This window comes from Tetrao urogallus (genome assembly GCF_951394365.1).
Source record: "Tetrao urogallus genome assembly, chromosome: 3".
Taxonomy (NCBI): Eukaryota; Metazoa; Chordata; class Aves; order Galliformes; family Phasianidae; genus Tetrao; species Tetrao urogallus.
The window spans coordinates 37,195,634-37,256,581 of record NC_136815.1 but is presented as its reverse complement, the minus strand read 5'-3'; the positions used below and the strand labels follow the sequence as shown (position 1 = coordinate 37,256,581).

At 42.1% G+C, this 60,948-nt stretch overlaps 1 protein-coding gene across 1 annotated transcript; it reads right to left on the bottom strand.

Moving 5' to 3' along the window:
- Nucleotides 1-12,508: 12,508 nt before the first annotated feature.
- Nucleotides 12,509-14,589, bottom strand: PLAG1 (PLAG1 zinc finger; the record flags this gene model as incomplete). Its single annotated transcript, XM_079533842.1, has 2 exons — nucleotides 12,509-13,772; nucleotides 14,348-14,589. The coding sequence occupies 2 exons, from the start codon at nucleotides 14,587-14,589 to the stop codon at nucleotides 12,509-12,511; spliced, it is 1,506 nt and encodes a 501-aa protein (XP_079389968.1).
- Between the last annotated feature and the right edge of the window lie 46,359 nt (nucleotides 14,590-60,948).

Sequence of the window (60,948 nt, the reverse complement as noted above, 5' to 3'; positions counted from 1 at the left end):
GGGAACACACTGAACCTCTTGAACAGGAAGAGGGGCGTACTTTGGGGCTGAAGCAGACTGACTGTAGCCGACTTGTCTCAAGCCAACTGCTGAGGGCTGGAGCAGGGGGACATCCAATTATTTTTGTTGTAAATGCAGTTAGAGCCGATTTGAAACCAACCAGGCTTTTATCTTTTACAGAACATATTTTCTTGTGCTCTCAACATGGCCCAGTTTCTTCTCTTGAGACACAGACACCGCAGGACATCCTTGCCACATTCAGCTTCACCTTACCTCCCAGCCACATTCAGCTCCACTGTCCCTGCCCAGAAGAAGGATGCTGGGCTGGCAGCCCCCCTCATCCCAATGCCTTCCCCAAGCGTACCCATACTGGGCACCCAGGGAGGCCTTCAGACGTGCTGTTGCCATGTTGCTGCTATTTCTGCAGCAACATAAGGAAAAAGAAAGCTGTGTGAACCAGCCCTTACCAGCAGGGAACTTCAGCATGTCTTGAGCTTTGGCTGCTGTAAGTGTCAGTAAGAACAAACATGTAATATGAACTTTTAGAAGTAACAGAATCACAGAATCACAGAATGCCCAGGGTTGGAAGGGACCTCAAGCATGAATCTCCATCCCCCTGCCACAGGCAGGGCCACCAACCTCCACATTCAATACTAGACCAGGCTGCCCAGGGCCCCATCCAACCTGGCCTTGAACACCTCCAGGGACGGGGCATCCACAACCTCTCTGGGCAGCCTGTTCCAGCACCTCACCACTCTCTCTGTAAAGAATTTCCCTCTGACATCCAACCTAAATCTCCCCTCCCTCAACTTAAAACCATTTCCCCTTGTCCTGCTGTTATCAACCCTTTCAAAGAGTTGATTCCCCTCCTGTTTGTAGGCTCCTTTTAGGTACTGAAAGGCTGCAATGAGGTCACCCCGCAGTCTTCTTTTCTCCAGGCTGAACAAACCCAGCTCCCTCAGCCTGTCTTCATAGGGGAGGTGCTCCAGTCCCCTGATCATCTTTGTGGCTCTCCTCTGGACCCTCTCCAACAGCTCCCTGTCTTTTTTTGTACTGGGGGCTCCAGACCTGGACACAGTACTCCAGATGGGGCCTCACAAGAGCAGAGTAGAGGGGGACAATCACCTCCCTGTCCCTGCTGGCCACCCCTCTTCTGATGGAGCCTAGGATACCATTTGCTTCTGAGCCACAAGAGCACACTGCTGGCTCATGTTAAGCTTTTCATCCATCAAGACTCCCAGGTCCTTCTCTGCAGGGCTGCTCTCCTTCCAGTCTGTATGGATGCCTGGGATTCCTCTGGCCCAAGTGCAAAACATTGCACTTTGCCATGTTGAACCTCATCAGGTTCACCTGGGCCCACCTTTCCAGCTTGTTGAGGTCCCTCTGAATGGCATCTCTTCCTTCTACCATGTCAATAGCACACTCAGCTTGGTATCATCAGCGAATTTGCTGAGGGTGCACTCGATTCCATCATCGATGTCACTGATAAAGATGTTGAAGAGCACCGGTCCCAAGACAGACCCTGGGGGACGCCACTCGTTACCGGCCTCCACCTGGACATTGAGCCATTGATGACCACCCTCTGTCTGCGGCCTTTCAACCAATTTCTTATCCTCAAGTGGCCCCCCCATCAAATCCACATGTGGTGGGGATGGGGTGGGGGACCATGTCAAAGGCCTTGAACAACAGCAAAGCGTACAGCCTGTGCCCTAAGGGCTGCAGTATGTGGCAGTGCCAATAACTTGTGGCAGGATCCTGACATTCCAGGCTTCTGTGCCACACTTCTACAATAAAATGTACTTCTCATGCTGCAGCGACTTCTCAGCTTCAGCCATGCTTCAAACTGAGGAACACAGCATCACCCATGGGTATCTCAGCAGTAGTCCAAGAACTCCATCTGCCAGTAGTGTTAGTTACTACCACTGTTCATAGATTTGCAAAACAGAGGACAACTCTGATACCAAAGGCTGCAGTCTAACACTGACACAGGTGCAGCACACCACAGCAGGTATGTACCAAATGCCCGTGTCCTTCCTTGTAAAGAGGAGTTTGCGTTTCATCAAGACACACTGCTCTCATGCTTGCTTACAGCCACATTTTTGTCTAAACCATAAAAAGGATAGAACTAAGGGTCAGAACTATCTCAGAGTTTCATAGAACCATAGGACTGTTTGAATTGGAAGAGACCTTTAAAGGTCATCTGGTCCAACTCCCCTGCAATGAACAGGGACACCTACAGCTGCATCAAGCTGCTCAGAGCCCCATCCACCTTGACCTGGAATGTTTCTAGGGATGGGGCACCCACCACCTCTCTGGTCAACTTATTCCAGTGCCTGACCACCCTTATCGTAACAAACTTTTCCCTTATATCCAGTCTAAATCTCTCTTCATTCTGTCTTTCCCATTTCCCATTGTGCTATCACTACAGTCCCTGCTGCAGAGTCTGTCCCCTTTGTTCTTAAAGCATATAGTTAAATTCTTCTCCATGACCATTACTTTATTATTTGCGCATCTGCTCAGTGAAAAATGCACCAACCCCTGTTAGGCCTCAGTGTTCAGTGGCTTCTAAAAAGTGCTTTCCAGCATTAAGGTAGCACTGTGTTTCTATTGAATTCCTACATTTATCTCCTAAGTACTTATTCTGCTCTGAAAACAGCATGGCTCCTTAGCCTGTCTTTGTGACTTCTGAGGTTTCTTTACCCTTTCTAAATCAAAGCTTTCTTTTTTTTCCACTTGCTGACAGTCTCTGTGATCTCACTTTCGGGTTTGAAGATGAACTTACATTCCTTCTCACTTTTTTCACAGTGCAAGTGCTGCTTCCAATCACACCTCACAGGCCTCTAACGGTATTCTGAATTGCATGAGCGCAGTTCTGATAAAATCAATTGTGCAGGCGTAAGCGATATCATCATTTGAAGCCAGTCTATACATACAGCCTGCTCTGAGGATAGGCCACAATCAACTGTTTATTTAACTGCCAGGACGAGCCAGAAGTGAATACAGTTTGTATTTTAGAGTTTGGTTACTTTGCAAATGACACCTTGTAGTAGCAAATGCAGACAAGTTTTCATTAATGTGCTGAGAGGCAAATCTAAATGCCAACAAGCTCATCTGTGGGAGTTGTGATGTGATCTTACAGCACTTCTTTAGGATAGAGCCATAGTAATAACCATTTTAAAAGGTTAAATCCTCGTTTATAAATAATAAGATCAAGTTTCAAACACACACACTGCCAGACAGTTGCTTGAGATTTTTTATTTTCATCCCAGAAAGGTTTCAGAGCACCAAGCAGAGGCTCTCCCTGCTGCAATGCTCTGAGGTGTTACCTGGAGGCATCTGAAGCAAAGCAGGGGAGTTTCATAGCCCATTCACTGTGGCCCCTCTGACCACAAATGGACCAGGGATAACAACTGGGAACCTAGTGTTGTGGGTTAATATCACAGTTGCAGAAGAGCACCTTGAGACAAGCTGAGATGGTCTAAATTCAGGTGTGAGGATGACAAAGGTGAAACTCCGGACCACAGAACACTTTCAGGTGACACAGATATGGGTGCCTCCCCCTGTGGGATTACTGCTCTCATAAGGCAAGGCACGTCATGCAATGCTTCCAGCCATGTTGTCCAAGAGTGCTTTTGCAGTCCTGCCCCTGTAGCACTGCTGACAAACAGCTTTGCTGGGTTGTGGGAAGATAGCAAAGAGCAATGGTGGAATTTGAGAGTTGTAACTTGGGGACTAGGAAATGGCTTCTGTGCTCAATGAGCAACGTGAATCGCACACAGCAAAGGACCTATGGGACAATGTTAGTGCTATGTGACAGCTGCTTTCCCAGGCACAGCAGATGTAATGCTGGTGCTTGGGACTGAACCCTTGCTGTTGCAGGTGGCACCTGGAAGGGGCAGTGGATCCCAGCATCTCACAAAACCCCTGACCACTGATTACAGTCAGCTCCGTTACCGTGATGATCACTAGGACAGTGGGACAGATTTCAATGAGTTTGGCAAGTTAGTCTATGCTTGCTTGTCCTCAGTGTTAGATAATTCCTGCTCCTATGTTACAGTTTGAAGGTTGCTCCTTTATCTTATGTCCCCTTAGTCATACAGAATGTTTATTTTATTTTCATTTTCAGTGTAAGTACTTCTGAGAGGAACTTAACTATGTACCCATGACCACGTGTGCAACCATTTAATAATAAAGGCAATAAGCCAGAGCTTAAACTCAAAGGCACAGCCCACAGAACTCTTGTACTGAATTTCTATCTGGTGCTTCACAGGCATAGCTGACAAACACCTTCCTCACAGCAGGCTGTGCACCCTGCAGATAAACTGCTGCCTCTCGTAGATAAATCGAGTAATTGGAAGAAACTCTTCCAATGTGTCTGGGAAACCAAGCGCTGTTTAATGGGAGATACCTTTACCAACTGCGTGATTCACTTTGGACTTGAAAAACACTGAAGTTCCATGCTTACATTTTTTGAAGTGAATCAAAACGTATTTCTCAACTTTTCCAGGTTTCCCCATGCATGCATACAGGCACACACTTTTGTACATATATATATATATATACACACACACACACAAATGTAGGCAATATACTGATTTTCAGCAACAGTCACTATTTTGGTACTCTGCATTATTTTACACCCACCGAGTGATTTATACGAAATTACACTGTACCATTCTTCTTTGTACAGTGCAACAGTGAAAAGCAGTGCCAGGGGCAAACTCCCAATTCAAATGAATTTCAAACCAATCATAGCATACATTACAGTCCTGAATCCACAGCGTTCTGCTGTTAGCTGATGTATCTTTGGTGCACCGGGTGGCAAACGAGGTTTGTAGCTGGCGATTTTATGACACAAACATCCCTGAAAGAGACAAAGTTGTGGGACGGCAACGGCATGGAAAAACACAACTATTAATTACATTTTAAAAATACTTACTAATCAGAAAAGATTGATTCCTTGAAGACATGTGGGTCACTGCAACAAGCAAGTATATATAAAAATACTGGGCAAGATGTTACACACTGTGCTTATTATTAGTTGAGAATGTTTATGTTGAAATACCTGGAATATAACATGTGACCAGGAACTTGTTATTTCACACAACTGTGGTCTGTCTTTTCCAATATCACTATCTCCACTGTTGTTCAAAAAATGGAAGACATTGCTGTCTACTTGCCAGGGGCACTAGCCAGTAATGATAAGCAGTAGTTAATCCTCTATTACGTTTCCCAAACTTGTAAGCACACACTAAATTTTGTAATCCAGCTTATCTTGCTGGCCTACTTGTTGCCTGTTTGGGATCTCAAGCCATTGCTGTGCCAGCTACAGCAACTGCCACTCCACAAACCTGCATTTCAATCCGGTGCAATACATGTTTTAATTTGCAAAGGAGGGAAGCCAACAGTATGTAGCTGTTCAGTTCTTGCAAACCTGACAGAAGCTCTGGGTCGCAGGTTTTTGATTTCTCTGTCAAAAAAGCCCCAGACATTCTGTATGTTAGGGCATACTTATTAATAGGAAGGAAAAAAGGGAGAGCAAAGGGAGAAAGCATAATCTTTTTCTTCTATTCCTGCAGGGCAGAGAGACCAGATATACAGATGATATTGAGGGACCATTTTTCTGTATGTTCTTACAGATGTTTTGGACAGGGACGGCTACAGCAGAGAGAAGGAAGGGATGAATGGCTGTGGTTTTGTACAGCTCCAGTCATTTTTCCGAATGTTTCTTTTAACAAAGCATAATTTCTTTTTTGCCAAAGGAAGATGCAAGATGTGAAAAAGAATTCATTGAGCTTGAAAGCCCCTCAGTATACTGGTAAAACCCTGAACTTCTGCCTTTTTGCCTAGCTCTAGCCTTCCAGAAATTGAGACGGGACACCTGGGCTTTTTACCCATTTAGTTAATACAGAAGAAAGAATTTACTCTCTCTTTTAAGAAATAAGAAAATTTTGAAAGGAATTTAGAAAAATTCCCTTCCCTGTTGAAGATGTGCCAGTTTATATGAGGCACAAGAACAGAGGTTCTTGTCATGTTGAGGATTTTCAACCTCACACCCAACTCCTTCAAGTCTTGGAAGAGGCTCCAGAATTTAACAGAGAAAGCTCTGGAGCGATCTTGCAAAGAGATGTCTGAATGTAACACAGATGCCATCCATGCAACCGCCTCCCACTTGTCACAGAGGGGATCAGTTTGGAAGGAGAACATCTTAATGCTGTTATGGTGGATGACACCATCTACCAGAGTGAGACAGGGAGGAGTTCTCTCAGGGGAGCGATGGGGGCTTTGCAGAATCTCAGACAGTTCAGTGCTGCACTACAGTTTATGTCTTCACCTTCCTTCTATACCTTTCAGGCAAATTTGGACAAGAAGCAGTTGAAGACAGGAACTGCCTCTTCCTCCATCTGTAGAGCTGTTGACTCTTAACACACCACGGCCAACTCTCAGTTAGAAACCTGTGACACAGAAGTGATAAGTCAGTTCAGAGGAAACAGCTGGGAGTCACAAGAAAGCAAAAGTGTCTGTATGACACAGTCAATGACTCTGGAAAGATCCTTTCTTTCAGACTGGTGAACAGGAAAAAATCTAAAAATGAAAGAAATGGAAGAGCAGGGCGTTAGAAATATATATTTTGAAGAGCAATAAAATGTGACTTCAAAGCAGTGTCACAGCAAATGTTAAGTCTTTTACTTTCCTGGAAAACAGTTCATTCTGGGGAAACGGCTGTATGGGGAAAAAACACTTTCTGCAACTTTCTGCAATTGTGGGTAGGCTGCTGGTTCCGCGGTACCTCTTCGCTCAGTGCATCGGTCAGATCTGTCAGCAAGGTTTCCTCTGCAATGTCACGGGCAGACAGGAGGTGTGTGATACCAAAACAATGAAGTTTCTCCTGGAAGCGTATCAGAGAGGCAACCCACACACTGTGCCTGTAGCACATGCCACAGTCTCACAGTTTCTCCTACAAACTATAACAATAAAGATAAATTACTTGCATTCATCTGAAGGAATGGAGCGAATCACTCGCCCATTTCTCCCACATGAGACCCCCAAACTCACCTTCCAGCTCTTCACAGCATTTCAAAGGGCAGTTTGATGGCAAATGCAACTGCTTTCTTCGGTTGGAATCTGTCTTGTCACAGACACAGCAGCATCATCCAATCTGTTCCTTGGTAAAATCATGAAACGCAGAAACTTACGCGTGCTAGATTTTCTGAAAAACTGACATTTTACCAGTCATCAGTCAGAAAGAGTCACACCTTTGCAAAATCAGAATAACTACACCCAGCAAAACTGGATGCATGTAAAATTACTTATTGTCATCCCAAGCATGCAGACCGAGATTATCTATTGAAATGCCAGGCATAAGTTATTCATTAACTAAAACCATTCTGTAATTTTATTGATATATTTTGTGGAGTTCACATATTTTTGTACAGCAAACATAACACTGTAGGCCACAAGAAGCTGCAGCACTATTGTTTAATAGCAGCAAGGTATATTTTATAATCAGGGTATGTGGACAATAAATAGTCTGTTTCTTTGGATGTGAATGTTTAAAATGAAGTTCTGCTGCAGCTTCATAATGTGATTGCTATTTTACAGAGCTTATACACAAAAATATATACGCAATCTTTTTGTCTATATTTTATACAAATACAACAGTAGTTTGTGAATACATTTTAAAGTACATATACATGATAAGCAACTCAATTTCCCATATCACAGGATAGCAAATTTTTAAATGCAAGAAACATACACAAATTCTGTCTGGAATGCAGGGTTTTCTGTGTTCTTTTTTCTCTATTTTTGACTAAAAAATTTTATCATTGAAAGATTTTAGCATTCGAGTCCAAATAATTTTCCCACTATCTAAAAAATAGAATTTCAGCAATCCGAGTCAGGTTTGGGTGTGTCATCATTCCCCAATATACTCTTTCCCAGTTTTTGTCTAAATTCAGAAGCTTTTAGTAATATATAGTATGTTCTTCACTCCACACCATATAAAAAGCCCACATTTAATTTTAACTAAATCATCTATTTTTGTGAACAAGAGCTGGGCTTGTCAGCGTTTAAATTTGCATGTCCAACATTTTACTTCTGCAAGTGCATATGAATACATTGTGGTGTTGTACAAAGTTCATTAATGACAAATTAAGTCACAGTATAAAAATATATCATACAACTATAGGTCTAGTATAGTCCTTTTTTCTATGGGTAAAAATACATCTGAATGAGACAGGGAGGTTTGTAGCACCATGAGAGGAGTTGTATCCCAAGTTACATTAGCAGCATGATCCAATATAACAATATTGCAGGAGTGTTTCTGAGGAGATAAACATTCACTCTGGTTCAACTGTACCACTGAAGCTTATACTGAAAAGTGTTTACATATGATTAGCAATAGTTCTGTGTCACTTCCAGGGCTAGATAACTGTTATCAAAAGACACTGCCTTCCAACAAAGTAAGACACCCTTATTACATAAAGCTTTGGGACTATCCAAACACATTTTGAACTACTGTGGCATTGTTTGTACGCTGAGTGTAATGCTAATGCCTATGGTTTTAATTGTACACTGGGAAGATGCAGAATGGGCAGCTAAGTCTATACAGTTTACTACATACCAGGTAAGTACATTTATTTCGGAGGCTTATCTATAGACTGAGAAGAATACAGGATGAGCTGCTAAACCAGTGTATGAGACAGACATAACGAAGGATGCAGCCCTGCTCCCCTTGACGTCTACGGATGCAGGATCAGGCCCTAAGTTAACTTCAGACAGCAGCATAGCGTTGAGAGCATATGATAAAAAAATCTGCATCAAATACTGCGTGTTAAATATTTTTGCAATAGTTACCACCCAGAACTCCAGAGGACACAATTTACAATTGGTGAGGACAAACTCTTTCTTTTCTTTTTTTTTTTTTTCTTTTTTCTTTTTTGACTGGTATTCAAAATGGCAGTAGAAGACAGTGTAGTTTGAAACATGTAAACCTAGTAAAAACCATTGTAAAACCCTTAAGAAAGACACACTGGTTCTGTGCAATATAGCAAATTGATAAGAAAACACTGTAAAAATGTACCTGTTTAAAATTACAATGTCTACCATTTTGTACACAAAGCATTATACCAAAGGCCTACATATATGTAATCTAATGGCACTTGAAACAAATTATAATAAAAGGTTTTATAATAAAAAGCATAACCTGTAAGAAACTTTCTTAAAAGGTTTAGGTTTTCTTTTGAAAGTGCTATATCTTGTAATATGTGTAACATAGAGGTTGACCAAGCTTTATTTTAAAAAATATTGGCCTATAATACATGTTTAGCTCACTAGGCAAATGATCCTGAAAATATGTACTCTTAACATTCATTATTAGCTTAATAAAGCAATCAGCTCTGGCTCATGTTTCAGTCAGTATATGGTTTTAAAAAACCGCTACTGCCAAATTAACAATAAATCACTCTATTCCACAATTTACTACTAAATTAAGCACAAGCAACAAGTACACAAAAATATATATATTAAAAAAAAAACCAACAAAACAGAACAAACAAAACAAAACAAAACAAAAACCAACAAACCTCACTAGAAGTTTCGAAGTTGCACAAAGAGTGGTGCACGATCAGCCAGCCCTCCCCCCCTCCCTCAAAGAACCAATTTGAAACCTAGAAAACAGGGTTTAAAAAATGACGTTTTAGTAGTTGCCAATACTGACTCTGCCTAAATAATATCCAAAAGCACTAATGTGTTAATATTGCTTACAGTGTCATATCTGCTTCCACACCGTCCTGCATCCTAGCTCAGCGGCACAGGCCGAGCGCAGCCGCCGGCTGCAGCCCTGACTGAATGAGGTTCAATACCTTGTCTGAGGTCCCTGCTCCTCCACTGAAATGTATGTCTACCTCTGAAGTGAAATGTCAAGCCCTTTTCAGGAAGCTAAGGCACTAACCAAGGAGTAAGGACTCCGGCTAAGTACTAAGAACTGGGTGTTGGCCGAGTGTTTGTTGGGTTTTTGTCATCGAGTCTGATCAGCGGCTGGGACTGATAAGAGGTGGCACTGCCCTGCGCTGAGTGTCAGATGTGCCACATCGACTCCCCTCAGCGAGCATCTGGCCAACTATCTGGCAGCGGCAGAGGAAACTGAACTCATTTGTGACGCTCGAGCAAAGAACTCCCTCCAGGCCATCCAAAAACTGCTCACAGAGCTGAAGCTCCCAGGGTCTGTGTGCATCACTGTCGGGAAGAAGAGAGCGGCCCATCCATTCCACAGCCGCTGCCAGAGCCGAGCAGAGCATCTCTCTGCTCACAGGGAGAGGCTGGGCTCTGCTTCACGTGGAACAGAGCTCACAGGAGCAAGGGAGGCCGTTGCTCTTCATCCCAAATTGTCTGAAAAGACTCAGAAGAAAGCCAAGTTGTCCCTACGTGCATTGTGGTTGCTGAGTTTTAACCAGAAATACATTCTGTGGCGTTCACCTTGTGCTCTGTTCACCTGTGTTTTTCTTTCCTTTATAAAAGTGATGAGAAAAAAAAAAAAAAAAAGCAATATTGAACAAATCATTCAACTAAAGATGTAAGTAAGCAAGCGATCTGTTTCATAGAAACCAGAGGAAGCAGTCATGAAGCAGAGCTAAAAGCCCACTTTGAGATAACAAGCTCCTAAACCCAAAATCTAGGAGCAATTTGTAGAATTTCAAAAGGTATTTTCCTTATTAATACATCCTTATTTTAATGCCTTTGGAACACAAACACATTTATAAAAATGTTATCTTTCAGTAATAAAATTTAAATACATATATGTATAAAATAGTAAAACTACACCTGCATATTGCTCCTAGAATTAAAAAAAAAAGTAGGAGCTACTGATAAAACATCTGGAGCATGAGCTCCTTAAATGGGAGCAACTTTTGTTTCTGTGAAGTATATTTAGTTTAACCACTTAAAACCTCGTATGAATCCTCATTATTGTTTGAGAGATACTAATGCACTCAATTTCTATTTTAATTCCTCGTACAAAAATGACAAGGAAAAGCGTGTTATTGTTGAATTACAGCAACTCGAGTTTGCTTTCATGCATCACAGGTTTGTTTTTGTTTTTTTTTTTTTTCTTTTTTTCCTCTTTTGGTTATTAGGGGTTGGGGAATAGAAAATATTGCATTAGGCAAAAGTGGTGTAAGCAATATGCTTTTACTTCACTCCTAAGAGTCCTGTCTTTAAATCTTGGCAGTGGGCAAAAAGTCCCTAACCAAGTACCCAGGTGTAGAAAGAATGATTAACATCTAACTTGTTGCTTAGGAGGACATAACACACCATGTAACACAACTGAAAAGTTCATTCCAATAAAAAAAAAAACCCAAAAAATGGTATTTGTAAATTTACATTCACTCTCTGACTGCACACTAATATTGAAGTTAAAATAGATACACACTTTCTGGCTGGACTTGATCCACCCTTTGGTGGTGGCAGCTGGGAGAAGACCGATCCCTACAAAAGTCAGTACGCTACTGGAAGATTCCTATGCAGTACTCTTTCTATGCTACTAAAGGTAAAAAAAACAGCAAGTTAAGAATTAAAACAAAAACTGCGACAAAATATTCTGCATTACTAAATTACAACACTTTTATATTTCAAGATCAGCCATTAAATTTGCCTGTTTTCCTCTACCAGAGTCATGAAAGCACAACACAGTTCCAAATTCAACTTGAAACTTTTGTCAGTTAGGCAAGCAGAGATTCTCTGTTGAAGTTCTGTTCAGCCACGGTTTTAGAAAATTAAACTGTATTCTTTTTCTTCCAATATTTATAACAAGCCACAAAAATTTAAGCCAGAAAATGGCAAAATTCTTAACACCTTTTATAATGACTTCAATATAAGTCAAAATGTTATATATATGTACATGTGTATATATATGGACTTCTACATATACACATCCAAATTTTCAGAAAAATCTGAATTCTATCTTTATTTAAAAATTAAAATTTGTCATTATAGAACAGATCAGATGTCACCATTTGGGAAGAGGTTTTTTTTTTGGAAAGGGACCGGAGAAAATTTTTCCCTGATCTTCAGGAAACTTTGTGATACATGTTTGAAATGGATCCTTTGCAAATGCTGTAATATATAAAAGGTAAAAATGGTAGCTCCACCACATCAATAGAACAGAGTGGCTGTAAGGTTGAAAAGGTTTTAAAAGGGATGCGTGTTGAAAGTTTGCTTGGGATGACTTTCTAGTGGACATTTTAAATGGGTCAATTGGCAGTGAAAATGAAAACAATACAATGAGACTTTAAAAAAAAAAAACAAAAACAAAAACAATGAAGTAAACACAGCTGAGAATAAACACTTTCAAAACATTTTTAAAAAGTTAATTTAAATTTCTTACTGGCTTCATGAGATTGGTACTGTACAAAAGCAGAGAACTGATAATGTCTTATAGTAGGCACTAAGTTAAAAATGGTCACCTAAGGCATTTCTACAAATAGACAGTAACAAGCCAGCTTTGTACATCCTATTGGAAAGCTTGATGAAATCGTGGTAGGGTGGTGGTTGTGCTTAGACTGCTCGTGAAAGCTGCTGACAATGAGTGCAGAGACCCAAGACCTATACTATTGCTAGGATCTTGTGGATCCTGTGTCTGTGGTGGAAGTTGAGTCATAGAAGAATGTGCCTCCTCCTGCGTGTAACTCATTCCAAGGTTTCCCACCGAAACAGAAGGATTATAGGGAGGGCCATTGACGGGTATGAAGTTGAACAGCTGAGAAAAGTCCAATGACGGGGTGTTTAGAGGTTCACTAATAGGAACGGAGCCCTTGGAAAGGGAAACCTCCCCAGACCCATCATCTAGTGGCCCTACTTGTGGATCCAGCCCTAGTTTTGATGAAGATGCTTGAGAATCCTGGGATGAAGAAGGCATACCACTTTGCAACTCCATTAAGTAACTTTCGATTTCCCCTTTCAAAGGCTGTTCTTTTTCAGGCATAGAAACTGCATATGAGGTAGAACTGAGCGGATATTTCAACGATAGCTGGTGCGAAGGGTGGACAGACTCCATATCTATTGGACAAGGCATCCCCAATGGTAACGATGTGGCAACCATTTGGTGAGAGGATGCAGAACTCTGCATGGACTGAATCTGAGTGTTGTAGAGATTTAATTGCAAAGTGTTTGTAAATGGCTTTGATGTCAGTTCACTGGAAGGTAACGACATCACTGGAAGCAGCTCATCCTTGATAGGCACAGAAACGTTGCAGGTAAAGGGATCTAGAAGGTCCATTGGCTCTGTTTTGACCTTCAAAAGTTCTTGGTTGTGACTTTTCTTCATGTGGCGCGTTAGGTGATCCTTCCGCCCAAATCTCTGTGCACAGTACTGACAGAGGAAGTCCTTTCTTCCAGTGTGCACTACCATGTGTCTACGGACATCCTTTCGGGTGTAGAACCGACGATCACAGTGTTCACACTGGTGTTTTTTCTCCTTCACTCCACCCGATGACTTGCCTGCATGAGTTTTTAGGTGCTCCAGCAGCACTCCTGTGCTTTCAAAAGTCTGCAAACATACCTTACAGGTGAGGTCACCGCTTGTTGCAGCATGCAAAGCCAGGTGACGTTTGAACCCAAGCTTGGTATTGTAGTTCTTTCCACATTCTTCACACTTAAAGGCCTCTTTGTTGGGATTGTGTGTATGTAGGTGATTCTTTAGGTGATCTTTTCGGTGAAACATTTTCTCACAATAATTACACTTGTGGGTTTTCTCAGGAGAATGAGTAGCCATATGCCTTTAAACACAGATATATTCTGTAAGTAATTATTTTGATCAAAAAACACACGTGCTCATTTTTTTAATGGCAGCTAAATACTACACTAAGGTTGCTTTTCAACAGAACCTTTTAACTGAAAGCATGACACTACAAAGACAGTTTGACAAATTAAAATATAGCAAAACACGAGCCATTTCTCTTAAATCGACACTTTAGTTTTGGTGGGTTTTAGCTACTGTAACAGGGGTATATGGGCAAGTATGAAAGTACTTGTGTAAAAGTCCATAGCCAAAAATTTTCAGTCCATACTCTTTTCTTGTGACAATTCCTTATACAAATGCAAATTCTATTCTCATTAAGAAAACAAACAAACAGAAAACAAAAACAGAAAACAAATTAAGAAACAAAATCAAAGACAATAGCTTGCAAACTTATGTAATTTAGATTTCTAGAAACAATCCAATGGCTACTTTTAATTAACACATCCTCTCTGCAATCAGCTGAAGGCGTACACAAATATATACTTTTACACGGCTTAACACGGCCAACATAAAATAGATAATATAATCTGAAAGATAAATAGAGTTTAATACCTTAGTAATTTGTACTTAGAAACAAAGGCCTTGGTGCAGTCTTGTTGTGTGCACTTGTAGGGCCTCTCTCCTGTGTGAGAGTATGAGTGAACCTTTAATTTCTCAACACTGTTAAAGGCCTTGTCACACAGTTGGCAAGGAAAGTTTTTTCTTGGTTTGGTTTCACCACGCTTACGTTTCCCTGAAGGGACTTTCTGGGTATCTCTTACTTCTGACAAATCACCAGGAATGACAGTGGCCATCGCAGCCTAAACCAGGCCTTCTTGTTGGACACTTGGGAATTGCCCAACTCCACTAAATGATTTAGCTTTAGATGGCTTCTCAAGTTTCATGTGGTCGTAAAAGAAAGCAAAAGGGGACTGGAAAAAAAAAATAAGAAACAACTAGTTTGTAACTAAACTTAAATTCTGAAGTTTACTTGCTATGTGATGCTTCTGAATAAAAGTTAAAAATAAAATTAGGTTCAGCTGGTCTAATGTAATACCTGTAGGTTTCTTTACACTATTTGCTGCAACTCTTATAATGCATTGCTCAGGATGAACAGATCCACATATGCCCTGAAATTACACCTCACAACCTTCCCCTCAGGCATTGATGGAGAACAGCAAAGTTTGTCAGGTTTCAGGAGGCATCAGACAAAGAACTCACTTCAGAACATATGAAGAAAGCTTTTGGCAGCTTCAGGTTTCAAAGGAATTAAAGTTGTGCCTGTGGTGTTTGTACAGACATACACACACATGCACGCACACATGCACATACACGGTTATCAAAATGAAAATCTGTACATCTTGAAATGCAACTGGGAGTTTGAAAATCTACATGAAAAGCAGCTTTTTGGCAGTTTGGGGTGGGGGGGGGGTGCAAAGCTCACACTCTCTGGTATATCGGATAATTTTGGTTACTGTTTGCATCTCTTTTCTAGCAAAATGCAAACATTTACAATAATTTCCAATGCCAAGTGAAATTCTCCTCTGCTCACAGAGCTGTGATGTCTCACTAACAAACTTCATGGATTAGGCCTTTTATCAGCCCCGCATGGGAAACCTGCATTTTCCTCAAACTACCCTGCAAGGCGCAAGGGTTTTAAATGGGGAGGCTGAGGTTAGCTTGGGATGAAGGCTCTCAGACCTTCAGGAGGAACCTAGCCCCTCCTGATGCACTGCAAACTGTGAATGAAACCAGCAGCCTTTGGCTACAGGAGGTGTGTGATGCTCACATCTGATCTGTTGGCAAGGATGACTTTAAATTCACAATCTGATAACGTATGGTAGCAACTCGGTGCCTGTGACTACAGGGCACTCAACAATCCTCCACTGTCAGAAGTCACTAACAGAATCATCAGAGCACAATTGGTACTTTAGATACTCAACCCAGCTCTATCCATGGTGGGAAGGGCCAAATGCGAAGTCTGCGGCATCATGGACAGAGAGGAGGGCGGCAGGAGGGCTACACTCAATGCAAACAGCGGGCAGGGCTGAAAAGCCCGACATTAGGCCTTTCTCCCACAACACTGACAATTCCCCCCACCCTGGTGTCACAGCCCTGCAGCTGCCATCCAGCCCGACCTCCACCAGCACAGCTGCGCAAGAACAGGCTGGGCTGGGCCGGACAGCAGCAAGGCTGTGGGCAGAGGCTGAGGCTTGGTGGCCGGCTGTCCCCATGCCCGCTTGCAGCAGGGCCAGGGAAGCCGGCAGCTGCTGGGACAGGTGGAGCAGAGCAGCCAGGAGTCAGGCAGGGAGCACCAGGCAGCAGCTGCTCCGGCCTTGTGCCACCTCCACAATGAGCAAAGCAAACATCCCAGCCGGCAGCAGGGGAGGCCTGGTAAGCTCCAAAGCCCCTGCCACAGCCCAGCGCCGTGCTGGAAGAAAGCGAGGAAGGAAGGCCTGTGTTTTCCTCAGGCTGTGACAGGACAGGAGGGCTGTGTCAGCAGGGAGGTAGAGAAGAAGGGAACGTGCCTTTTTAATATCTGCATGTGTATTTTTATGAATGCCTCAGATTTGAGATTTCCATTTGAAACATATATATATAGAGTAACATCTTTGTCTATGCCTCTTCCTCCCTCCTTCCCATAACTTCTCCCTTGTCTTTGTAAAAGGAAAGAAACACTGGCAGACCAAGATGGAAATTTGCTACCTTTCAACCCTATAGTCTTTGAACAGCAGATTAAGCTGTACCACACTCCTAAAGCAAGAGGTTTTGTAAGACCACCTTTCCTCCCCCCAGATTTACATGGAACCACTAACTTCTTTAAAGACACCCAGCAACAGTAAAGGTGTTTCTTTAAGGACTCTTATTTCAGATTTGCCTCTGACTCATTCTCACTCATGGGATGAAGCCTAGGGACAACAATTCCATGACTGGGAATGTGCAGAGGTCTTCAAAGAATCAGCTTAATTTCAGTTTCTGTCTCATAAGTGATTTTCTAGCTTATGAGAGAAAAAAAAAATTGAAGAGTTGTTTGGAGACTTGAAATCAAAGTATTTCTGCATCAAGAGTAAATGAAGACCAATTCCAAAGACTTCAATGGAGCTGCTAATGTAATTAAGAAGAGAATCTCATTCACATGATGAATTTGTAGATTGAAAGATTTTTCAATGTACACTTTAATTATGATCTGGTAACATAATTTATTGTGCCTTCCCATAAACAAACACACTGGTCTTCTATGTACATTGGCCTGAAGATAGAATGAAACTTGTTCTAGCCGTTTTCACAGAATCACAGAATTGTAGGGGCTGGAAGACACCTCTGGAGATCATCTAGTCCTCCTGACAAATGAAGTTCTGGGGAAGAAAAAGATACCAGCACACTCTATGCTTGTATATAGTGTTTTCACATCCTGTGGGCACCTACATGGCTCCACTGCACAGCAGCATCTCCAGGAGTGTCCTGAAGCATCTGCTGCCTTGAAATGGGCCACCACCCGTTTGCAAAATCCCCACCCAGCCTGAGAAGGGCAGGCAGCATTAGTGCAAATACTAAAGGGAACATCCTCTATTGCTTGCTGTAAGGGAGCATGATTAATTTGAACATGCTGAAACAAAGCAGCAGGTGGCCTCCGTGCTCAACAGGTGACAAGGGAAAAAGCAGGCAGGACTGGTGGGATGCAGGCAAGGTTAGCTGTTGGGTGGAAAATGGAGAGAGTGGACAAAATTTTGAGGCATGGGGTACTGACAGTTGTGGGGAGCACTGCACATGGATAGGAACATCCAAGGACAAGACAATGGAATAATCTGATAATGCTGAGGGCAAGTGGGGGGGAGATGAAAACACATCAAGCTGGAGAGACTCAGGATATTATTAGATCATGCAAAGGGCAATGCACAGGGTCTGATTCTGATGCAAAACATGCTTGTTGTAGAACAGCATATGAAGTTCATCTCTTAATGTAAGCAGCGCTGACAACTTCTCACTCCTGTTCTAACTGCAAGGATCACACCCAGGCTTGAGGCCATCCTATATTCAGGCCAATATTACGTTACTTCCATCTTCTCCAAAACCTCGGGTAACTTAGTTGCTGTACCAGATGTAACTCAGCACATTTGTGTGAATGAAGAATTCAAGTTTTGTTTCTCTATGATCAAAACTAATTAAGCTGATTTTGAACTGCATTTAAGTGTCCTTAACAATGCATTATTAGAACAAATATAGTATGGATCCAATCTTTGGCAATGACAGCGTTTTATTAAAAAAAAAACCACACATGTAAACACTCTTTATCTCAGTACTGTTTCTCAACAGATGAGGCAATCAAGAACTTCAGTATTGATTCCTGAATAGTAAATAATCATCTTTTTTTTTTTCTTGTGGATATATAGACTGAGCAATGGAGATACAACTTAAAAAAAACACTGATCCTCAAATATTACACTTTCCAAAGACCAGCTGAAAGAATTTTATGAGTAATATTGCCTGTTTGTGTCTCAACATAATTATCACTTAAAATCCTCATTCTTATTGGTGCTTTCACAACTGCAGGATGAATGATTATATGCAGTATCAAATATAACAAACACATTACACGAAAGCTCATATGTAATACTATTTTTAAAGAAGCATATACTTAAAGCAGGAATAAAGTAGCTTCTGTTCAATGCACACCTGATGTTTGCCCACTAAAGTCCTCAGATTTTGGTCTTAACCAGTTCCGCTGACTCTTCTTGGAGGAAACCAGAATCCAGTACTTCCCATTTTTACTGGTCTGAAAAAGAAAAGGAAGAATGGACTAGACTCCAGCTAAACCAGGATATTCAGAAAGGCTGGAATGTGGCAAGACTGGGAGTTGGAAAGAATCAGAAAGGAAAAGTTAACAGGGACAGAGCCGATCCATGCACTGAACATTATGTACTGTTAATTATAAACTGTATGAATCAATTGCTCTTGCATTATCAGTAGCAATTATGCACTTCAATTTCCAATATACTTACATCATTTCAACTAACGCTATGCTGGACAGTAATACAAAGAAATAAAATAAGACAAAAGCAAAGAAGTTTTCAATAAAGTTAAAAACAAAAAATCCACAGACCACAAATAATTTAGAAATAACAGCAAAACATGTAAAACACTGGGCCCAGAATTGAGTTTCTTACTTAGAAAAGACTGAATAAGAGAAGATTTCTGGATTAGGCCCAACTCTACTAGAACCTAACGCCTTCATTCTGCTTAATTATACAGGAAATAGCAGCTTAAAAGGTGACCTGCAAAGGAAAATAAAATTAATTTAAAAAAATAATAAAGCATCTTAGTGATGTACATGCTACAGGTAAATCCCAATAGAGGGCAAGTCTAGGTGTGCCTGAGCAAATCCAGAGGGACTTTCTGGAATTTCCCTTACATCTCCCTTTTTCCTGCCTCTACCCTTTTATGAAATTGCAGTACATCTCCCTTTTCCTGCTAGACGGCCTCCTGGATGATACAGGAATATAATGGAAACACACTCAGCACTTCATTCTAAGGGATAGGCTTACCCCCTCCAACTCATCTAAGTATGCAAGAGAAAAGCTCCATATAGCACACACACACTTGGTGTTATATCAGGCTGAAGGTATCTGGTAGGAGCTATGGCATCATGCAACATTGCCCCCTGTACAATTTTCCTGTCCCATTTTCCATTCTCTCCACTACAGTTTTCTTTTTGGGTTCCAAGTTCAGCCTTGCGCCACCCCAACTTCTTCTGCTGGTAACTATGGATGTGAGAGAACCAGTGTGTTTGAAAACCTATCAAAGGTGAAAGTGCTTTACAGTAACCCACCAAGGCTTTCTGGCAGCCTAAACAGGAGTTTACCTGGGGCTTTTTTACATGCAGGTAGGGGGTAGAAACAGGTTCAGTACTCAAACCCAAATCGAAAGCTTTGTTTTTAACTAACAAGAAAGTGCACAGACACAACTCTCATCAAAACCACTTCGTTCTGGGGAGAAAATGCTGATGACTCCTTGTGCAGTCTCCCAGCAAGACCATTATAAGCTAGTTACCCTATGATGCCTACCTCAATGTCACCCACTCTGCACAGCAGAAGAGCTTCATTATCCAAAAGTTTCTACTACAGTAGTTCGTAATAAGCAGACAGCATTTCAGACAGACATAAAAATGTAATGAACTATGTCCAAAGGGACTTAGTCCATTCAATATTGGTATTTACAGACTATTTCCAGTTTTTTTTTTTTTTAAATTCTATCTACAGTAATATAATGCCCCCTCAACTCTTAAACGATTATTGTGTCGAATTTGCACATCTGAAGGAGCTCTAGCAAAAAGCAGATGGCTTCAGGGACAGGTCATCAGAGGCATGGGAAGACTATCAAAGCATGTGAAACTGGAGCAACTGGAACAAGTAAATAAAGAAGGTAAATGCCAAATGTAGTTGAAATGCTGAACTGAATATTCATTATCTTACAAACAAAGCACAATTGCAATGCAGTGAATCCAGACGTGGGCAATTCTGTACCTACTACAATTAGCTGGGATCTCAGTTTCTACAAGACCAAAGCCTACTCAAAGAGCTCAGAGAGATACATACAAAAGAGGAAGAGATTCTGTCACATTTGACAGAAACAAATGTAAAAAAATACATACATTTAAATTCTATACTCTACAGCAGTCAATCTGCTAAAAGACTTTCTTATGCACAGAATGCCAAAGTTGTCCACTACAATGCTCATTTTTAGACTATCTTCCTCAGAATCTTCTGGTGCTAGAAAATCTCCAATGCAGAATGCTGGATAAAGATGCACCTTTCTTCTTGTAACTGCCTATAGTTGCTAAGCTTTCAATCAGATGAGATAAGAAGAATTTTTTAATCAATACTAAAGTTTAAGTTATTGTCCACGTGAGGCAGAGAAGCACCACACTGCAAAATGCACTGCTGTATGTGCATGCCTGAAATCCATGTGGGAACTTCTATAATTTGTCAGATTATAATTCTAAGAATTATTCAGATCTTCTGCTATCTGTCAGGCTTTAACGTTGCTAACCTTAAAGGCATCCAGATCATTGCCAGTTAGATTATATTTGAATGAACAGCATCTAAAGAGTCAAAGGTAAAAAAAAAAAGCCCCCCCCATGACTAAGCTAAATTTATTCCTGCTTTTGATAATAAAAAGAAAGTCATTCTTTTTTCCAAAATTCACAGGTCATCCTTCAGAATCCAAAGAAATAGGTGCACTTAGAAATGCTTTAAAATATAATGCAATATGTAAACTAAAAGGATGATGAAGACATGAAACAAACACAACTAATAATCCTCCTCCTAGCTTGCATTTCTTATTTTAAATAAAGGAAATCATCGGCGTCATGGTTGTTTTCTTTCAAAATAGGGTTATAATGTGAGCACAGTGTTGACTGTGAGGTGAGCATGTACTCTAATGAACAGGATCAAGTTCTCTGAAGATACTGACATACTTCCAGGCTGGGCCTGTGAATCCTCACGACTGCTACCATGAGTAGCATAAGTGAAAGAACTCCCCAGCTGTGCTGTTCTTATCACTACTACACCTAGTGTGAGATGGAAGTACATGGGCAGAAGATGATGGCCTCGCTGGGAGCATGGTGTGAGGACAGGAGAGCTGAAACATGGACTGACAGCTCAGTTTGGGATGAGAGGGGGGATGAACATGTGCAGTCAAGGAAGACAAGAACTGCTGCTGCTGCTAAGAGTAGTAATGGAGAAAACCAAGGATGGCCCTGTCTAACCTCTCTCAGATTTGCCACCAAGGAGTAAAGATTCTTTCAGAGTAAAGGACAAAAGATCACTTTCGGTGTCCCTGTGGAAAATGTGTATGGAAGAACCACACCTATTGTAGTGTAAGTAGCCATTTTTTTTCTTTTTTATATCAGGGGATTAATAAGTAGCTACAGAGAAGCAAAAATACTGAGGAAACCCAGTCTGGCACACCAAGCTGCCAGGGTGATAGCACCAGTCAGTGACAGCAAGGGCAGCAGATCTGGAGGAAGCCTCAAGAGACAGTGTAGCCACATCCCTTGGTACAGAAGAGCTAAACTGGCAGACAGGCAGCACCTTCACTTCAGTGCAGCAGAACTGAATGAGAAAACTCCTCACCAGGTCTGTGTGTCAACTAGGGCAATCCAAATTGCATAAATGTCATCAGGACTCCGGAAGATGAACAAATCTACCACTGGGTTAAGGCAACCGAAGAAGGAGAACCACTTAGCCTGCTCCCATCTTCTTTGTTCTGTCAGTAGTCAGTTCAGTTTCCAGAGGCGTGGATTTAAATCGTTTTCCTTTCAACTCCTCTGATAGGACAGTTGCTGAAAGAGACAGGCAAAAGCATGCTGGAATCTACAGCCTTTAGGCATCCCCCCATCATCAAGGACCACCATGCCTACTGCAGGCTTGTACTGACTGCGGGACAAATGGTAGTCTGTCTCTCTGACTTTGTAGAAAAATGTTGCAGTTTTGCAGCAGGAGAAACACCTCAAAATAGCTGCAGAAGGTCTAGCCTCCAACCTGAGTCTTCCAGAGATACCTCCTACTGACAGCGAACTTGCATTATAGGGAAGATCTCAGCTGCAAAAGTTGACCAATGAAAATGGTCAAGCTTGCAATAAAAATTCATGCTTAACTGGTAAAGATGCTGAAGAATGGATGACTTCAGGGGTGTCTTTCTCAGCATTCAATTAAAATCAGTCTTCTGACAGATGCAGGTGTCTACATCACTATTTGTTCTTGGCAGGTGATCTGATACACACTCATTTGAACAGCATGTCACTTCTTAAAGGAAATAGCACAGCCTGCTCACCTTTGCTGCCAGTGTTTAGAAGGACAAGGGTAGGAAGATGCTGATTCTCCCCAGTTCACTCTTGTGAGATAGATAACCAGAAGTTGGTTTAACCAGGGTGCCTACCTAGGCCAGAAAGGCTCATGTCTGCAGTTCCAGAAGATTATACTTCATTTAATTTTCTGTCTGCTTTATTGTGTAATTTGGAAGAGATTTGAACAGCAAACAACATGTACACACACGTTTCACCCCCAAGCAAAGAAGACACCTGGCACGACTGTCTATAAACACGGCACTGCCAAACGGCAGGATGGACGGATTTCAAAGCCTAGAGCACTGCCTTCGGCCATTGTGCAGGATGGCTGAGAGAGGAAGAGAGCCAACAGGTATGTTATCTTGCACTAGCAGAGAACTGGCTAGGTTTTTTAAGTTGCTCTTCTCTCACAAGCCTGAGGAAAGATACGAGAAGACCAAGGAACACACATGGAGGCCCCAGTGGGTGATGAGATGACACTGAGAGGTGGGTGGCCACTTGGCCTTTTACAGTTTTGGATAAGAGATACTGTAAATAGATGTTCAAAGATGTAGACACTGGCTCAACTTTAAATAAGCATTTCATGTAAGAGAAGCATGTGTACATACACAAACTAATCACAAAAGAAACAATGATGTTTTGAGTTTTTGTTTAGTTTTTCATACAAGGCTGTATTTGTCTTATCATGAAATTCAGGGCTTTCCCTTATTATCAGGAAGCCAATTTCAGAAGAATCTTTTAGTTTGGATTCACATTCTAGTCTGCCCTGTGCAGGGATAGCTGAACGACCATGGCAGCAAGAGCACACGCAGGCTGCAGGAAGACAAAACAAAATCCAAGCACGCAGCAGGAGGAAAGCTACTGCAGGGGAATGGAATGATGTGGGCAAAACAACGAAACTATCTATCTGGTGATCTTGGGTATAAACATAAGAGTGACTTAAAATAATAATGCACAGGACTTCACCCTTGGGGGAAAACAGTCTTACAGCTAAAACATAACAAATTAACATAAGCACTGAAACCAACAGGAGGCAACTGCCTTAGTCTACCGTCAGTGACAGCACGTTGCTGATGCCTATCATGGAATGGCTTGGGTTGGAAGGGACCTCAAAGATCACTTAGTTCTAACAGCCCTACCATAAGGAATATTGCCAACTGCTAGATCAAGCACCAGCTCAGGCTGCCCAGGGCCCCATCCCACCTGGCCTTGACTGCTTCCAGGGATGGGGCACCACAGCTTCTCTGGGCAGCTGTGCCAGCGCCTCACCGCCCTCTCAGTGAAAAATTTCCCTGACATCTAATCTAAATCTCCCCTCCTTGAGCTTAAAACCATTCCCCCTTGTCCTATCATTAATACCACATACGCCTAATACAGGCAGTAATGATTATGCTACAAAGAGCGTGACATAAAAGGCAGGAAAATATAAAAATTGAGATATTTCATCAATTCAGAACTTTAACAAATTCTTTTTGAGATTTTTTTTTTCCCCTTGAAACACATTCACAAAGCAGAGAAACTTTCTGAAATTGCATAAAATTGACTACAGAAAAATATCCACATCCTTCCAAATTAGTGAAAAAGTTGGTTAAGCAAGGAGAACAAATGTCCCAGCTTATTTTTTTCCTCTAGCAGTAAGCAAACAGATCTCACCAGTAAACATCTGATAGGCATATGCACTTTTAAGAAATACATCCATTATTGTTTTAAACTTAATAAAGCAAACTTTCTAGAGAAAAACTCTGTAAGTTGCTTGGAATAATGGCAGTTACAGGAAGATGAGTATTTATCTCAATGTGACTGCTACTTACAACAGTTTTTTCCTTGATTATAAAACTTGTTGCAACTCTAAAAGGCTGTGCCACAGTCAAGAAATGTAAACAACCAGCTTTTTAATTTTAGAAAATAACTCACTCTTATACTATGCAACACTAGAAAGAGTATTACATAAAATCCTGTTGTGTTTGCCTTTTTTTTTTCCCTTGAGTTTCTGGAAAAGTAAAACACGATTTTACCAGTTTATGAGTTTATTTTATCATGACTTAATAGTCTGTAATTTCAAAACAACAACAACAAAAAACTATCACAGCACTACCCAGCATTTCTCTGTATTTAAATTACTCACGTCCACTTTAAATCTTGAGAGCTCAGTTTTGGTTACTAAATATTCCAAAGGATTCCTGCTGATATAATAAATCAAGGAAAGCAAGAACTGACTAGAGATAACCCATCTGATGCTCATGGTTTTTATATGCTTTAAGAATTTCCATAACACTGCACAGACATTTTTCTAAAAACTCTGGAAAGGCTGTGATGCAAACAATGTTGATGTAATTAGTTTCAGAATGTTTAAAACATGTAAAAGTGCCTCTATATATTTTAGAATTGAAAAAAAAACCAACAAAACAAAACACACACACACACACACACAGAACAGCCCTAGAACCTACCAGGAACAATCTGCAATCATTCTTAAACTGATGAAAGCAAACTCTGTGTAGTAACCAACCTCCTCTCCATATAGGACCATGCCATTCTAACAATAAACTCAAACGAAAAGCAAATCCTGTATATGTACAAGTAAACACAAACACATATCCAAAGCATATCTGTGAGATCCTACACTAATACAATTAACAATTAATTCATATCCGTAAGTAGTTATTTTAATTTGTCTCAAGAGTAAAACAAGACACTCAAACCTCTTAACATGAGAGTCAAGTGTGTGAGACAAATTAATGGTACATCTTCTCCAGTATTCTGTCTCTAGAAATAGCCAAAATAGGTAATGAATCTGTGATATCTCCCACCAACACTCCTCTGACTTCCAACTACCTTGATGCCAAGAGCTTCCTGAACATGATTTCTGTTAATTTAGCAACTTTTAGTACGTTGTCCTTCCAAACAATATTTCAGTTTTTCGGTCTCCCCTTAGAAACCATATCCATTTTTAATATCCACTGCACTGGTGCTAAACAGTGGGAGATATCATCTCACATGTCTCTCCACTACCAATTTTATGGAGATACTCTTACTTTCAAAGGCTTAGAAGTTGTCTTCTCTCTTAGCTTGGTATATTCTCGTTCTAAAAGATAGTGGCCAGTCCTCTTCCTTCCTCTGCAGATATCTGATTTTGCAAATTTTCAGGATGTTGTCCTCAAGTCATTGCTTTCCCAAACCAAAAACCCAGTTTCCATAAGAATTCTTCATTTGATAGCAACCCCATGCATCTCATCATCCCTATTATCCTTCTCTGAGCCCCTCCCAGTTATAATAAATTCTGAGATGAAGGTAGCAAAAGTGAACACAGCACTCGGGATACAATTGAACCATGGAATCATCAAGGTTGGAAAAAACCCACAAGATCATCCAGTCCAGCCACCCACCCACTACCAACAGTTCTCAATAATTTATATACTTTCATAATGATGTTTTCCCTTTTACTCTCTTTTTCCTAATATCTCCTATCATCCGAGCTGTGCTTTGGTGATCAATGAGTCAATGACTCAGAATCATCCCCACATCTCAAACCTCTGTGGTAATGCTGAGATCAAACTGTTGTATCTGCTCCTCAGTTATCCTCATTTATCTATATTGAATTTCATCTCTCATTTTGTTTCAGTCTTCAGAATTTTCAATCTCCTCCTACTGTTCTTCATGGATGCTTCCCTTCTTCACAGCAAACAGGCTAATCCACTTGCTCATCCCTTACTTATATCATTTATGAAAGCAAGGAACAGCACAGACCTCTGTGGAACGTAACTGAGAAACACCTGTAATAGAGAATTTTCTTTTCACTTCTACCTTTTGATCCCACCTTCTAGTCTGTCATTCATCTGTGCAAAGACCTACGGGCATTCCCTCTTGAAAACATCACTCTGACTCTTCCAGGACAATCATGGTCACCGTCCATTCTACGCTTAATTACAGCTTCTACCAAAATTAACTGATGGAAATCTCACGTTTGCCTGCTGCAGGTCTGCCTGGACCACCTCCAAAACCGTGTTCTACATACTTACATTTCAGAACTTTTTTCTAAACCCGCATACTCCAGAATGTGTAACTTCAACATCACAATTAAGCTGCAGAACACAACTGGATAAGATAGAAAGTTAAAAGCTTTACTCCTTGAGACAGTCATCTACCTTGAAACGTAACACATGGTATTTTTAACAGTTTCAGTAATCTGTTACGTAAAAAAGTTACTGGAGCTTGGCCTGCAAGGTGGAATTCACAAGGATATTGGTGAACAGAAGATAAACTCCACTCATGTTTATTATTTATAATCTTGTGCAGTTTAGCCAGAGAGGGATAGTCAGCACTGGAACAGCACAGAAAAAAAAGCAGCTACTACTCACACTACTTTGTACTGTGCACATCATTTAAGCTGAAAACGTAAAACTCATGGAAGAGTTCAGTAATTTCACCTGAAGGTCTGCTAGGCAGACAGCACAAAGGAGCTGGCCCTGCTGGAGATATTAACAGGGTGCTAGAAGGCAGGGGCAGGTTTTAAATAGCAAAGCCTATTAAAAAAAAATCATGGAAAGAAAACATAGGACTACAGTAATCCAATCATTGATTCATCCCTCGGGCTTGGAGAAATCCTCTGTTGTGGCATAATTTTTTGCCTGGTGGGAAGGAGAAAAAAGGCAATACCCATCTCACCAACACAAGCTCAAATAAGAGGGACAAACCTGTGGGAGAAAGAGTGTGAAAAATCTTGGTGCCACATAAACAATAAAGTGGCTGCAATAGCACAAGACCTATGATGATGGTTAGGAAATTTACACTCGGGACAAATAGACAACTCACGACAAACATAAATAAAGCAACTGGGAGGAAAAGTGGTCTTCCCAGTACTTTTGTACTTTTGTCCCATCTTGAGTTCACGTGTTAACTATGCAGCAGTCCAAAGAACACTGAAGCCCTGTCCTGAACAACATTGCCTGGGGCTGAAAACTGTGAGAAGGTTTAGCACTGTCAGGTTTTTTTTTCGTTAGCATTTTTTTTCTGTTGTTGTTTTGGTTTTTAAATATAACCTTAGGTGTATTACTTATTAGTGCTATTTCAATTAAAACCTTGATCATGTCTGCCCTGACTCCTCTGCTTCATTTATCCCAGCCCCAAAGAAAGATGAAAACTAACAAAGAGTGTGCAATTCGCAAGCTGCAGCAAATCCTCCAAGATGCCTTACAATTGAGGAACCACTGCTCTATCTGAGAAGAAAATAACTTCATGGATTACTGTAACTTTACATTAAATGAAGTGTCACTTACATTTAGTCAAGATGGCCTTGCTACTACCGCTATAGCTCTGATGTTGGATGATCGTATCACAAAACCTTATGAGATAAAACACAAAAGGCTTAAGGAAGAGTAACTGAAGATGCAAAATGCTTAGGGTAAAAATAACACATTCTGAGAGATACGATGAGTTCTGCTGCTTTATGTCTCAAGCAGTACTCAATTTTCATGTATATGTGAGTGATTTAAGACAACACAGAACAAGGGAAAATTTGAAGCAACAAAGCAGATCTCTCTCCAAATTGGTCAGTTGCCTACAGCAACCTGCCATCAGTGAGCCCTTCAGAACCCCCAGCTCAGGCACTGAAGGTAAGTTTGATTTGGTCTCTCCATACTAGCTTTGTCTAAGCAATGACACTAGCATATACACAACCAGCTTACTCTGATTATGCAGAATTCACAGTGCTTGCCTGCTGTTTTGTTAAGAGAGCATCCTTGTTAATAAGACAAGGATGTAGCTCTGCATTTATTCCTGTTTCCCATTCAGTGCACTGAGCAGCACATTCAGTTTGTCATGCTGTGTATTTTGGGGGCACATGTGAATTGATAAGGATTTTGAGATTTGATGTCAAATTAGTAAATAATTAAAAAAAAAAGAAAAAAAGCACAATATAGACCCAGATCACTGAAAGCAGTGAGAGGAAATGAAGCCAAGCAGGTTAGTATGATTTTAGAATCAGGTGGTTGGCAGCAGCTACAAATTTCAAGTAACAAAGGCAGAAGTTCCCCAGGTCCATATAAAGTCTACCCTGGAGCTGCAGCAACAGCAAACTAATCCGGGAGCTCCTATCAGCCTGATGAAATGCCATCAGCACATAGCCACCAAACAGCTTTACCATTAATCATTAGATAATTGGCTCATTACTGGCAGGGCAGCCAAGCCAGTAAGGCTCCCTGCAGCACAAGGAAGTTGTTCCACGTCATGTCAATGCACAGCAGGTCACGTACAGGGACAGGGTTCCTCACTGGCACAGAAACAGGTGGTGAGACACATCCCCATTGCCCTGCTCTGTCTCCACCTCTCAAAGCACACAGGCTTAAGACAAGCACATTCCTTCACATTCTGCTAGACATGGCTGATCACAGTAAGCATTCACCACTATCAATACTGAGTGGTCTATGATGAAAGATCTGTCATGTTTGTTCTCCACAGTTTAAGACAAGTGCAGAGGGTTTTTTTTTTTTTTTTTTTTTTTTTTTTTGTTGTTGTTGTTTTTTAAGCAACACAGTTTAGACACTGCCTCCCTGATTTCCAAACCTACATTAAGTGATGGGAGAAAAACATATGCAAGACTTTGCCTTGAACAACTGCCAACAGAAAGGTGGAAGGAAGATGGTGACAAAAAGGATGGAAATAAAAACAGTCTCATGACTGCATGGTATGCAGCAATATTTCATGCACATTATGGGAAAAAAATCCTGGAGGGCAGATGGAAACATGGAGATGTTCTTTTGTGAGCCCCAGAGAGTGCATTCCTCTAATGTGCTCTCCAACGAGATGCTTGAGCTCCTTTCCTGCTGTGGGAAAGTAGCTGTAGATTAGAGAAAAATTTGCAATCATAAAGGTTTTAGTTTAATTTTATTTTTAAAATGTGAAGGGATAACTTTTACATTGGTCATGTATTCAGTTCATGTTTCAGACAGGTACTCAGAAAAGGGATTTATTTACTGATATAGATGATGCTGCTTTTTCAAAGGAAAAAAAAAAAGACCTTAAAAACAAGGTAGGTACTGCAAGGAGTGCTCCTCTAGATGACACACACAAGATCCCAAATACTGTCAGAAAATACTTCTAATTAAATCAGCTAACAAAGTGGTCTTAACATGGAACATCTCTATGTATTGCTGGGTGTTGGAGGTAGAGGTGAAGCACGTGACCAGTGTTGTGTTATAACTGTTTATGTTTAGCACCTTTGTATTGCCCGTTTCTTGTCCCCTTCCAGAATTCCACAATCCATTTCAATCTTCTTGGGAGTTCTGCAGGAGACCCTCCTTTCACCACTCTGCCTTTGCAATCTCCTGCTGAGCTGACAATTTCAAGGTTCAGATCCACCTTTCATTTATCTTCTGAAATCTGACGGCTATCTTTTAGCTAATAATTCCCCTCTTCATACGGGCTGCAGCTTTTTATGTGCTAAGAGAAATCAGAAAAAAATAAAAGAAGTTACTACACACCCCACTCATTACAAACTGCTTTAATAATGCTAACTAGCTTCCTCCCTCAACCACATTCAAATTCTTCTCCCCCAACATTTCTTTTCACCATGTTCTGTTCAAAACTGCAAGATGCTTTCCAAATTGCTTCCACATACTACATACGCTGCTTTAGGTTTTTCTGGGACATACGTGATGGAGAAAGCTGCTCACTACTGTTTCCAAACTCAAAGTCGTCAGACTCTGTTGGATAGTTATTTGAAAACAAAGGGTTTTGGTTGTATTTAAAACAAAACAAAAAAAAAAGAACAACAAAAAAAAGCAAACAAACAAACAAAAAACCAGTGGGCATTACATTTGTAATTGCACACATGTGCAACTAGCTGTCCTTATGCTGAAGGATACTACTCCCTGGGAGATGAAAGAGCTTCATTTCTACAGACACAGGTAAGCTGAGATAACACACTGTAAGGCTGCCTATTGAAAAGCATCATCCAGGACGATTAGGTGCGCATATCCTAGAAGGAAGGGGGTAAGAAAAAAAAGGAAAAAAAAAAAAAAAGGAACTCCTTTACCTTGCAACATTTGTATTAAACCTCCCTCCCACACATTCATTGTGGCTCCTACAAGTTACTGTAAAGCACGCTGCAAAATTAAGACAAATCTGTACTAGTAGTTACATATACACAAGTCCACTACACTAAATAAAGTTTTAAATAAAGTTTTAGGAAAGCAAAGCAGTTTGAAATTCCTTGAGTGCTTCGCCCTCAGCAGAGATTGAGCACGCTAACAAAGCTCAGCAACAGCACGGCTTTATATTTGAGGCTGCATTCGGATTTATAAACACTCTGAGCATGACTAAGGTCTGGAGCAGGGGGGCAGCATAACCAAAGCTGGGGAAGGCTGCGATTAGCGAGGAGGAAACAAGAGGAGATCAGATCAGCTGAGAGAGGAGGCAGAAAAGTGCAACTCATGTCCGGGACCTGGCACAGCAAAGAAGTGAGCTGCTTTAAACACAGATTTAGGAGGGGGATGCTCTTTCGGTTGATGGAAGTGGCAGGAGAAAGAAAACCACACAGTGTGAAAAATGCATAAGCATCAAGAAGTGTGATCAAGAACTCTTCTATTTGTGATGTCTGGTAGCGAAGAGAGAATGCTAATAAATCCCATGTCAACAGTGCAGATTTGTCACAGATGACACTGAGGAGTACTGAGGTGAGGGGTGCAGCCAGGAGGGGGAAACACAGAGTCACATGTAACATCATCCATCCACTGCATCTGTGCCTGCCCCAAACAACCACTTCCCTCCAGTCTCTGAATCCTCTCTCCTTCCACCCAGGCAAGAAGCTGAGATGCCAGGAAGCAGGAAGGAGAGCTGTGCCACAGCTCTAGCTCAGTGGGGAAGTATTTGCTCCTTGCTGTGTGTAGCCATGAACCCTCCCCACAGCATCCCAGCTCCCCTACGCAAGCAGAGAGAGAGCCATGAGCTCCTGAGATCAGCATCAAGAGCAGGGTCACCTCTCCAATCCTTCTAGAGATCTCCAGGCTTCCCAAACAGGGCAGGGAACTATGGGATGGGCTGCAGAGACTTGGGCGGCAAAGAGACCTTCATTATGGGGTGGGTCTCTTACACAGAGGGTAGGAAAAGATAACAAGGGGAAGGAGAAGAAGGAGGTACAAGGAAACTGACAATAAGGTTTCCAAGTAGTACTTCAGCAAACCAGGGCTGGTAATTAGGCAAGGTGAGCTGAGTGAGGGCTGCATGGAATTTACTGTGTTCAACATAAAATAATTTGAGATGGGAAAGGAGTACCAATAGTAAAGCTGTTATTCTTCAGGTGAGAGGATAAGAGAAGCAAAGACACGTAGGAATCACAGCTGGAGCACAGAAGATTGGAGGGGGCCAGGGAGCGAGAGCACGTATGTGTGGGTGAGGAACCCACGGCTAATAAATAAAGACATGCCTGACCTGCGTTTGAGAACTGCCGAGTGGAACTGCAAATGGAAGGCCGCTACCTGAGCCAGAGCTCTCCACTCCAGAAAAAGTAGTTCAAACCCTACTGTGAAATTATTGTGCAATTGGGCATGCAGTACTTACTGGATCGGCTTCCTCCTCCAGTCTCTGCGGGATCCTGTGGTTGTTTCTTGGGTATTGCTCGCATCTGATGAGTCAGTGCTTCCAGCAAGCCCAGGCCAGGCTGGACAGTATGGCATAGGTGAGGCTACTGACCTTTACTGCTGGGCTTTTACCTGGCTGCCTCAAGCCTCTGCTGTGGCACTGTGCACCATCCGGGAAAAAAAATAAATACGTCACTCCTGGATTTGGTGGCAATGTCACGGGCAGAACCCCAGCCCAAAGAACTTGTGAGGGCACTGAGCAAGAATCTCGTTATGTTTCCTTGTCAATTGACAGATCCATTACAGCCTTTTTTATTGATTCATCCCTGAGGACACCTCCAGGTGTGCCCTTTGGCTTTCATTTCTGTGGGCACTGGCCTGTATCTGTACGTCCCGCAATGATTGTCATCTGAGTAGCGTCAGACATGAACAAATGAGAGGCCACACAATTCCAGAGACAATGTAGACCCTTCGTAACTAATAAATCACCACAACCAACCTCTTCATAATCTTTATCGTAAGTGCCAACACATATAAAGCATTTACCACTAATCAGGATGGTCCTGGAGTAAAGAAGGACATGGGTAGAGAGCCAGGTGGGAAGAAACACGGTACAGAGAACAAACTAGCATATTATAAGGCAGTAACTCAAAGACACCTTAGAGAGGAATCTAACTGACTGCAATGTGCATTTCCTGCCCTTACTGCAGCAAGCAGCCTTTTTCTGACACAACCTGCAGAATTCAGTTCAGCACGGACACTCGATGCCATGAGAAGAACTAACACGTTCAAAGTAGCAGCCTACTGTAGACAAAACCATAGTAAATAGGGTGTCTAGACTGTTGATCACAAAAGCTTTCTCACTACCTCTGTTATAAGGTTTACAAAAGGGACAATTCTACCCATTATTTGCTTGAGTGAATCCTATGTTTCTGTACTTAGAAAAGCCTAACAGAAGTAAAAGAAACGCAGTAATTTTTTTCATGCAACTTTCTGCCTGTTAGGGTAAATTTCAACATACAGAAGGTAAACGCAGATCATTCCTCATCCTCTAAGAGCCTGCTCTAACAGACAGCAGAAATGTGTTTGGGCGGCTGTTCTTAAGCATTTCTTCCCAAAGCACTGAGATGCCCAAAGAACGAGTAAGGTAGATGTACATTTCAAATCAGGTAAATCCTAGTAGCGTCTCTCTCATACTTCTCAGTAACTTCAAGCAAAAGGGGCCCATATGTGCTGCCTATCTGCTAGTGCACTTTTATTAGCTTCCAACCCTTGCTTAAATAAAGAAACAAAACCGCTTAAATAAATCCACACCACCTCTCTGTCAAGGATCCCTTCCCCATGCAACCTGACCCGACAATCCCACTGGGCTCCTGCAGATTCTCCAGCACAGTGCTACCATCATTCTGCAGAGATTTCACCTCTCTAACAGAAAAACCTAGGAACCTCTCCAGCTCCGAGCTGCCTTTAGGTCACCCTGCACTATGAAACAACTGTTTGACTTTTCTCTTAGATATCCAGGCTACTCTTTATTTACAAAGGCCTGGATGTTGAGATCACACCACCACAAACAAAGACCATATTTATTTACAGATACTACTAGTGATTTACGAGAAAACGTAATAAGCAGTTCACATATGAATATGAATTTGAAAACATCTGAGCGCTTCAGCTCAGATATTTCAGCGCTTCAGCTGCTGATATTTCAGCAATCTTTATTAACTTCAGTGTTGCATCAAATGCTGTAAGAGAATGACAGATTACTAATGCCAAGTTAGTCATTTTCAGTAACAGTTCTCATGGAATTTTTCCCTTCTAAATAATCAAAACAACTGGTCATTGGACCTTATAAGGAAAAGCGCCATACCAAACAATTTCATAAAATACAACTGCTTTAACCTCACAGTTCCCTCCAGCGTGTCTGCAGCACCTGAATTTCAGGACTACACTTAAAAAAATAAAACAAAAGCAACAACAAATAAACAAACCAAACAAATAAACAGCAACAAACCAACAACACGAGTGAATACTATTAAAATAATTAACAATAGACTAACTTGATGACGCAGTTTCAGCTGTTCTCACAACAGTGAGAATAACACCACAGCGTAGCAAATTTCAAACTAATAAGCACAAATACTTTGTTTTTAACAGCAATTAGCCTGTGAGATGCAGTGCCAGTAGGTGGCATACAGTTATGCAGACAACACTCATCTCTAATGCGATCATCAGAATGGTATCGTGATTTTAAGAGGGCTTCAGAAAAAATAATAGCAGCCCTCTTCTTCCAGAACAAAATCCAAAACAGCAGAGAGTTAAAAGAGGATTTTATCCTCTCTGTCTTACGGTTATTCCACCCCTTGAAGCATCTGATAGAAGTTAATACCAAGATAAATTACGGGACTAGACAGAACAGCAGTCAGGATTCCTGTTGCGTAAGATCTAGAGAGGATAACACCTTTGTGAACTCCTTGCAGCCTCCCACTGCTCCAGAACGTCTCTTGAAACATGCAGTTCAGCTTGCCTCAAGTATAGCAAAGTATATGTTCTAAGACCTCAGGCACTGGGACACCTGCCAAGTCACAACAAATATGTACACACAATCTAATCTACTTAAATTTTGAGTGGAAACTCTGTGCCCTTTAGATATATCCCTCAAGGCTACGAATAGCTTACTTGTTGGACAGGATGAAGTTTCCCTATGTAAGTAATAACCAAGCCCGTCTGGCATACAACCACATCTCCCAGCTCTTTCCAAAACCAAAGACCGTGAAGGGAAGAGGGATAGGGACGAAGGTGAGAAGATCAGGAGATAGGCGCAAAATAGAGTAAGGAAGGGAAAGCAAATTATAGGTGGATAAGGAACAATTATAAGGAAACAATCTCTTCCGTACTCTTTATTTGGCAGATGACAAGTTGGTTAAAAAAATGAAACAAAACAGTGAACAACGTGAAGAGGAAAGGGGGGCCTAAAAAGCAAAGTGAAGTGAGGCAGAGGCAAGGAAGCAAAGCTAAAATGCAAGGCAATGCTCACTGTCCGATAGATCGGAACACAGAGAGGGTTATTCACAGTCTTGGTATGACCATCTTTTCTCAGAAAAAAAGTGTCCAGAAAGCAAGCCAATGAAATCCTAAGGTGCCCGTGCTGGCTTCTGCAGCTCAAAATTAAATTAACAAAAGAATAATCCAAACAGTATAGCATACAGATGGATGCAAATGAACAGAGGCATATAATGACAGCACAACACAGAAGTTAAATAACTTGTTGCTTTCTGAAATGAGCTACTACTTCTGTTTTTCTTTAAAAGCAGGTGACCATTGGGTTTGAAATTTCATACAGCACTTGTTTCTATGACCTATGAACCTTCTGCTAAGAAAAGCTAAACAGCTAGATACATTTTAATAAGGGATCTTTGCATTTGGATGCTCAAAGAAAATTTTCAGTGGAAGCCTCATTTCCTACCACAGTCCAATCTCTTATAATATAATAACTATTAATCCTCTAAAAAGCTCTGTCTAATTGCACACAACAGTAGGGAGACTTATCTGAAGTACAGCCGGTGTAATTTACACTACTTGCTTTAGTAGGATTTACTCTACTCTTAACAGATAACATTACAACTACAAATTTCACAGTGCTCTGCACACACAAATCTGAACACCAGAGGACTTGTGCCCATGCCACCACTGTTTGTACCCACACAAACCTGCAGTCCTTCAGGAAAAAGGAAAGCCGCGCTTGCAAGCATGGAGTGTGACTCCTGACAGCGAGTGCTGGGTAATCCAGTCTGACAGCACGGCACCCGCCCAAGCTTTCCGTCATCAGCAACACATGAGAAAGTAACACACAGAGACTTGGCTGTAGAAATTAAATTTCTTTCCCGTCTCCTATCAGATCGTAGAAATCTGCAGAAGTTAATGAAAGGTATGCATCCCTTTCTCCTGCAGAGAGAGCTGGAAGCTCATCTTACTAAACCACGCGTGCTACGTATTATCGACCACACACGAGAAGCTTATTTCTGACCCCTGGTGATGAAAATCTTCCTCCTTCATCCCAAACACATGGCTCTCCTTGCCTGGCCAGGCTGCTGGGTGCTGGGGGACAACATCTGCTGGCAGGATGAACACAAAGTGGCCAGAAAGGGCTACGGGAAGGAGCGGCTAAGGAACAGCTCACTGCTGACAGAAACAGGCAGAAGGGTTTGATGACTTAAGCGCATCCCTTTTTGAAATGCTTTCCTCAGCAAAGCAAGGAAGTGCTTTCAGGAGTCTGCATCCCGAACGGGAGCTTGGAACACCAGAGGTTTGTATTTCAGTCTCCTCATTACATCAGCTGTCACAAAAACTTTGGGGTTTAGTAGCAAGAGGCTGAACTCACAAAGATGAGAGCTGCTACTTCCCTTGAATTGCAATGCCACAGGAGCCAGCACTGTGAGACCTCATTTTTCCTTTTTTTCAATTGAAAACAAGACACTAAAGAATCACTCAGAGATAATTGCTGGCAGTTAACCTCAAGTCCTGATTCCTCACCAGATTTGATATCTGGCTTGGCAAACAGCCTCAGCAGTTACCTTCCCCTCTCTGGACTCAGTCTCCAAAGCCAAGCAGCAGAATTAGGTGACTGCACAGCGGCGAGCACCTTGGTCCCTGGGGCAGCTGTAGGCAGAGGACATATTCCCCAGTGCATGCTGCAGGTCAGCCACGGGCTTGCGGCCACAGGCCATCAACACCAAGCTCAGGGGAGCCCCAGCAGCCCTAAGGCAGGGCTAACAGCTCCTGTGCTGCTTCCAAAGCGATAGCCAAGGGACTGAGACAGACAAATGTCTGTACAGCTGTCCCGCTGAGTGGAACGGGCTGACAGACCTCTGCAATTTTGAACAGGCCTGCACACCAAAACAGATCAATGGTACTCCCTCCTACCTCCCTTCCCTTCTCAAACTGGTGCTCGTCTGACCACACAGAGTACTGGGACAGAGAGTTAAGGCAGTCCAATGAATTGCAGAAAAAAGCAGTTCGTTTCCATGCAGCCCCCCTTTGGAGGGGGCTTACTGACAGCATGAGGGAAGAGGCGAGAACAGCCTCTCAGGTAAAGGATTCCATCTCTGACTAGGATTCCTGCAGCTCTTGCTGAGGATCACCACGAAACCGCACCTACAGGTTCTGTGCGGCAGCTCGACATCAGGAACAGCAGAAGTTTTACTACCTACTAAATGAGCAGTTTTGGCAGCATCCCGACCCCGCAGGCATGAGGGCCCCTACCCCTGGGCAGCAGATGGAGCACAGAGGATTGATGGGGCACCACGACCCAGCAAGGTGCCCGGCCTCAGCAGGAATGACAAGTGGCACTAGTGGCTAAATCCCTGCCACTGCAGGCATCTTCCCTGAATGAACTTTGCCGGAACTAAGCTTGCCGAACATCCACAGCCATTACCAACACCAAGGAGAAGCAACAGCAACTGTTCCAACTTGCCACTTCCACTACACAGAAAACAAGAGAGAGTCTTACAGTCCTCTGCTTCAGGGGTTATGCCAACTTCAGAGATGGGCACAGGGGCTTCTGAAAGATGAATTAAGTGAAATCTAGCATACCAACACAGCACTGCCTCCCACATTTCAGGACTATCATCTGATTTAACTGGAAGCAACACTGCCACGTGATAAGATGAGAGAGTCTCAGAACAGCATTAAATCCAAAAAGTTTCTGTCTCATTTCAGCATTGAGGAAAGGTGGAAAAAAGTTATCTGGCCACACTGTATCTGATGATAGCGCAGCTTCTTTCTTGGATCACATTTTGGAAGAAAGAATGAAAACATGAAGGTAAAGAGGAAAAAAAAAAAACCCAATAAAATATAACATGATTTTTAAAAGCTGAAACCATGTCAAACATCCAACTTTCCTTCAACATGACACAATATTCTTTATAGAAAGGAAGCTCAACAGCTCAAGTCCAACTCAGTCAGATATCTGATATACCACCACCTGAGAAGCAGTTTGCTGAACCGAGAGGAGAGGGGCCAGTTCCAGAATTGCAAAGCAGGAAAAGCAGAAGATCAAGAGGAGATGAAAACAGTTTTCTTTCTGAAAGGTGGAAGGATGTTATTCATGGAGTTCTGCCAAGACTGCTTGTCTGTCTTTCCTGATCCAACATTTTCCTTTATATTTCTTGTTACAACTTCACACGAGCACTACCAAAATTTGTGTAAAATACAAACCTAAGAGGTACTAGAAGTATTGTGCAGTCTGAAACAACCCACAAGAAAAGCTGTGCCAAATCTTAAGGACAGCTGCGACAGAAATGGGATGAAAAGTAACAGCAAAGGACAGAGTATCGCACTTAGAGGCTAATGATTCATTACTTGGAAGTAGCAGAGATGCAAAACATCTGTGTATGACCATCATATAAGCAGCTACTAAAAGTCACTAAAGAGAGCTGTTGGAGAAGAAAAAACCTACTATTATGCATAAAAGCATCTCTACTTCCAGGGAAGAAAGAGACAGACAGATACCATGGCAGTAGACAATCAAATTCTTGCTAGAAACACTGTATAAATTTGGTAATACATATTCACAAAAAAATCTGTTTGGGGTAGCATCAACAAAACATCTGACCAAAACAAAATCACAAAATGTCTTAATAATTAAACCAAGGACAATGACCACTTACACGTCAAAAGATGATGTAACTAGTGGATCTACGCAAGGTCACAGCCAGCCAGCTATGGCTCCTAGGACAGTTTCCCTTGAGCTCTCAGCACAGCATAATTGTGGTCTCAGCATTCAGACTCAGAGCCCACCCAGCATCAGCCAATAACAGCCTATGAGGAAGGGCAAGTGCAGAGTAATTGGGGAAAGTACTACTGTTTGGGATTTGGGGACATCCTGATTTGGATGGACCTAATAGCCCTCAAAGCACTCGTTCACTCTGCTAGGAGTTCCTTTTTGTGCCCATGTGAACTTTTTTACTCTTGACATCTCGTGACAAGGATTTCTACAGCTTCATTTCATGTTTTATTAACAATTGCTTTCTTTTAGCTAATTCTCAACCAACCTCCCATTATTTCTCTTAATTCTCAATAACTTTGCTCATCCTTTATCAATGCTGGGGATGCTCCACCTCTGGAGGCGTTCAAGGCCAGGTCAGATGGGGCTCTGGGCAGCTGGATCTGCTGGGAGGCCACCCTGCCCATGGCAGGGGGTTGGAACCTGAGGGGCTTTAAGGTCCCTTTCAACCTAAGGCATTCTAGGCTTCTGTGTCACTCATTACACCTTTATGATTCCCTGCCTGTGATATGGAACCTGTGCTGCATTCTCCCTGTTGTAGTCTCTTATCAGGCTGAAGAATCTAAGGCCCAAGAACTTAGGCCTCCTTTGTGTGGAAGCTGTTTCACTACTTTGTTCGTATTTATCACCTCCTGCATTTTCTCCCTTTCACACACACCTCTCATTTGGTATTCGAGACAAATACACCACAGGCTGCTACCTGTCTTATTCCACTCTTAATAATTCCCAGCATTCGCTGAAATACTTCTGAAGAGTAAGCTTAAGGCCTAAATCTAGCAAACTAGCAGAAGCTTAAACTAACAATGAGTGCCTGGGAGGACAAGGAAACCAAGCTCCACAAAGCAAGTGGAATCAGTAAACATAGGTAAGACATGCAACTGAAATGGCACACAGGCATATGTGCACTGAATTGGCTAGAGAATGACAGGGGAATCTGAACAGGCTGGTAAGTAGTGTCTTTTCCAAGGAAAGAGCTGGAGACATGAAGTGAAATCACCAGGACACGGGCTCAAGAAGGAAGCACACATGTTCTTCATATTTTTGCTGTGGAACTTCTTGCTGTAGAGTGTTTAGACACTTAAGGTGCTGAAGAGGTCACAGGAAAACGTTCATGGAAAAGTCTAGTAAATATAAAAACGCTAAGTCTGGCTCAGGAAGCCTGTGACCAGTGAATTGCTGGCAACTAGAATACATGGGAAAAGCTATCAGGACATGTCTCCTGCCAAGCCTGTCCCTACACATTTGGTTTTACAACTGTCAGATGCGGGGCCTTGATATGCAAACGAGTATAATCATCTTCACTAAACAACTTCTGACAGCCATTTTATCACGTTGTATTTTTCATCTTGGGCCTTAATTGGGCTGGTAAGATGTGAGATATGGTCATCTATCAAGTCCTTATTTGAAGCAAGACAATTCTGTTAATTCACACAAGAACTGACTGCTGTCAGTAGGTACAAATGCTGACTCAAATCCAACATGTTTCACTATTGCAGAATTCATAGTATCACATTTCACTATGCTGCCAAACACATGCCATTATAAGACAGACTTCTCTATATAACATAGCAGATGACTTTGCCAAACTACCATTGTTTGGGCTGAAATTTTACAAGTTAGTGTCTGCTTCAGTATTTTTTTTTTTCATTCAAAACCGTAGAACCATTAAAAAAAAAGTAAGGAAAAGAAGTTTTTCCTTCATCAGAAAGTTCTGGCAGACTTCTCCCACTTACCCTTTTCCTACAGTTTTGAACCCGTGTCCTTTGGGATAGAGACGTGAAATTAGACAGAAATAGTGGTCTAGCTGTCATTCCTGTGAACTCTACCCAAATTTGGCCAGTTTCTTCATTACTTTTTCCACAACCCCTTTAGTCATTCAGAAACCAATCCTTTTGAGTCAGATAATTGAACACTGTCCTACAGAGCTCAGAAGCTACTAGAGATCTCTGTCACTTAAACTGAACACTATACAAGGAATCATTAATTTTCCAGGTCCTTGCCATGTGTGTCCAAGGGCTGATTTGCAAAAATACCTAATGTCTGCACTTGCAGGGGAAGGCAATGAAAGACGTGTTCTCAAGAGATGATTAAGACAATAGTTTTGAATAAAACTAGGCTTAGTCATCTCAAAACAGGCTATTTGAAAAATGCCACAAAACTTGATTCTTATTAAACAACCCTTAGAAAAGTGACAGGAGCCATTTATTGTATTTTCACTCTGGATTTTACGCTGGGCACGTATTGCAAGCTGACTTGCTTTGACATTCAACTGCCCACCGTACAAGTCTACAAGTCTAGTCCACACGCATGGTCTAAGCTGGGCATCACAGGAGCCAGATTCGCAAGGGTGCAGACTGAGGCTGCAGGCAGGATTTCTGAAAGCATCCAGAGCCTGAGGCAAAACATCAAATGTGCTAGTGAGCATACCAGAACACTGTATAAATATGTTCCATTGTCAAGATCCATGTATAAGTTTCCAGCCAGCCAACTGGCTTGTGAACTCCCATCTGTGCGATCCATACCGCTCCGAGAACTAGCATCCCACTGGTATGTGACTTCAGATATAGGGCCTGAAACATAGCGGAGCCCAGGAGTGCACATGGCAGTATATCTTCACTTTGTGCAAATGGGGGGACTGCCAATTTTACTATTTGATTTAAAGATCCTAGTTTCAGCCACCATTGCTAAATTGACAGACAAATTTAAACAGTATACATATACACACAACTGTGAGTGCTTTAACTGTTTCTTTCCCTTCCACTCTTCTCTGAGCCTGACAGGGAAGGGACAGATTCCTGCTGTGTTTTTCTTTTCAGCCTCTAGAACACTGAATCCTAAAAATGGATGCTATATATATTTTTTAAACACATGAACAAAGCAACAGAACTCCTAAAGCCTCCTTTAGTTCTATTTATTCTCACACGGTCATCAGCACTTAGAAACAAACATTCTTCCTGTATGCAGTTCTCCTGTGAGGGACCACAGTATTATAGTTACTGGAGAAGAGTGTTTCAGCTATCTGAGCTGCTCTTCCTTCCATGTTTTACTTTTGAGCTTGCCCCAGAAGGCTGCCCTATTCAGAGGATATCAGAGCCATGATTTCACTCTTTTTGAAGTCAGTGACAGAGATTCTCTTCATCACTAGAAAGTCCATCACCGAGATCACATCCGAAACCAAAGAGCTGGAGTAACTTTTGATCAATTTAAATCTCCCAGCCAACCTGCCAGGCCTGTGCTGGTGCATCGAAAGGTGTGAAACTGCAACTCCAGCCCTAAGAAATGCTGAGCACAGGCTGAGAGAAAAAAAAAAAAAAGAAGAAAAGAAAAAAAAACGTTACCAACTTCCCCCAGATCATTTTTTTCCTCTTTAGTTGTAGGTCTTCCTGTCAAAGGAAAGCACACTGGGTAGGTGGCACACACGACCGCACTAACACTGCAAAATTCTCACCACAGGACAGAAATAGCATCAGGAACAGCACCTCCACTTCCTTCAGAGCATCCACGATTTACTCACAGCCCTGAGAAGCTAGCCCCACGATGATTCAGCTCTTAAGCACAGAGTGGCAGGAAGGCGTGAGGGGAGAAGGACAGTACCAACAAGATGCTTTCCTACTCTCACATTCCTTGAACTATGCCTTTTTACAGAAGGTGATCTAACATAGGTATGAGACACTTCTGACTGATTTTGCTGGGCTGTACCCTTGGCCATTTAAAAATAAAAATTATGAAAAACATATTGTATTTCTAGCTAGAAGTAGCTTAAGAGAATTCCTCCTTCTGAGAAGACACTTCTGTTTGAGTGGGGCAGCAAAAATTTGTCTCATGTGAATTTTGTGCACCTATCTGTAAGAAGCAAACAACCCAGGTCTCGTTCAGGCAAATATCCTCTCAGGACAGCTGTTTATATGATTCTTCCAATGATGCAAAAGGTGCTCTGAGCAAACACAGCATGCTGCAGGATAGGGAAGCAGCCCCGTGCAATCTGCATGTTGCAGCAGCTTTTTGGCATGAGAGAGGTCAGAGCTCAGGGGACTCGTGCTGTAGGCAGCACAGGACAGCAGAGCTCAGAACCTGAAACTCTGCTGGAAGATGGATGTTTCTGGTGGCTCACATCAAGAAAAGCACAAATCCATAAATGCATACAAGTAGCTACTGCTTTTCAGAGGACTGATGCATTCTGCAGGTATATCCTCAGCCACAGTCTGCTTGCATGGTATCTGAAGCTCCTTACCGACAGACAGGTACCCCTCTGTTTGCTCATGCTCCAATGTCACAGAGCACCATCCAACTAAGCAATAAAGAAACAAGAACACACACTTTTCTTTTGCAACTGATGAGTAATGTGTGACCAAAAAATGACGACAGCATTTTGGTAGAGGAAAACAGTACATGGAAAAAAATAGTAACCAAAGATTTAGAGGAGGATGAATCAAAACCCATTAAAAAACAAACAAACAAACAAAGAAGAATGCCTATAAATTGAAGATTTCAAAACACTAAACAGTAAGAGACTTCATTACAAAGAAAAATCTACACATGCAAAGACAAAAAGACCAGATCAACAAGGTGTTGTACACTGCTATTAAAAGGATGGTTCACCTTGGGAAGGTAGCTGTCTGATGCACTGACAACTTCAGGCAATTCTATATGATGTTCAACATTTTTATTAGAGATATAAATCAAAACTGTTGCTGAGGAACAGTCACACGAACTTGCAATCAACATGAAAGAGAGTAACAAATAGGAAACCAGTTGTTTCTAAGTAGGAAAAAAGAGAAAACAGAAAATCCAAAGCAGACCAAAAAACCAATCAGTTGGTAGTTTTTAGAGGCAGCAGGATGCAGTAATGATGGCTAGGAACACACGTCTGGTACTCTTTTACTATAATGAATTGATCAAGGGCTTGACCTCTTGTCCACCTGGTCTTTTCAAACACAAAAATTCCTCTTTGGTAAATAAATTCTCAGCTGTAAGACATAATAATGGCCTGAATGATGATGCTAAAAATGGTGCTAGGGAGCTTCACATTCACGTCTTCTTGATTTCTGTATCAATTTACTTGACTGCAGCCATCAAGTGCACGTCCTTCGGTCCTCAAGACTGAAAGGAGCTCTTGGGAGGTTTAGTCCTACAGTGGTATTTGACAGGGCAACAATTTTGAGTTTACACCCATAAATAATATATTAAAGACCTATGTGTAACTGTAAATATGTATCTATAAAAGACAAAGCATTCAGAAATGTTTTGTAACTTTCTTGTAAAAAGCAAGCATCTGAGCTTAAAAAAAAAAAGAAAGAATTCGATTAGGGAAGCTTGAAAAAAAATAAATAAAAAGAACACGTATTCCACTAATCCATATTGGCATGCCAGGAAAACTTAAAGACAATTTGGAACAAACCTCACAAATTCTTACAATTAGGAAATACATGAGGAATAACATCATGAATAAGTCTTCAAATTAGCTAGTGACCAAGAAGTACATGCTTTGCCAATTTCAGTTCAAATCAAAATACTTCAAGATACAAGCATATTTTTAGCACTTTTACAAATAAAGGATTTCTTTGGAATAAGATTCTTCACTCCCTAACATTTTCATTTTTTCCTGCAGTGTCAGGAACAGCCATTCCAAGATGACTTTTACATATCTGCAAACTTAAAGGGACAATAGATATGTAATGACGTACAAAGTTGACGTGTTAGGGGAAAAAAAAAAAAAGTCTTTTAAACAGAAACCTCGAGACATTTTTCTTCTCTAAAGACCATCTGAAACGACCACTGAGGTAACCTTATGACACATTTATTTACTATTCCTTATGCCCGTTATTCAGTTGTTGGCAGTAACACAACTTCATTTAGCAATAGCTTGGACCCCCCCTAAGGGAATGTGTACATAGTAGCTCTCTAATCTTGCTGCCCAGCTGCTAAGACAGTCACATGAGTCACTTGCTGCCTTTAGAGCAACACACACCACTTGCTGAATTTAGAGACATTCTCTGTTTCTGGCCGTATGCATGAACAGAGTAATACCTACCCTAATCACACACAAGACTATCTAGGTGGTGGTGGGTTTTTGTTTGTTTGTTCTCTTTTAAACTGGTGACCCAAAGAATGTTTTTCACAAGTACGGTTAACAACCCAGATCCACAAAATGATTTATGTCCTGCTTTGCTGCCATTCAATTTAGGCTAACTCCAGGAATCAGCTCAAAGGTAGGTAACTGCATCTAACCGTTCTGCAAGAGCACAGCCTTAGGGGAGTGAGAGCTATCTGCCAGGACGACTAAGTATACAGCTTTGGAACAAAACAATTCACGACGATTCCTTCCTTATCAGGTTTTCAAACTGTGGCTGTTTGGAACGTCATCTTTTCAACAGTTTACTCAAAAACACTTTACATAAAGACTGGCATAGTTACTTCTGTGCAGCACCACAAAAGTCCTTGTTGAAAGCATTACAATCATCAACAAACTATACACACTCTATAGGAAGTATTTTCACACACGACTGTAGACAGACTTACAGCAATCCAGTTTCTTAGTTCCTTGGGCTGTCACTGCATACTTGGTGTAGGCCCTACGATGCCTCACTTACCCTACAAAAATTCATTCTACCTTCTTTCCCATATTCTCCCTGTCTCACCTTATTTGTCCTCTCTCTCATGCATCTCCTTGTCTCACTGCTTTTTGCAATGGCTGTACAACACAGAGCACAGTACTATGGCTACTTGTGTAACAACAACAAAAACAACAACCACAAAGCCATACTTTAAGTTACAGAGCTAATCCCATCAGAAATGAAGAATCTTTTATATTACATAACATTACATACTTCTCCAGCTTAAAAATATACTGGCCCAAACTGCAGAAGGCTTTTTTCAGCCCTACCTAACTCTATTAGTTTTAAGTACAGCCAAGCTTGTCTGAAAATGTTCTTTACAGATTACTTGCCTATAGGAAATCATAGCAACATCCCAGCTCACCAGTCAGACAGCAACACGTTTTCAAGCACCCTGATCAGATAACATCAGATAGAGTTCTATAATCAGCCAGAACAGATACATTTGGTAAGTTATTACTACTTGATATCTTATGTTGCACCAATCTGACTTAGCATTTGTAAAGCAAAATTAAATTGTCATTGCTAAGCTGTTCCAGCAAATTTTAGATATCTAACTAGAAGCAAATTCCTTCTCTTAATATTTAACAACTAAAGAAGTCACTGGTGTCTGCAGCAGCAGTAAACCCACAGTCAAATTTCCATCTCACACACCTACCTACTGTTCTTACAAGCGTAACATCCAGGATTCCTAAAGTCAAAAGATAAGACAGTTTACTTTTCAGTTGTATTTTGTGCGCTTTACAAATGTTTCTGCAAAGTCAGTACTGCTGTTTCCAACCTTTGTGCACCTCTCTCCACACAGACGATATAGAATTACAAAAATTGAATGAGGAAAAAGCAACTTCAAAAAACAAAGGGTCAGAAGAACGTGGGCAAGATTAGCAACCAAAATTCAGATGCATTTCTCAGTCTCCAATCCATCTGGCACAAATTTACATCGTTCTTTATCTTTCATGTAATCAGGAAAGCATTCCACTCAGATATTTGGCTATCACAACATAATATTCTACATTCAAATTAGGAATTGTTAACACCCCCTCTCTGAGAAAAGCTTTTTGCAAGCGCCGCAATTGAGACATCAATTTGTCTCAAAATAGCCAGAATGCCTCAAAACAGGCCAAACAACACTGACATGTAAAACAATTCCTGGAAAAAAGGCTGCAATTCGATTATGCCCACATCATACATTCCATTAAAGAAGCCTCTCTCGGGTTTATGGGTGTACTTCTGTGATAACCTGAAACCTTTCAGATGGACTCTGGTAAGAGACAGCTGCCTGGCATAAAAACACTCCCTGCAGGATGATGTATGATGGCTTAGTGGATTAGCATGTTAAAAGCATAATCTCTTTCGACACAGCTATTTTTAAGCTGTTAAAAAAATACAAAATATTAATTCTGTTTTTCAACAAACATATCTTTTGATCTGCTGAGTCAGAGGTGTTATGCATAATCATCTCAGCAGGAGTACAAGGCGACGTGTGTTCATTTGAAGGAAAAATATGAGCCCGATTCTGAGCAAATAATAGTAACAGAATTACAGAGCAGAATTTGATTACGAGCAAATAAACCAGAGGGAAACAGTAATTCTGACAAAGCAAAATGCTCTTATTCTTAGGAACACTTCACAGCACTAGAAAGAGAAGTCCAAAGCCATGTCATGTTTACGCTCATGTTTTGAAAAATACACTCTCACCACTGGACTAAAATCCCAGGTGTGACCATATGATACTGACTTCAGTAATATCTCACGTTTAATTCCGAACTCTAAGACCCAGAGCCAAGAAATTCAAGAACCTCAGAAAGCACAGGACCATACGCTAGCTGAGTGTAGAGCAGCTTTGGTTTGTACAGCTCCCACAAACAAGGGCAAAGCTCTGAAGACCTGTGCATCTTGGTGTCTAACCTCTCCACATCAGAAAAATGTTGCGGATGTATACAGATACATCTTTGTTCCTATCAAGTTCTGATGGTTTTGTTACAAAAAACAATATTCCTCCATGCATACATCATATATTGTTTTTTATAAATCTACCATTATGACACACATTCTCTTACTGAGGGCTTCAAACTATCACTGAATGAAACCCAATGACACCTGTACATTATCCACTTGGTTAAAAAAATACCATCAGATTACTATAGTAGTTATTTTTCTTTGCTTTCAACACAGTTAACGCTTTCCCAAGATTTTTATCAGAAGGATTTTTGTCCTTTTCACACACTCTAATTTCACATGCGGTTACACATACTTGCTCTTTCAAGACAGCAGATTTGTAAAAATTATCCTAAAGTGTCCATTTCTGATACTGTGGGGAAAAAAAGGGAAGTGTGAGCGAGCGAAGGATCTTATTCCAGAGATTCATTTATTTGTAAAAGCCAGAGTAAAGCAGTTCCCTGTTCACACTGTAGAAAGAGACTGTTCCTTCACTGCAAGTCCACTCCTCCCAAATTCAGGACATTGCAGTGCCATCATTAAGCAGCATCCCCTGCTGAGAAGCACATGACTCTACTGTTCCATAATGTACCCTGAATGACCACCGGTTTCCAAATGATGCTTAAATAAATACTAACTTTAACCTATAAAATTCTGAACAGCTTGATTCTTGGCAACCTGAAAGATCATCCCTTTTCACGAATGCCACCTGAAACAATCTCAAATGCATGTTGTAATAATAATAAAAATGATGGGAAAACACCATTAGCTCCCTGAGAAGCATGTCAACTTTAACATAAATCTCTTGTCCTGCAGTGGGCTCAAACAGGCTTATGCAGACAATACAGTTTCTACTGCATGTTAACCAATGATGCAGCTAGAATGAGAAAAAAGGAAATCAAGATATTTGGAGACAATGAAGTAGAGGTTGAATATCTTGGGAGACTGCTGTGAAGAAGAGTTGTCAGCATTCAACTGTGTTTTAAGCTCCACCAGAGGAATCTGGGACATGAGTTTTTATGGACTTTTTGTTCAACTTCATTTACTTTGATTTATAGCAAAACGCTGCTGAAGAGGCCAAGGAACCACGCAAATAAATCTGGTCAGAATCAGAAGGAAAAAAGTTTCCCTCTTCCATCTTCAAATTGTGTAGTTCAGAAATTATCGTTTAATAACTTTGCCAACCACTGTAATATACTTCTCAAAAAAAACAGGAAGAAATAGACTTCTTAAACAACTGAAGAATGCAACAGGTGGGAAGAAAAAGAACAATTTTTTGCCTCCACAGAACCAGTCTGAACACCCACCATAAGGAGGCAGAACAGCTGAAGCTCTACACCTGGCTTTGACTGCATACTCTCTCAGCTATTCCCCCAAACATGAAATCCTATAATGAATTTACAACGTTCCTAAACAACAGACCATCCATAAGAGATCTCCATCCATGAGACCTCTTACATTTCTTACAAAGGCCTAAGTTACAAAAAGGCTGGATACGTACATCTTACAAAGATACATTTCTTAGCAACAAAAATGGTGGCAAGTTTTTATTCGTATTTGGGGAAGAATTAAGGCACGAGTTAAGCTCCATCTTCTCCACACTACAAGTCTTCCTATCTCAATGTAACAAGTATCATTTAAATACCACTACACAACAGTTTCAGAGTACTTGCAAACTGATAGCTAATTTCTGCCACCTTTAAGGTCCTTTGTTAACCTATCTACTGAAAACCTTTATGATAAAACCACCGCAGGATATCAAACTGCTGCCTTTCTGATAAAGCCTGGAAGCCTAGAAGGAAAGATTATTTTACCTTCAAGAACAGTTTAACAACTAAAACTATATGAGGAATAGCCCCAAAGAGAGGTTCATGACATCTCCAAAGTCTTTGAGAGTTTGCTCTGAGAAGGGAGGCTTTCTAAGGCTTTGTTCCTGATGAAAACTTTACACACACTGGGAAAAGTAAAACCAGCACACTACTGAAGCACTTCCTGAGACAAAACCTTTCGGGTCCATCTAACAACAAACTCTGGAATTCACCTCATGATAGCCAAACATATTACGAGTTTCAAGGTTGCAACCTGACTGTACCACTGAAACCATGAATTCATAGGACTCAAATATTTATTGAAACTGAGGGCCAGCAATTCCAGCCATCAGAAACCCTTCTTGACTACATCTCCCTTTTCACTTGGGACTTGAGGAAGGATCCTCACATTCAGTGTCTTTACTAGGCTAACAACTACAGAAAAATTGAAATTAACAACACATGCTCAACCTCCCCAACCTGAAGCACCCTTCTGCTCCAATCAAATGAACCACTAATCACAGTTAAAGCTTCTTAAAAGCACTTCTTTCAGTACAAATATTTCAGTACTGCGAAGATACGAAGTTTGTTTTACAGGAGGCACAGATAAAAACTGTACTAGAAACTGAAATTATTGCTCAAGGCAGACTTAACTTTCTTGTCTTCAAATATTCTGAACTGGTCACGTTCTCAAAGGTGAAATAACATTACACTACAGGGGATACCTCCATAAACAGCATTTTTCAAAGAAACTGACTTCATAGCTTCCCATTTCTGAAAGCATGATCTAGATTTCTGTTTGCCTCCTATGATTCATGCTAGGAGCATGTTTGAGCATTTCTTGTGATACCATTCATCACCAAATTGATTAGTGCTACAAGGCTGCAGAACTGGGCATCTCTTCCTCACAGGTTACTTCAACATTCATTCAGACTGGGGCTACCCTCATCATTCAAATACCACTATGATTCAGTTTTCCACATCGTTCTGCACCTCAGTATTTACACTTGTAGCATCACCAGCATAAGTTGATTTTGCAGCCCTCCTCAGCACTATTTTTGTAATACAAAAATGATGGATATCAACACTTTGAGACACAGATTCATTTCAGGAGAATGAAAGGGTTTAAAACAAATGAAAGAACTGGATTTTGAAACCAAAAGGAAAGGATATGCTTGCATAGGTGAGACAAAACCTCTTTAAAAAGTTACAACTGGGAAACATACATTTTACAAGTAATGAGAAATTAAACTAGTTTGATATAAATATTTCATAAATACTTTTTAAAGCTATTTCAACACATATTAAAAACAGCCTGAATAATTGGGATAATTAATATATTATGATTCTCAGTAACTTTTTAAGTAACAAATAATGTAACTTTGTTATTTAGGAATGGAACTGATTTCATTGTACTGGTATGCTTATAACCATACTTAAACACCATTTAAAATAGCATGTAGCAACACCATCCTTTGGCATACGCAATAATATTTTTATTACTTTTTCTGAAACTGATTAAAATATAGCCATAAGCTATATGTTTGTGCTGGGGTATAATTGGAAGTGGTTTAGACTAAACACAATCCCAGTATTCAGAAGAATCAAAGAAAACTGTCAAGTAACAGAGGGGAAAAAAAAATCTAGATTCAAATTAACTGGCATCTATTGTGATCAACTATGCCGAGGCTCTTCCCTAAGCTACGAGGCTCACAGCTTCTTAGCATCCTAGATGAAACAAATTATGCTTGTATTGACCACAATAACTTCCAGAGAATAAAATAAACTTGAACAACGTCTACATTTGGCTCTTAAGCAAAGTACAGAACCCCACAAGGATTTTACATTGGTTTTATTTCAGTTTAACACTCATTCTGCTTACAATAATTGTGAGGGCAAGAGCACCAGCAAGTGATAATGTATAATTAACACCAGAAATGTACACCTTTGTAGTATATCATTTTATGAAAACATCAAAATAGCAGCAGGCAATTTCTAGTTTTACGTATTTATATCTCATCTGCATCTCAACGTGACAAATACAGACCGACTGTGAAGCTGTGAATGCAGGCAGCTGTACAAAATGGACAATTAGTACAAATGAAAATTCCACACATGACAGTAAGAGTTTGAAGAAAATTAACATTTACAAACTCGTAAACGTTTTATTGCTAACTATACAGCCTTGATTGAAATTTAATAGTAAGCTGCCAGAATCTTTCCTTCTGGTCTTTTTTTTTCTTTTTTTTTTTTTCTTTTTTTTTTTTTCTTTTTTTTTTTTTTGGTAATAAGATCACTGGTTTCTTTCAAAAAATGTCTCTTTTCAATAAAAAATTCCTCTATTACAACTGATTCAAAAGACATGACATTCCTCCCTACCAGCCAGATGTTTCCTTCAAATATGTGTGCCTGTATATGAAATACGTATGTAACGCCACACAACAGCCTGATGGGAAGTGACAAGCACTTGCTCCAGTAACATCCCATTTGCATAGAGGGTTTTTCTGCTGTTCAAACATTTAGTGTAATGAGATCTCATTAATTCAGAATCAGATGACTTGCAGGGCTTTTTCAAGTACTCAGGCACTAGTAAATCTGATATCCTGTAGTATACAAATACATACTCAATGAGTGAAGAGGGAAGATAAGCTTTCTGACATTCTCCTTGCTGTTTGATACATGCACGAGACAAAACCAACCACCTACACCTTGATTCTTGAGGAATACTTCAGATTTGGCACTCTCAGCAGTGTAACGCAACCACAGCCACAGAGAAGACTGCAGGGTGAAATTAGTGCCAGTGTCAGGCTGGCAGGTAAATTACCTGTACAGTATGTAGCAAAGTTACAGACTGTGTGCAACACACACGGTTAAATGATAGGAAATAAAGTACTCTTTAGAGAGGGATGGAGGAGATTCTTATTAGTTATCTTAACTTCAGTTAAAAAAAAAAAAAAAAAAAAAAACCTAAAAAAAAACACTTTGACAAATAATTCCCTTTAAACACTTTCTAATCTGATTTCTAGGGATATTTTCCTCTGAGAGAGGAATTTAGCACATTAAGTGCAAAAGAAGATTATAACAATTCAGTTTACTGTAACAGACACTTCTTGCATTTTTCCAAGTTCCATTACACCGTTATTTCTTAATTGCATTTGATGGCAATTCTAGGTTTTACTTTCCTGATTCCCATTTGGGTCCTCAAAACTGATTGGAGCTATTTTAACTCAGAGTTTTGAGTTACTGCTCTGTGGATTATAGCCACACTTGTCTATAATGATTTGTTTTATCTATGTCACTTTTGAGTTTTACATTAGTTCAGTCCTGGATATCTATCTATCTATTTATTTTTTATTTTATTTCCCCCATTTTCTTGCCTTTAAACAAACAAAGAAAAAAGAATTCTCCACATCAGGATACATTCTGCTCTCTTCTGGCTCTTACAAGCCTACAAAGCTGCCAGGGCTGAGCATGTGCAACCGAGCCCATCAGTCTGCCCATAGTTTTTGATGTATTTGACAAAGTATCTCTACACCCTGAACAGTCAGTGAGTTAGAAAATGAATAGAAGTTACAACAAAGAAGGCTAGCATATGAATGGATTTATTCCTTCAATACAAGAAGAAATATTTCAGTTTTCCCACTCTTCACTGTCAACTCTGTACATATGCTGTCTTCTCAACTCACTGACACACACTGCAATGCCATGACCCTAAAACAACCATTTATAAGACACACAGAGTCCATTTTAATGCTAACAATTTTAATATATTCTGTGAGAAGGCCCCATCACTTATAACTTACAACTTTTCTCCTAAAGCATGTTATCTCTTGTAAAAAAATCTTTTAAATACAATTCTGTTAATTTCGGCTAATTCATCCCTATAAGACAACACCAAGGAAACACTGACACTGAAGTAGACAAGAAATACTTCAGCAAGCCTGTTTAAATCAAATTCAGCTCACAGTAATGGTCACTGGTTGTATTTAGCCTTAGGTTCTTAGAACTCTGCATACACTTTGAATTTTTCACATTTGATGTTCGGTGGAAAACGGTTCACCTAAAATTCATTAGTAATTGCCACCTACTCTATTGCAGGCAGTGGGCTACTATGTTCCTTGGAAAATTAAAAATAAAATATAGGCAGCTGCACAAATGATTCTGTCGAGGGCTAATCAATATGTTTTACATTCGAGTTACAAGTTTGCACAATTTAGAAAAATCAATATAAATTTAATTAAATTCTAGATGTGATTTTTTGATTCGCAGGAAAGACACACAATTCCTTATCATCAAAATCCTCAGATGAATGCAAGAAAAAAATCCCTGACACTTCAGAAATTTAAACATTTTACATTTGTTCAACAGAAAATGCTACCTCGCTCTCATATTCAGATTATTTTTGAACAGTTTTTTAAGGCTACCTAAACATCTGGTAGCTGGATAAAGATGCTCAGCATCTCAGCAGACAGATCCTGCACCTTTCCTTCAAGTGCCATGCAAGCTAAAGCCTCGCTAGTTGCAGGTAGCTGCATTCCCCCTCCCTGAAGCAAGCACTCTGTCCCTGTGCTGGAGGTGGCTGCTAGCTCCTTTTAGCTCTACACTGCATTGAGAATGGGCTCAGTGCTGCAACATACTTCACATTTTCCAGAATATTTTCCCTAGGCAAACAGATAAACTTGTTTAAGAACCCTCCCTAGAGGTGTTTGCCTGCTCACAGGTACCAGTTTTAAATACACCAGAGGTTACTGATGAATTGCAGAAACTTTGTTTTAGACCGAAATAAAACATCCCTCTTAACAAAACAACCTGAAACAGTTAAAAATAGTAGTTTATTTAGGGCAGGAGTAGTGCCCTCTTTAACCCCTTACTTTTAAAACACATGCACTGCCCTGAAAGGAGGGGACTGAAGGGCACCATTTTGACTGCCTATGTGCGCAGATGGACGACCATTAGGAGTGGCTGCACCTGGGAAATAGGGGCTTTTGGAATTCCACACACTCTCACAAAGTTTTTTAATTTAAATCTCAATGTTCTACATTGGAAAACTCATTTTTCAGGATTATTACTATGTAAAATGTACACATCAAGAATTACACTTGAACCAAGCACTCAAGAAAAGTTCAATAAGTGTCAGTTCAGATTCCCGTATTTGCTGTACTGTTGTAGAATACTGAAGTTAATAACTTTTAAACATCAGTGAATAGGATTGATAAATATCTCAGTAGGTCTTCAATACACTTCCAACTCCCCACTTTACCAGCAGGAACTTGGGTAGTTTTACCAACAACTGCCCCACAGTTTTGGTTTCTTTGGGTGTTTTAATTTCAAAAAGTCATGAAAAAACATAGCAAAATCATATATAACCAAAGCAACGTGTAACAGAGAAGATTAGCTCAACTCTTAGAAGTAAGAAAGCTTGGAAAATTATTTCTGTTTTTATTACACACCGCATCATCCCTGCAAGAATTCAGTTTTCTACAAAAAGAGAGTAATTCTATTCGTGAGAAACAATCCTAAGTAGCATTTATCTACTTCTATTGTCCTCATCATCTGGATTATAGCTTAAAAGCAAATCCATTCAGAAGAGCATCAAATTCTGTGAGAACACCCTTCCTCCTCCCTGTGTCCTGAGTTTTCTGCTATAGTTGGATACACTGAATTTACTTTGTAATGCACAGCTGTAGGTCAAGAGCCATCCCCCACAACATGTGTTTCTTTCCTATTGTTAGGATGGACGCCCCTACCTATCCTCAGCATCACCAAATTGATCATTCAGAAGCTCTGAAGGAGGTGAAAGGGCTGTAACATATTTAATGCTTCGCACTCACTGTCACAGATGTGCTGTTTTAAGAGCTCTTAAATACTGCTCTCAGCACCACCAACCAGTTCCCTGCAGTTGGTTCTGTGCAGCCACTGCTCCCTACCATGGTACATTAAAAATAACCAAACACCAACATGCAGTGTACTGCTATTAATTTATCAGCTTTCTACAAATTTCAAGACAAAATACCTTCACAGTCTGTAAAAAGAAGAGATCAGTGTTAAAAAAAAAAAAAAAAAAAAAAAAAAAAAAAAAAAAAGGAAAAAAAAGGGGTTTGGGAAGGAATTTTGAAGCATGAATTCTCGCTAACAACAAAAAAGATCTCTCACCCCCATAAGACAGTTATGGAAATATGTTCAGTGTCATTCCTTTACACAAACTGATTAATCTTCCTTCCCTAATGAGCTCCTTTTCAAGCCTAGGAGTAACTGATGTGATTTAATTTTCACAAGTGTGACTCAGTGGAAAACTTGGAGCTTTCTTCCAAAATCTCCAACCACAAGGCTGCCCCAGTCAACAGCCACTGTACAACAGCTCTTTGGTCACACTTGCAGGGAAGGTACGGACCATTTGCGAACACATGCTATCAAACACAAAGGGCTGCCACAACTGATACTCAAATTCCAGAGGTTCAAAGCAAACATTTGCTCCAGCAGCCTCCCTGCAAGCTGAGTGCACCATCTTCCCTCTCCAAAACTCCATACCTGTGTTCCATTTCTAACCTGGAAGCAAACACAGTCCGCAAAAACAAAGCACGTGCAAAGGAAACGCTGTAACTCCTCGCAAAGATATCGAATCGCCATGCTCAGAGGAGACACTAATTTTCTTAAAACAGCTTGTTTTCCTGAAAATCACAATCCATAGGAGATCATCCAAAGAAGCAGAGCGTTTCACACTGTGACAGATCAACATTTTCAAGTTAAAAATCAAGTGAAAAACCGTACCAGCCCGAACGGATGTGAAAAGTACGCGTGCACACACAGATGCGTACGTATCCCATGAAACTAGACCTCGGTTAGGATGATTTTTCCTTTTCTTAGACAAAGCCAGAGGCGGTTCTCCCAAGTGATGTTGTTACACAGCCAAGGTGTACTTGTAAAAAAAAATAAAAAAAAAAAAAGCCCCTCGTTCGGCCAATTAAAACCTACAGTTATTTGCACCATTCTCAAAACCTTTTGGAACTGCTCAGAAGGTTTAAGCGCACAGCAAGGGCCGCAATGCTGTTCAACAAACTCAAGCGTCCCCAGTAACACTGAACTTATTTACAGTAAAAATAATGCACTTTGCAACTCCTACAAAAGAGCCACGAAACCGCACTGCGCACATAGGGTCTCCTCCCAGGGAGCTCACAGGTAGCACAGCAAGGTCAGGTTTTAATGTAACAACGTGGGACTCCTCCATTCCTGCAACACCCACTCCAGAAAGAGCTCTCCAAAACACAGCCTTCTCATGAACACATCAAGAAAAACCTCGTGACGCACAACAGAATGGCTTCGATCCGAACGAATCTGAGCATTTCCCCCTGTTATCTACAGCTAATTTTTCAGACCAGGGCTGATTTGATACCTTTCCATTAAAAAAAAAAACAACCAACGAACCACCCGCCTGCCATAGGCAGAGGCGCTGAGAACCATAGGAAAAGAGAAGCTGTCTCTTTAAAATGCCCTGATCCCACGTGGAACCAACATCAGCAGCACTTTCGCATTAACTTCAACGTGAGGCGAGATGAGGCATCCTCATTTCACATAAACACAACGAGGGGAGCGCAGAACGCCCGCCTGGTGGGACGCAGACAGGTGAAGGGACGTGGCAGGCAGGGCAGCAGGCAGAGCAGGAGGGGTGCCTGCCTGGAGCACCGAGCCTTCCCCGTGGAGCATTACCTCAGCCCCACACCGCTCCGCAGGATCCAGTTTAAAGAGAGGAGGGAGCCACCAGGAAAACTCGAGATTGAAAGGCAACGAAAACGCACTTCATAAACCGGAAAGGTTTACACTTTGCCTCACACATCCTAATTAGATCAGGAAAGTGACACTACAAAGGCACTGCATTCCGGTCCGAAAAAAAAAAAATAATAAAAAGGACAGAAAAAGAAGGCAGAGAAAAGGAGAGGAGCCCCCACCTCCAAACTCCCCCCCAAACACCCGAAAAGCATTAAAAAGGGAAGTTATCCAGCAGCACATGCAGCATTTATCTTATCTGGGATCGCTGCGCATTGCCCCAAAGTTGTGCACTTTCTGCACTCCCATCTCCCCCTACCTCTGCCTCCCGAAAGGGATTTTCACGTTTCCCCATTGTCGGTGGCGAGTGAGAGGAGGCTTTTGCCTTCCCAAAGAATTCATCAACAAAAAAAAAAATAATAAATATTAACTCCTTGCTCCCTGAAACCCGAAAACGGCCTCGGGAAGCCCGGGGTTTTATCCTGTCACCTCGAGGGGGAAAAGGAGGAGCAGCCCCGATTTTTAGGTATTTTTTGGCATTTTTTTCTGATTTTTATTTTGTTATATGCCTCAGTTCTCCCTCCATTTTGGTTGTTTATGATACTGACAACAAGCTGTCCCTGCTCTCTCTCTCTCTCTCTCCGGATCTCTCCTGCTTTCAGTTAGCGATCCCCCTCCCCAGCGCAGCCCGGCTCGGCGCTCCTCGGCTCCGCACTGTGCTCCCAACACACGCCGATGGGGCAGGGGAAGGCTCCCGGGCCACCCGGAGGGGGAGAGCGGGCAAATTCGTTGCTTTACCCCGGAAAAAAAACCCACTTTTGTCCAAAAAACCGAGGGGAAGGGGGGGCGAGCGCCCCAAAGTCGCTCCGGATCCCCCCCAAAGCGGCGGCCGCCGGGGCCGGGGGACCCCCTCCGGGTAGCCGGGTCCGCGGGGGAAATTTCTGTGCGAAATTCGGCCGCTTTGAGGCGGGGGGCGAATTTATATTAATTTTTTCCCTCATTTTTCGGCACCGCCGCCTCTAATGTCTTCCGCTCCCTCTCGCCGCTCTCGCCGCTGTCACTGCCTTCGCAGCACAGGCTCCGCTCGGGCGAGGAGGGGAGGGGGCGGCCGCGCGGCTCCCGCTCCTGCCCCGGCCCCGGCCCCGGCGGGGGTCTGCGCCGGGCACCCCGCGCCCTCCCTCCCTCCCTCCCGCCGGCCCCGGGCAGCGCGCTGCCTCGCCCGCTCTCTCGCGAACCACCAGAGCGCCGCGGGGAGGGAGGGGAGGAGTGGAGGAAACTCCTGAGAGAGGTTTTGCCGAAAATCATCGCTTTCTCCCTCCGAGGGAGGAGGGCGGGGGGCAGCGCTCGCCTCCCCTTCCCTGTTTTTCCCCCCTCCGGGGCGAGGGGGGGGGGGGGGTCCGGCGCGGGGCGGTGGGGGCTGAGGGCGGCGGGGGGAGAAGGATGGACGCGGGGATGATTAACACCAACTTTTCCTCGCCGCTCGCCGCTCCTCGCTCCTCTCCCCCCTCCTTCTCCTCCTCCCCCTTCATAATTTAAATAACCCTGATATTTCCCTGCTAAACCCCGGCGCTTGCCCCCCAAACCCGCAGCAGACTCACCGCGGGAGCCTCAGCATCCCCTCTGCGCCCCGTTTCCACCCTTTACAGTGTTCTCCGATTTTTCTGTAATTTTTTCCCCATATTTCGGGCTGGACGCGGCGGGCCTGGAAATTGTTTGCTTTCCCGTCCTTCCAGCAGCCATTGTAGTGTATGCGCTGCGGTGCAGCCCAGCCTGCCGCACACGCCGCGCCCACACCGCCCGCCGCCCACACGCACCGCGGGTTGGACGCCTCCCCCCGTCACTCAGCGCCGCGGCCGCGCCCCGCCGCCGGCGCCTGCGGCCCGCGCCGCCCGCCCCGTTGGTGGAAGGAGGCGCCGCTCAAGACCGGGGCGGGCCCGCCGCCGCCGCCATTGGCCGTCCGACCCCGCCACTCAGCGCCGCCGGGGCGTGGGCGGCGGCGGCGCTGGGCCGGGGGGAGCCGCGAGGCCGGGAGCGGGGTAGGCTGCGCCCGTACTTAAGCGCTCTGCCCGAGCCGCTGACGTCTTTCGAATTGGAGACGGGGCCGTTCCCCTCCCGCCTTGGGCTCCCGCGGACGCGGCCGGGAACGGAGGTGAGTGCCGCCGGCGGGCCGGGCGCCCCCCGCCCTTTCTCGGGGGCTCGCTCGTTTCCGCGGGCGACGGCCGAGCGGCGCCGGGGCCGGACGGACAGCGGTGGGGCCGGGCGCGGCGCTCCGGCGGCAGGTGGGGCCGGTGCTGTCCGCGGGGCGGGGGGAGCGGGGCGCCGTGCTGCGGCCCTGCAGCCCTGCAGCCCTGCCGCCGTTCGGGCCCCGCCGCCACCCGCGCCCTCGGCGCCGGCCCGGCCCGCGGCCCTGCGGCTCCCTGTAGCCTCCCGCCCGGTATTAAGGCGATCAGGGCTGCGGTCTTTGTGTGCGAGCTTCGCCCCGCGGCTTGTCGCTTAATAGCTGCGCCGCGTGCGTTTAAGAAAATAGCGCGGAGCCCGTGGGGAAATATGCCGGTGGGCTTATGGGCTGACAGAGCCTCGGGGTTAAGGAGCAGCAGCGACAAGCGGCTTTCTGCCTGGCGTGGCTCGTGACTGCCTGTGTGCTAGAACGTAAGAGCCCGGCGCAGGAGCTGCTGGCGGTGGCTGTGCTCGGGGCCGCAGCTCGCGTGTAGCAGGGGATGGCGGTGTGGGGTGGCTTCCTGCCCGGCTGCCGCTTCGGGCAGAGGCGGCGTTCCGGTGTGACCCGCCTGCCCTTCTCGGCTGAGAGCGCTTTGGAGATGTTGAGAGGCGTACGTGCCGAGGAGCCCGACCTGAGTGCTTGTGAAGTGGGTACGGTGCGCTCCGCTGCCCCGTGCGGAGGTGGGCTCCGGCGGTGTGGTCAAACCGAACGTGGTGATAACGGTCTGGGTAGCGAGCAGTGATGTCGGTGCGTCTGGGGCTAACAGTTATTCTTCCAGAGGAGTTCTAAGCTGAAGTCAGTCTGGCTCCAAACACTTTCAGACGTACTTGCTTTGGTAATGCTCACAGTGGGATGGATGGTGATGCTGTCCTACATGTGTGTGGTTCCATTTCAGTCAGAAGTTTCTCACCCAAATCCTTTTGCACTCACAAAAGTTAGCATTTGCCTAGCTTGTTAAGGCACCTCAAACCTTGGGCAGTTCTTTAGAGAAAGCTGAAGCTCCTGATGCTGTTTTCTAAAACAGCAGACACTGCCGTGTGGAGTAAGGAAATAATTCAAGTACCTTGTGAATATAGTTTCATAGGGGATGGAAATCTAAGGCTTATTCACGTGGAATAGTTTCCTTCTTCACCAAGAACCTTCATCTAAAATACTACATGAGTTCATTAGAGTGTTTGGTGTTTTTTTTTTTTTTTTTTAATTGATATCAAGCAGAAGTGGATTTTCTCTGTAGACCTGTGCTTCTCAGTCACCAGTGTGAACAGAAAGAAGCTTAGCTCAAACTGCAGCAGTATCTCTAGGCTAAGTAAGGTTGAACAAGGATATCTGTACTTCAGTTTTTTGCAAAGGTGTTTCTTTCTCAGTTGTGTATTTCTGCTTGCATTGGCTCAAGTAAGCATTTGATCAAGTTAGTTTGTATTTCTGCTTAGAACTGTTCTATCTGGAACAAATACCTGCATGGCCACATTTGTGCTGAAGGCAATGCATGGGGAGCAGTAAGGGAGGTGAGGGTCTGCTGCTCTTCTTGATGTCCTCATCTTGGATTACTGTAGGTTATTGGCACTGAAATATCTTCAGCTTGCAGTTCCTAGAGCCTGTTTCAAACTAGTGAATGGCTGAAAAATGTGATTCAA